Source organism: Salmo salar, unplaced genomic scaffold (assembly GCF_965601325.2).
Source record: "Salmo salar unplaced genomic scaffold, fSalSal1 ptg000229l, whole genome shotgun sequence".
NCBI lineage: Eukaryota > Metazoa > Chordata > Actinopteri > Salmoniformes > Salmonidae > Salmo > Salmo salar.
The window spans coordinates 980,038-1,032,500 of record NW_027675335.1 but is presented as its reverse complement, the minus strand read 5'-3'; the positions used below and the strand labels follow the sequence as shown (position 1 = coordinate 1,032,500).

The 52,463-nt window shown below is 45.1% G+C and overlaps 2 protein-coding genes across 2 annotated transcripts; one reads left to right on the top strand and one right to left on the bottom strand.

Moving 5' to 3' along the window:
* Positions 1-13,685: 13,685 nt before the first annotated feature.
* Positions 13,686-24,561, bottom strand: LOC106575929 (high affinity choline transporter 1). The gene is made up of 6 exons (XM_045714019.2): positions 24,415-24,561; positions 23,847-23,995; positions 22,754-22,897; positions 20,594-20,747; positions 18,228-18,445; positions 13,686-18,047 (listed from the first exon to the last, which is right to left on the bottom strand). The coding sequence occupies exons 1-6, from the start codon at positions 24,545-24,547 to the stop codon at positions 17,391-17,393; spliced, it is 1,455 nt and encodes a 484-aa protein (XP_045569975.2). The 5' UTR covers positions 24,548-24,561; the 3' UTR covers positions 13,686-17,390.
* Positions 24,562-37,890: 13,329 nt separating this feature from the next.
* On the top strand, positions 37,891-39,830 carry LOC106575925 (BTB/POZ domain-containing protein KCTD12). Its single transcript, XM_014152663.3, has one exon. It carries the CDS (start codon positions 38,003-38,005, stop codon positions 38,837-38,839), a length of 837 nt encoding a protein of 278 aa, XP_014008138.1. The 5' UTR covers positions 37,891-38,002; the 3' UTR covers positions 38,840-39,830.
* The last annotated feature ends 12,633 nt before the right edge of the window (positions 39,831-52,463 follow it).

Genomic DNA, 52,463 nt, shown 5'->3' with positions numbered 1-52,463 from the left:
GAAGGAGAGGGCGAGGGGGGGAAGAGAGGGAAGTGGAGAGAAAAATGAGGATGACATGCATTTTGATGAAGTAGGTACAACGACCCTCGTAATGTTGTCTTCCTGACGTCATCGTCCTCAGTTTCCTGTCTCTGTGTTCCCTACCGCCGTCCAATCAAACTGAAACTTCTATTGCGGGGTTGGTTTTCATACTGCTCCACCACAAATATTGTTACCTTGTATCACTGATGGGGAAAAAACACATTTTACTATGGTGAAGTCTCCTGGGGGGAAATTAGGGGGTTAGGGTATTGTAGAGTAGGGGGTAGAGGGGGTTAGGGTATTGTAGAGTAGGGGGGTAGAGGGGGTTAGGGTATTGTAGAGTAGGGGGGTAGAGGGGGTTAGGGTATTGTATAGTAGGGGGGTTAGAGGGGGTTGTGGTATTGTATAGTAGGGGTTAGAGGGGGTTAGGGTATTGTAGTGTAGGGGTTAGATGGGGTTAGGGTATTGTATAGTAGGGGTTAGAGGGGGTTAGGGTATTGTAGTGTAGGGGTTAGAGGGGGTTAGGGTATTGTAGAGTAGAGGGGGTTAGGGTATTGTAGAGGGGGTTGGGGTATTGTAGAGGGGGTAGAGAGGGTTAGGGTATTGTAGAGTAGGGGGGTAGAGGGGGTTAGGGTATTGTAGAGTAGAGGGGGTTAGGGTATTGTAGAGTAGATGGGGTTAGGGTATTGTATAGTAGAGGGGGTTAAGGGTATTGTATAGTAGAGGGGTAGAGGGGGTTAGGGTATTGTAGAGTAGAGGGTAGAGGGGGTTAGGGTATTGTAGAGGGGGTAGAGAGGGTTAGGGTATTGTAGTGTAGGGGGTAAAGGGGGTTTGGGTATTGTGGAGTAGGGGGTAGAGGGGGTTTGGGTATGGTAGAGTAGAGGGGGTTAGGGTATTGTAGAGTAGGGGGTAGAGGGGGTTAGGGTATTGTAGAGTAGGGGGTAGAGGGGGTTTGGGTATTGTAGAGGGGGTAGAGAGGGTTAGGGTATTGTAGTGTAGGGGGTAAAGGGGGTTTGGGTATTGTGGAGTAGGGGTAGAGGGGGTTAGGGTATTGTAGAGTAGAGGGGGTTAGGGTATTGTAGAGTAGAGGGGGTTAGGGTATTGTAGAGTAGAGGGGGTTAGGGTATTGTAGAGTAGGGGGTAGAGGGGGTTAGGGTATTGTAGAGGGGGTAGAGAGGGTTAGGGTATTGTAGTGTAGGGGGTAAAGGGGGTTTGGGCATTGTGGAGTAGGGGGTAGAGGGGGTTAGGGTATTGTAGAGTAGAGGGGGTTAGGGTATTGTAGAGTAGGGGGTAGAGAGGGTTAGGGTATTGTAGAGTAGGGGTAGAGGGGGTTAGGGTATTGTAGAGTAGAGTAGGGGGTAGAGGGGGTTAGGGTATTGTAGAGGGGGTAGAGAGGGTTAGGGTATTGTAGAGTAGAGGGGGTTAGGGTATTGTAGAGTAGGGGGTTAGTCCCCTCTCTCTCCACAGAGAGTGATATCTTTAAAGAGTGGACTGGGCTGGAGGGGACAATGTGCCAGATGAATAATCTCCTATTGAAGAGATAAATAACGATATCCAAATGGCCAGAGCATCACACATAAAGCAAAAATCACATGCGAGCGTGACTAAAACGAACGTAAACGTACTATGTACATAAATAGCTCCTCCACTTCCTGGTTGCTAACAGTCTAACAGTTCTCCTAATTTCAGTTGATGTGAAAAGTCTAGATAATCAGTTTCCCGTCTAACCCACCTGTGAAATATATTTTCAATAATAACCAAAACGTTGTATTTTTTAGCTGTTTCAAGCTGGTCTACAAAACTGAAAGTAAAAAGGAACCAAAAAAAAAACGAAACTTCAGAACGGCAAGCGTAGAAATAGCACACATAGAACAGATGTGCCGCTTCTTAGACTTTCAGTGAGAACGACAGATCTACATCTCGTATCTCTTTGTGAACTTGGTCGGGTCGTCCAAAAAATGACATATTGCTGCTTTTAATATTTAACAATAAAAAATTATATATATTTTTAATTGTACTTAGGGAGATACTTGGCCATGCCTGTCTATAACCACTAGTCCTCACTACCTCCTTCCCAAGGAGTGGACTAAGGAGTGAATTTAGCTGTACTGTATACTGACCCCTATACTGAGGACCCTAGAGAATCCCCCTATACTGAGGACCCTAGAGAATCCGTCCCTCTCATTCCTCTGCTCTGTGCGTGTGTGTGTGTGTGTGTGTGTGTGTGTGTGTGTGTGTGTGTGTGTGTGTGTGTGTGTGTGTGTGTGTGTGTGTGTGTGTGTGTGTGTGTGTGTGTGTGTGTGTGTGTGTGTGTGTGAGAGAGAGAGAGGACAGATTAGATAAGGATAGTATGGCCACTCATCTAATTTAGAAAGTCGTTGTTTGTTTATTGATACAAATGGATGGACGGGGTGTGTGTGTACCTGTGTGTGTGTGTTCCTGTGTTTGTGTGTTCCTGTGTGTGTGTTTGGGGGGATGACTTGTTCTTTCTCCTTTTTTTCACTGACTACGCCTCCATCTCCCCCTCTCTCTATTCTCTCCTTTACTCCCCCTCCCTCCCCTCCATCTCCCCCTCTCTCTATTCTCTCATTTACTGTCCCTCCCTCCCCTCCATCTCCCCCTCTCTCTATTCTCTCCTTTACTCTCCCTCCCTCCCCTCCATCTCCCCCTCTCTATTCTCTCATTTACTCTCCCTCCCTCCCCTCTCTATTCTCTCATTTACTCTCCCTCCCCTCCATCTCCCCCTCTCTCTCTATTCTCTCCTTTCCTCTCCCTCCCTCCCCTCCATCTCCCCCTCTCTCTATTCTCTCCTTTACCCTCCCTCCCTCCCCTCCCCTCCCTGTCCCCATTTCTCAATTATATGTCTTGTAATTACATAATGAGGGACACCACTTATAGCAGCCTATAAATAGTCTCAGGGGCGTTGCCTCCCTCCCTCCCTCTCTCTCCCTCCCTGCCTCTCTCCCTCCCTCTCTCTCCCTCCCTGCCTCTCTCCCTCCCTGCCTCTCTCCCTCCCTCCCTGCCTCTCTCCCTCCCTCCCTGCCTCTTTCCCTCCCTGCCTCTCTCTCTCTTCCTGCCTCTCTCTCTCACTCCTTGCCTCTCCCTCCCTGCCTCTCTCCCTCCCTCCCTCCCTGCCTCTCTCTCTCCCTCTCTCCCTCCCTGACTCTCTCTCCCTCCCTGCCTCTTTCTGCCTCCCTGCCTCTCTCTTCATCCCTGTCTCTCTCTCTCCCTCCCTGCCTCTCTCTCTCCCTCCCTGCCTCTCTCCCTCCCTGCCTCTCTCTCTCCCTCCCTGCCTCTCTCTCTCTCCCTGTCTCTCTCCCTCCCAGCCTCTCTCTCTCTTCCTGCCGCTCTCTCTCCCTCCTTGCCTCTCTCCCTCCCTCCCTGCCTCTCTCCCTCCCTGCCTCTCTCTCTCTTCCTGCCTCTCTCTCTCCCTCCTTGCCTCTCTCTCCCCCCTGCCTCTCTCTCCCTCCCTGCCTCTCTCTCCCCCTCCCTGCCTCTCTCGCCCTCCCTGCCTCTCTCACCCTCCCTGCCTCTCTCTCCCTCCCTGCTTCTCTCTCTCCCTCCTTGCCTCTCTCTCCCTCCTTGCCTCTCCCTCCCTGCCTCTCCCTCCCTGTCTCTCTCTCTCCCTCCCTGCCTCTCTCTCCCTCCCTGCCTCTCTCTCCCTCCCTGCTGCTCTCCCACCCTGCCTCCATCTCTTCCGCCCTGCCTCTCTCTCTCCCTCCTTGCCTCTCTCTCCCCCTGCCTCTCTCTCCCTCCCTGCATCTCTCTCCCTCCCTGCCTCTCTCTCCCTCCCTGCCTCTCTCTCCCGCCCGCCCTGCCTCTCTCTCCCTCCCTGCCTCTCTCTCTCTCCCTCCTTGCCTCTCTCTCCCCCCTGCCTCTCTCTCCCTCCCTGCCTCTCTCTCCCTCCCTGTCTCTCTCTCTCCCTCCCTGCCTCTCTCTCCCTCCCTGCCTCTCTCTCCTTCCCTGCTGCTCTCCCACCCTGCCTCCATCTCTTCTGCCCTGCCTCTCTCTCTCCCTCCTTGCCTCCCTCTCCCTCCCTGCCTCTCTCTCCCTCCCTGCCTCTCTCTCCCTCCCTGCCTCTCTCTCCCTCCCTGTCTCTCTCTCCCTCCCTGCCTCTCTCTCCCGCCCTGCCTCCATCTCTTCCGGCCTGCCTCTCTCTCTCCCTCCTTGCCTCTCTCTCCCTCCCTGCCTCTCTCTCCCTCCCTGCCTCTCTCTCCCTCCCTGCCTCTCTCTCCCTCCTTGCCTCTCTCTCCCTCCTTGCCTCTCTCTCCCTCCCTGCCTCTCTCTCCCTCCCTGCCTCTCTCTCTCTCTCTCTCCCTCCCTGCCTCTCTCTCCATCCCTGCTGCTCTCCCACCCTGCCTCCATCTCTTCCGCCCTGCCTCGCTCTCTCCCTCCTTGCCTCTCTCTCTCCCTCCTTGCCTCGCTCTCCCTCCCTGCCTCTCTCTCCCTCCCTGCCTCGCTCTCTCCCTCCCTGCCTCTCTCTCCCTCCCTGCCTCGCTCTCTCCCTCCCTGCCTTTCTCACTCCCTCCATGCCTCTCTCTCTCCCTCTGTTCACTTCATCATCTTGTTCGCTGACTGTATTGTTCACTTTATCATCTTGTTCATTGACTGTATTGTTCACTTTATCATCTTGTTCGCTGACTGTATTGTTCACTTTATCATCTTGTTCACTGACTGTATTGTTCACTTCATCATCTTGTTCGCTGACTGTATTGTTCACTTTATCATCTTGTTCACTGACTGTATTGTTCACTTCATCATCTTGTTCGCTGACTGTATTGTTCACTTTATCATCTTGTTCACTGACTGTATTGTTCACTTTATCATCTTGTTCGTTGACTGTATTGTTCACTTTATCATCTTGTTCACTGACTGTATTGTTCACTTTATCATCTTGTTCGCTGACTGTATTGTTCACTTTATCATCTTGTTCACTTTATCATCTTGTATCTTTCACAGTCTTGTAATTGAATAGTTCCTGTGAATAGCAGGGCTCTGCTCTGGGGTAGACCAGACTTGTTGTGACAGTTTTCAGTCTTGACGGGGTCCTGGGATGGAACCAGTGAGGTCACAGAAGGGGATCCATGCAGTGTCATGTCAAGTCCCCGTCTCAGACTCGACAGCCAACCCCCCCCCCCCCCCTCTACCTTGCCCTTCCTGGCTTTCCCCTGTCAGAAAAGGTCCTGCAATGGGACTCACAGGGGAGAGGGTTTTTTTGAAGAAAAGAAAACACAACTGGTAAGAGATGTGGCAGTCCTGCTCTGTTCATTACACTACTGTTTCATCCCATCAAAACATCTCTGTCTCAACACAACCACCAAGGGAAGGAGATGAGGAAAGGAAGCCGTATCAGACTATTGAGACATGGCCCCGAGTCTTCTATCCAGAGATATGAGATGTCTCTGCTACATTAGGAGGTTAGGAAAGGAAGCCGTATCAGACTATTGAGACATGGCCCTGAGTCTTCTATCCAGAGATATGAGATGTCTCTGCTACATTAGGAGATGAGGAAAGGAAGTCGTATCAGACTATTGAGACATGGCCCTGAGTCTTCTATCCAGAGATATGAGATGTCTCTGCTACATTAGGAGATGAGGAAAGGAAGCCGTATCAGACTATTGAGACATGGCCCTGAGTCTTCTATCCAGAGATATGAGATGTCTCTGCTACATTAGGAAAGGAAGCCGTATCAGACTATTGAGACATGTCCCTGAGTCTTTTATCCAGAGATATGAGATGTCTCTGCTACGTTAGGAGATGAGGAAAGGAAGCCATATCAGACTATTGAGACATGGCCCTGAGTCTTCTATCCAGAGATATGAGATGTCTCTGCTACATTAGGAGATGAGGAAAGGAAGTCGTATCAGACTATTGAGACATGGCCCTGAGTCTTCTATCCAGAGATATGAGATGTCTCTGCTACATTAGGAGGTTAGGAAAGGAAGCCATATCAGACTATTGAGACATGGCCCTGAGTCTTCAATCCAGAGATATGAGATGTCTCTGCTACATTAGGAGGTTAGGAAAGGAAGCCGTATCAGACTATTGAGACATGGCCCTGAGTCTTCTATCCAGAGATATGAGATGTCTCTGCTACATTAGGAGGTGAGGAAAGGAAGCCGTATCCGACTATTGAGACATGGCCCCGAGTCTTCTATCCAGAGATATGAGATGTCTCTGCTACATTAGGAGATGAGGAAAGGAAGTCGTATCAGACTATTGAGACATGGCCCTGAGTCTTCTATCCAGAGATATGAGATGTCTCTGCTACATTAGGAGATGAGGAAAGGAAGTCGTATCAGACTATTGAGACATGGCCCTGAGTCTTCTATCCAGAGATATGAGATGTCTCTGCTACATTAGGAGATGAGGAAAGGAAGTCGTATCAGACTATTGAGACATGGCCCTGAGTCTTCTATCCAGAGATATGAGATGTCTCTGCTACATTAGGAGATGAGGAAAGGAAGTCGTATCAGACTATTGAGACATGGCCCTGAGTCTTCTATCCAGAGATATGAGATGTCTCTGCTACATTAGGAGGTTAGGAAAGGAAGCCGTATCAGACTATTGAGACATGGCCCTGAGTCTTCTATCCAGAGATATGAGATGTCTCTGCTACATTAGGAGGTGAGGAAAGGAAGCCGTATCCGACTATTGAGACATGGCCCCGAGTCTTCTATCCAGAGATATGAGATGTCTCTGCTACATTAGGAGGTGAGAAAAGGAAGCCGTATCCGACTATTGAGACATGGCCCCGAGTCTTCTATCCAGAGATATGAGATGTCTCTGCTACATTAGGAGGTTAGGAAAGGAAGCCGTATCAGACTATTGAGACATGGCCCCGAGTCTTCTATCCAGAGATATGAGATGTCTCTGCTACATTAGGAGGTTAGGAAAGGAAGCCGTATCAGACTATTGAGACATGTCCCTGAGTCTTCTATCCAGAGATATGAGATGTCTCTGCTACATTAGGAGATGAGGAAAGGAAGCCATATCAGACTATTGAGACATGGCCCTGAGTCTTCTATCCAGAGATATGAGATGTCTCTGCTACATTAGGAGATGAGGAAAGGAAGCCGTATCAGACTATTGAGACATGGCCCTGAGTCTTCTATCCAGAGATATGAGATGTCTCTGCTACATTAGGAGATGAGGAAAGGAAGCCGTATCAGACTATTGAGACATGGCCCTGAGTCTTCTATCCAGAGATATGAGATGTCTCTGCTACATTAGGAGATGAGGAAAGGAAGCCGTATCAGACTATTGAGACATGGCCCTGAGTCTTCTATCCAGAGATATGAGATGTCTCTGCTACATTAGGAGGTGAGGAAAGGAAGCCGTATCCGACTATTGTGACATGGCCCCGAGTCTTCTATCCAGAGATATGAGATGTCTCTGCTACATTAGGAGGTTAGGAAAGGAAGCCATATCAGACTATTGAGACATGGCCCTGAGTCTTCTATCCAGAGATATGAGATGTCTCTGCTACATTAGGAGATGAGGAAAGGAAGCCGTATCAGACTATTGAGACATGGCCCTGAGTCTTCTATCCAGAGATATGAGATGTCTCTGCTACATTAGGAGATGAGGAAAGGAAGCCGTATCAGACTATTGAGACATGGCCCTGAGTCTTCTATCCAGAAATATGAGATGTCTCTAATACATTAGGAGATGAGGAAAGGAAGCCGTATCAGACTATTGAGACATGGCCCTGAGTCTTCTATCCAGAGATATGAGATGTCTCTGCTACATTAGGAGGTTAGGAAAGGAAGCCATATCAGACTATTGAGACATGGCCCCGAGTCTTCTATCCAGAGATATGAGATGTCTCTGCTACATTAGGAGGTTAGGAAAGGAAGCCATATCAGACTATTGAGACATGGCCCTGAGTCTTCTATCCAGAGATATGAGATGTCTCTGCTACATTAGGAGATGAGGAAAGGAAGTCGTATCAGACTATTGAGACATGAACCTGAGTCTTCTATCCAGAGATATGAGATGTCTCTGCTACATTAGGAGATGAGGAAAGTAAGTCGTATCAGACTATTGAGACATGGCCCTGAGTCTTCTATCCAGAGATATGAGATGTCTCTGCTACATTAGGAGGTTAGGAAAGGAAGCCATATCAGACTATTGAGACATGTCCCTGAGTCTTCTATCCAGAGATATGAGATGTCTCTGCTACATTAGGAGATGAGGAAAGGAAGCCATATCAGACTATTGAGACATGGCCCTGAGTCTTCTATCCAGAGATATGAGATGTCTCTGCTACATTAGGAGATGAGGAAAGGAAGCCGTATCAGACTATTGAGACATGGCCCTGAGTCTTCTATCCAGAGATATGAGATGTCTCTGCTACATTAGGAGATGAGGAAAGGAAGCCGTATCAGACTATTGAGACATGGCCCTGAGTCTTCTATCCAGAGATATGAGATGTCTCTGCTACATTAGGAGATGAGGAAAGGAAGCCGTATCAGACTATTGAGACATGGCCCTGAGTCTTCTATCCAGAGATATGAGATGTCTCTGCTACATTAGGAAAGGAAGCCGTATCAGACTATTGAGACATGTCCCTGAGTCTTTTATCCAGAGATATGAGATGTCTCTGCTACGTTAGGAGATGAGGAAAGGAAGCCGTATCAGACTATTGAGACATGGCCCCGAGTCTTCTATCCAGAGATATGAGATGTCTCTGCTACATTAGGAGGTTAGGAAAGGAAGCCATATCAGACTATTGAGACATGGCCCTGAGTCTTCTATCCAGAGATATGAGATGTCTCTGCTACATTAGGAGATGAGGAAAGGAAGTCGTATCAGACTATTGAGACATGGCCCTGAGTCTTCTATCCAGAGATATGAGATGTCTCTGCTACATTAGGAGGTTAGGAAATGAAGCCATATCAGACTATTGAGACATGGCCCTGAGTCTTCTATCCAGAGATATGAGATGTCTCTGCTACATTAGGAGATGAGGAAAGGAAGTCGTATCAGACTATTGAGACATGGCCCTGAGTCTTCTATCCAGAGATATGAGATGTCTCTGCTACATTAGGAGGTTAGGAAAGGAAGCCGTATCAGACTATTGAGACATGTCCCTGAGTCTTCTATCCAGAGATATGAGATGTCTCTGCTACATTAGGAGATGAGGAAAGGAAGCCATATCAGACTATTGAGACATGGCCCTGAGTCTTCTATCCAGAGATATGAGATGTCTCTGCTACATTAGGAGATGAGGAAAGGAAGCCGTATCAGACTATTGAGACATGGCCCTGAGTCTTCTATCCAGAGATATGAGATGTCTCTGCTACATTAGGAGATGAGGAAAGGAAGCCGTATCAGACTATTAAGACATGGCCCTGAGTCTTCTATCCAGAGATATGAGATGTCTCTGCTACATTAAAAGATGCCGATCTTCATCAGAGTCGGTGTCATCTCCTCGTCCCGTATATCCGTCTGTGTCATGTAGGGGAACTGCATTAAAGAGCTCTGACGGGACGAAGGAGTCCGGCTCCCAGCATGCCCCATTATCTCCTCAGGTTTAAACAGGAAACTGATCAGATCACAGCTGATTACAAGCCATCTCCTGCTACAGGAGGGAAGGAGGCATACGTAGTCCATATATACAGGTCCTTCATTTAAAACTATCTGTCTCTCGCTCTGCCTCTCACTCTCTCTCTCTCTCTGTCTCCCTCTGTCTCTCTCTCTATCTGTCTCTCTCGCTGTCTCTTTCTGTCTCTCTCTGTCTGTCTCTCTCTCTGTCTCGCTCTCTGTCTATCTATATCTCTCTCTCTATCTGTCTCTCTCGCTGTCTCTTTCTGTCTCTCTCTGTCTATCTGTCTCTCTCTGTCTCGCTCTCTGTCTATCTATCTATCTCTCTCTCTATCTCTCGCTCTCTTTCTCTGTCTATCTATCTCTCTCTCTATCTCTAGCTCTCTCTCTCTGTCTATCTGTCTCTCTCTCTCAAAGTCCTAGAAACAACCTTGCCAGACCCTAGAGTCCTGAGAGTAGAATAGATTCTTCTCCAACACATGAAAGACACTTTTCACACAGGGGATTGTTCATACCTGGTCATGGTGTGGCATGTTAACATGGTCATGGTTTGGCACGTTAACCTGGTCGTGGTTTGGCACGTTAACCTGGTCGTGGTTTGGCACGTTAACCTGGTCGTGGTTTGGCACGTTAACATGGTCATGGTTTGGCACGATAACATGGTCATGGTTTGGCACGTTAACCTGGTCACGGTTTGGCACGTTAACCTGGTCACGGTTTGGCACATTAACCTGGTCACGGTTTGGCACGTTAACCTGGTCACGGTTTGGCACGTTAACCTGGTCACGGTTTGGCACGTTAACCTGGTCACGGTTTGGCACGTTAACCTGGTCACGGGTTTGGCACGTTAACATGGTCATGGTTTGGCACGTTAACCTGGTCACGGTTTGGCATGTTAACCTGGTCACGGTTTGGCACGTTAACCTGGTCACGGTTTAACACGTTAACCTGGTCACGGTTTAACACGTTAACCTGGTCACGGTTTGACACGTTAACCCGGTCACGGTTTGGCACGTTAACCCGGTCACGGTTTGGCACGTTAACCCGGTCACGGTTTGGCACGTTAACCCGGTCACGGTTTGGCACGATAACCCGGTCACGGTTTGGCACGTTAACCTGGTCATGGTTTGGCACATTAACCTGGTCATGGTTTGGCACGATATCATGGTCATGGTTTGGCACGTTAACATGGTCATGGTTTGGCACGTTAACATGGTCATGGTTTGGCACGTTAACCTGGTCATGGTTTGGCACGGTAACCTGGTCATGGTTTGGCACGGTAACCTGGTATTTCAATGTATCCCCTGAGACACACAGTTTTAATAAGGTGATCGATCTATGACTGTTGGTGGGTGGAGGATGGAGAGGAGGGGAGGGGTTAGTTAGGGTCCTAGGAGAGGTTCAACAAGGTCCGGCCGGCCATGTGATTGATCCAGAACAATGGGACATCGGGTTCGGGGTTTAGAGGATGTTGTCCTGTTTATCAGTTGATGGAGAGTTCTGGAACTCGTGGAGGAAAGGTTTGTCACTTACTCCTGTGTCAAAATCCAATCCAAATTGATTTTATAATGCCCTTTTTTTTCCTGTGTCATGTCTTTGCCATAGTAGTAGAATGACATATTTGATGGTGTGCTTCTATATTCTACACTAATCTGGGACCAGTTTAGAAACTAACCCTGTTAACTTGTCATTCTGTTCCACATCCTTGTGAGTTGAATCTGGGTCTGGAAAAGCACATCGAAACTCGTAACGTCTGCAAGATATCAACGACACGTCACAAGGACCTTTTAAATACATCCAAGTTTAAAATATCCATGAATGAATCTGTATTTGGTAGCGTCCAAATGCTATTTTTTCCTCCAACATCAAGGAAGGAGAGCCAAGTTGGACATCATGAGCCCCTTCCTCCTTCCCCCTTCCTCCTTCCCTCCTTCCCCCTTCCTCCTTCCCCCTTCCCCCTTCCTCCTTCCTCCTTCCCCCTTCTTCCCATTCCCACTACCAGAGAATAAGTGGATTGACTTTTGGCTGAGTTTTTCCCTGTCATAATTGTTAATTATGGTGAGTGCACTGTGCTGTTCCTTTGTGAATGAGACTCTCTGGCTGCGTGTCTTTATGGGACTGGGTCCCGGAGCCCAAGGGCACAGCGGAGGACACAGTAGGGGGGGACAAGGGAGGGTGGTTGGGACAAGAGAGTGTTTGTGAGGCCTTTGCGTCATCCCCTCAGGGGCGACGGCTCTAACAGGCTACATTAACCCCCCCCCCCAACTCCTCTACCCCCCCTTCCGTACCAGGCGAGTGCAGCACTTAAGGTAATATAACTAACAGGATCTATTTTAAGACCACGGGTCTTTTGACTGAGGCCATCTGATGGATAAAGACGCAAGCCGAGCGTTGTAATTTTTGTCACGTTTTCGGGTCGTGTTCTCTTTCTCTCCGCCCACCAGAAGGTAGCTATCAGAGTCGCCCGACAATCGACGCTGGCTTCCAGAGTCGCCTACCAATCGACGCTAGCTTCCAGAGTCGCCTACCAATCGACGCTGGCTTCCAGAGTCGCCTACCAATCGACGCTGGCTTCCAGAGTCGCCTACCAATCGACGCTGGCTATCAGAGTCGCCCGACAATCGACGCTGGCTTCCAGAGTCGCCTACCAATCGACGCTGGCTTCCAGAGTCGCCTACCAATCGACGCTGGCTTCCAGAGTCGCCTACCAATCGACGCTGGCTATCAGAGTCGCCCGACAATCGACGCTGGCTTCCAGAGTCGCCTACCAATCGACGCTGGCTTCCAGAGTCGCCTACCAATCGACGCTGGCTTCCAGAGTCGCCTACCAATCGAGGCTGGCTTCCAGAGTCGCCTACCAATCGAGGCTGGCTTCCAGAGTCGCCTACCAATCGAGGCTGGCTTCCAGAGTCGCCTACCAATCGACGCTGGCTTCCGGAGTCGCCTACCAATCGACGCTGGCTTCCGGAGTCGCCTACCAATCGACGCTGGCTATCAGAGTCGCCTACCAATCGACGCTGGCTTCCGGAGTCGCCTACCAATCGACGCTGGCTTCCGGAGTCGCCTACCAATCGACGCTGGCTTCCGGAGTCGCCTACCAATCGACGCTGGCTTCCGGAGTCGCCTACCAATCGACGCTGGCTTCCGGAGTCGCCTACCAATCGACGCTGGCTTCCGGAGTCGCCTACCAATCGACACTGGCTTCCGGAGTCGCCTACCAATCGACGCTGGCTTCCGGAGTCGCCTACCAATCGACGCTGGCGAAAGGCTTCTAACTGGCCACTGATTTAATACGATGACCTTTTCTTGTATCAAAAGAAAGATGGGAAAACCAATCAACAACGTTGAAAACACACCATAAATAGACAATAATAGTTCCTTTATAATAAAAGGAATGTACTAGAATGCTTCAGAGTTCTGAAAGCGCCAAATGGTTTGATGAAGTTATTTGTCCATTTGTGGAAGAGGAAAGGCTCTGACAAGTGACAGGACTAGACTATAGTTAACAGGAGGGTAACCATTAGAGAGTCTTCTCTCTCTCCTCAGTGACAGGACTAGACTATAGTTAACAGGAGGGTAACCATTAGAGAGTCTTCTCTCTCTCTCCTCAGTGACAGGACTAGACTATAGTTAACAGGAGGGTAACCATTAGAGAGTCTTCTCTCTCTCTCCTCAGTGACAGGACTAGACTATAGTTAACAGGAGGGTAACCATTAGAGAGTCTTCTCTCTCTCCTCAGTGACAGGACTAGACTATAGTTAACAGGAGGGTAACCATTAGAGAGTCGTCTCTCTCTCCTCAGTGACAGGACAGAGTCTTCTCTCTCTTTCTCTCTCTCTCTCTCGCTCCCTTTCGACTGCCATTTTAAAATATCTCCCTGAGAGAGAAGAGCAACAAAGAGCTGTGGTTGGGAGGCTGGGAGGTCAGACAGGGAAAATGACAAACAGCAAAAACAGGAACATTAAAAATCCCCAAGCCCTGATGATAAACTGTACAGTACTGTATGTAGATAAACTAAACTGTACTGTATGTAGCCCTGAAAATCCAGATTCCACATGTTGATAAAGGACTATTTCTATAATGACAGCGCAACTACAAAAACATTAAACATTAAATTGTTTAAATAATAATTTATTCAATTTCAGCATTGTTTCTTTTTAAGACATCAAAAATAAATAAAGATTTTGTGAGATTTAGGGGGTCTCTGTTGTCAAACTGATATATGACTTCTACCAGCGTCGTCTAAAATGTATTTCTTCATATTATATACAGATACACATATAATTATCATATTATATACAGATACACATATTATATATAAATATACACATTATTATTATATACAGATACACGCTACACAAAACACTGTACAATGCTGTTGAAAACAAATAAATGCATACATTTCGGACTGGAACCCATGGAATAACCCAGTAAGGCTGTATATAGACAGACCTTCAGTAATAACCCAGTAAGGCTGTATATAGACAGACCTTCAGTAATAACCCAGTAAGGCTGTATATAGACAGACCTTCAGTAATAACCCAGTAAGGCTGTATATAGACAGACCTTCAGTAATAACCCAGTAAGGCTGTATATAGACTGACCTTTAGGAATAACCCAGTAAGGCTGTATACAGACAGATCTTCAGTAATAACCCAGTAAGGCTGTATACAGACAGACCTTCAGTAATAACCCAGTAAGGCTGTATATAGACAGACCTTCAGTAATAACCCAGTAAGGCTGTATATAGACAGACCTTCAGTAATAACCCAGTAAGGCTGTATATAGACAGACCTTCAGTAATAACCCAGTAAGGCTGTATATAGACAGACCTTTAGTAATATCCTAGTAACCGCTGTAGACGTTATGACATAAGTCACCATTTAAAACCAAAAGCGTGTAATTAAAGCCATTAAATTACTACATTTTACTATAAATACTTTGCTGTTTATATTCCTTCCATGTAGATTTTAAATCATTACATTTTTTTAAAAATCAGGTTTTTTATACCCAACATTGAATGAAATAAAAATGAGCATGCCTGTATTGTATTGTACAGCGCTGTAAATCGACTACCTATTTCTAAATGTTTTCTACTCAACATGGTAATAAGAGTATTGTGTGTTTTTGTTGTTGAAAGGATATTAAAATGTTTGAAATGACCTCTATGATAAGCTGCTGTCTATACTAGGATATAACTCACATTAACAGTGTTGTGGGGAAAAGCCATTTGATTTCAATACCTTTTTTTTGAGAGAGAGAGAGCATCCCAAAACGTTTTTCTACGTGTTCGTCCGTAGAGGAAGTGGTCAGAAAGTCGGTTGGCCGTTCAGGAGATAAAAGGTGCTGAAAGTTTAACAATTTTTTGGGGGTGTTTCCCCCCACATGTATATCTTCATCACTGGAAAATACGAATTGTTGAGTTTGATATCATTTAAAAAAAGCTTACAATAAGGGTTGTCAAACAATTTAAATAATTTCTGTAAAATATTAAGACATTTTTTTTGTGTTGTGCCTGACATAGTTTTGTTGTTGTTGAAATTATTAAATAGTTTGACAGCCCTGTTGGTAAACTTTTAAATGACATCAATCTCAGCCATTTTGTATTTTCCAGTCTCATGGTATGGTAAGGCGGAATATCTCAGCCGTTTTGTATTTTCCAGTCTCATGGTATGGTAAGGTGGAATATCTCAGCCGTTTTGTCTTTTCCAGTCTCATGGTATGGTAAGGCGGGATATCTCAGCCGTTTTGTCTTTTCCAGTCTCATGGTATGGTAAGGCGGGATATCTCAGCCGTTTGTATTTTCCAGTCTCATGGTATGGTAAGGCGGGATATCTCAGCCGTTTTGTATTTTCCAGTCTCATGGTATGGTAAGGCTGGATATCTCTGCCGTTTTGTCTTTTCCAGTCTCATGGTAAGGGTAGGGAAAGTAGGTCAATTTGATCTCTTTCTGTCACTTTCTGCCCAATTCTACAATGGAAGGTTTTGTTCAAATCAAAAGGGAGTGGAGTACAGTGGACTTCCCCTTTATCCATCATCCTGAACCAATCATATAACAGTACAGTGGACTTCCCCTTTATCCATCATCCTGAACCAGTTATATAACAGTACAGTGGACTTCCCCTTTATCCATCATCCTGAACCAGTCATATAACAGTACAGTGGACTTCCCCTTTATCCATCATCCTGAACCAGTCATATAACAGTACAGTGGACTTCCCCTTTATCCATCATCCTGAACCAATCATATAACAGTACAGTGGACTTCCCCTTTATCCATCATCCTGAACCAGTCATATAACAGTACAGTGGACTTCCCCTTTATCCATCATCCTGAACCAGTCATATAACAGTACAGTGGACTTCCCCTTTATCCATCATCCTGAACCAGTCATATAACAGTACAGTGGACTTCCCCTTTATCCATCATCCTGAACCAATCATATAACAGTACAGTGGACTTCCCCTTTATCCATCATCCTGAACCAATCATATAACAGTACAGTGGACTTCCCCTTTATCCATCATCCTGAACCAGTTATATAACAGTACAGTGGACTTCCCCTTTATCCATCATCCTGAACCAGTCATATAACAGTACAGTGGACTTCCCCTTTAACCATCATCCTGAACCAATCAGTACAGTGGACTTCCCCTTTATCCATTATCCTGAACCAATCATATAACAGTACAGTGGACTTCCCCTTTATCCATCATCCTGAACCAGTCATATAACAGTACAGTGGACTTCCCCTTTATCCATCATCCTGAACCAATCAGTACAGTGGACTTCCCCTTTATCCATCATCCTGAACCAATCAGTACAGTGGACTTCCCCTTTATCCATCATCCTGAACCAATCATATAACAGTACAGTGGGTTGAACACAGGAATATGCCATGTCACAAAAATATCCAAAAATCCAGATTTGATAATTGATAAATTATTGTCCGTCTGCTTATTTGGTTATTTGATGTTTATCTTTCTACAATACGACTCAGAACATTACACTTCCCATTCAGACCAAAACTTAATTCATCAGTCAAATTAAAAACTAAGTGTTGCTGTTTGTAACTAAAATAACAGTGACAAATTATTTTAATCTTTATACTCGGAACTATTTATCTTTCCTGTCATTATTACATCTGTAAGTTTGTCTGTCCATTTTGGCTCAATACAATTTCTATTGGATCAAAACTAGGTTTTTAAGTCTCTGTACATGTCCAATAGTTATAACTGCTTTATCCCGTTATGACCCACTGTCATTTCATCACAGACTGAGACCAGGGAGAGTTCAGGTCTGATACGTACCAACATGACGGTCCGTTCTCCACTGGTGACTCACATTCAGAAGCAACATTAGTCTTGTCTCGTTGCCAATGATGTCCTCTTATCTCTATCTTCTATTCTGTTCCATCTTCATAATGTCTTCTTATTTTTAACCTTTATTTAACTAGTCAGTTAAAATAAAAAAGTATTATTTTCAACAACGGCCTACAGGGGGTTAACTGCTTTGTTCAGGGGGCAGAACGATAGATTTTTACCTTGTCGGCTCGGGGATTCGATCTTGCAACCTTTCGGTTACTAGTGCAACGCTCTAACCACTAGGCTACCCTGCCTCCCCCAATAGATGGCGTTATCTCCATGTCATCTATTCTGTTCCATCTTCATAACTCACTTGGCCATGATGGGGATCAAATCAAATCAAAGTGGTTAAATATCAAACTAGTAAAATGTGTATTTCAGTCTCCGTCACTTCAGTCTCTTTACTTCAGTCTCTTTACGTTCCCAGACGTTCCTGTTTAAAGGTCCCGGGGTTTTTAGTCCAGGGTCTTGTGGTTGGGGCTGTCTTCAGGACTAGAGTCCTCCTCGGCCAGAGTGTCTTTACGGGTGAACGTAGCAGCCAGTTGAACGCTGAGCCGTGGTTTGACAGGCGCCATCTCAGACAACACGATGTTGTTACGATTGACCAACGTGGTCTTGTCCATGTTCTCTATGCTGTGCTGGGCCAACACCGCATCCAAGAAGTCATACTTGGGCAACAACTTGCCGCTCTCAAACAGATACTTGGCCAGGTAGGAGAAAGCCACGTTGCCTAAGAAGGAGGCCAACATGGAGACGGTTTTAAACGGGAACTTCTGCACCACTATGTGCTCCACCTCTCCAGTCAGATGATGAATCCGGTCCTCCAGCTGCCAGCCTGGGTAGTAGATGAAGGGGGGTAGTGAGAGGTAAGGCTCCCCTCCTCCGATCCTCAGGATCAGACCGAAGACGTAAGCGGCGACGGAACCGTATGTGTTGGTTCCCTTGACGAAGAGAACAGAGATGAGCTGAGGGAAGATAATAACGTAGACCAGGTCGGAGCTCAGGTACCACAACCCGTACACTGTCCCCGTTAGCAACGCCATCGCCGTGGCCAGGCCACCGAACACAAAGATGGTGACACGCATTACCCACACGATCTCCGTGTCCGATGCCTGAGGGGAGGAGGAGGAGTGTACAACGTTACACACACACACACAAATACACACAACAACAACAACAACACAGAGAACAGCGTCTCAACTGCTTCTATGAAGTTGAGATATTTTGTGAACAGGAAGTAGCAAGTGGTGTTTTTTAGTCCCGCCCCCCCCCCCCCCCCCCTTCCAACTAACCGATTGGCGGAAGGCCAGCTGGTAGATGTTCCGAGCGAACATGGAGCTAGCCGATAGGATGGAGGAGTCGGCGGATGACATCACAGCAGCAGAGACCGCCCCCAGGCCGAAGAAGGAGACGAAGGGAGGACAGAGGTACTGGAGGACTATGGGTAATATCATGTCTGCCTGGTCCCTCTCCTTGGGAGGTACAGGTCCATACGCAGTCTGGTTCCAGTCTGAAGAACATGAGGAACACAACATATCGTTTGGAACCTGGAACCACAGCTGAATCTAAAGGACTCCCCTTTCTCTGGTTCTAGTCTGAGGAACATGAGGGTCAGTACACACAACCGTCAAGAACCCAGAACCAAGAACTTAGAACCAGAAAAACAGGTAGACAGTAGTCAAACTAAGGAACCTACTGAAGAACTACAACTGTGGAAGAACAGCTGTCAAAGGAACCTATTAAAGAACTACAACTGTGGAAGAACAGCGGTCAAAGGAACCTACTAAAGAACTACAACTGTGGAAGAACAGCGGTCAAAGAAACCTACTAAAGAACTACAACTGTGGAAGAACAGCGGTCAAAGGAACCTACTAAAGAACTACAACTGTGGAAGAACAACGGTCAAAGGAACCTACTAAAGAACTACAACTGTGGAAGAACAGCGGTCAAAGGAACCTACTAAAGAACTACAACTGTGGAAGAACAGCGGTCAAAGGAACCTATTAAAGAACTACAACTGTGGAAGAACAGCGGTCAAAGGAACCTACTAAAGAACTACAACTGTGGAAGAACAGCGGTCAAAGGAACCTACTAAAGAACTACAACTGTGGAAGAACAGCGGTCAAAGGAACCTACTAAAGAACTACAACTGTGGAAGAACAGCGGTCAAAGGAACCTACTAAAGAACTACAACTGTGGAAGAACAGCGGTCAAAGGAACCTACTAAAGAACTACAACTGTGGAAGAACAGCGGTCAAAGGAACCTACTAAAGAACTACAACTGTGGCAGAACAGCGGTCAAAGGAACCTACTGAAGAACTACAACTATGGAAGAACAGCAGTCAAAGGAACCTACTAAAGAACTACAACTGTGGAAGAACTCGTGTGTCAGGTTAGAAAGACCAATGTGGAACTTCCATAACAGTACAACCCTATTACAGCTTTATACATGATGCTAAACAGTCATGTCAGATTGTCTGTTCTACTGTAACTATATATCATCCCTTAACATAGCATTTCACCTCCCATCACTGGACGTAGTCCTACTGTAACTATATATCATCCCTTAACGTAGCAATTCACCTCCCGTCACTGGACGTAGTCCTACTGTAACTATATATCATCCCTTAACGTAGCATTTCACCTCCCGTCAATGGACGTAGTCCTACTGTAACTATATATCATCCCTTAACGTAGCATTTCACCTCCCGTCACTGGACGTAGTCCTACTGTAACTATATATCATCCCTTAACGTAGCATTTCACCTCCCGTCACTGGACGTAGTCCTACTGTAACTATATATCATCCCTTAACGTAGCATTTCACCTCCCGTCACTGGACGTAGTTCTACTGTAACTATATATCATCCCTTAACATAGCATGTCACCTCCCGTCACTGGACGTAGTCCTACTGTAACTATATATCATCCCTTAACGTAGCATTTCACCTCCCATCACTGGACGTAGTCCTACTGTAACCATATATCATCCCTTAAACGTAGCATTTCACCTCCCATTCCTGACTCTGTAACTGAGTGTACAAACAGGGATTCAGCAGGACTTTGATGCTGGAGTTAAAACCTGGAGATCAAACCTAATTCAGTCCCTTCTGCTTCTCCTCAGTAGTAAACGGAGAGATGGAGAGAGAGACGGATAGAGAGAGTGAGATATTGAGAGATTGAGAGGGAGAGAGACGGATAGAGAGAGAGAGATTGAGAGGGAGAGAACGATCCTCCATAATGGATGAAGGGACCAGCTGCTGATGTTTTTTTTTTGAGCTTTCCAGAGATCTGAGGGGGAACACGGTTACACCCTGAGGTGTCCCCCGGACCCCCTCCCTCCCCCCCCAACGCCCAGCAGGGGGACATACCTCTGGAATATGTGTCATCATTAGGCTACCAGATGAGGAACTCTCAATCAGACGTTTGGGAATGTTAAGATCAAGCAACGCGACAGAACGAGATGTCCCAGGTAGAACCGCTCAGACATAAAGTAACTGTAGCCCAGCTGTGTGTGTGTGTGTGTGTGTGTGTGTGTGTGTGTGTGTGTGTGTGTGTGTGTGTGTGTGTGTGTGTGTGTGTGTGTGTGTGTGTGTGTGTGTGTGTGTGTTGTGTGTGTGTGTGTGTGTGTGTGTGTGTGTGTCCCTGCGTGTCTCACCTGTGGAAGCCCCTATAGCCCCGATCATTACTGAGGGCACAGCCATGACCAGGCACCCTGCAGCCGCGATGAACGAGAGCACCTGGGCGTACGTAGCTGAAGAGGCAGAGAGAACTCGTTGAAAATATACCTGCCAGGGAATCCCCCCCAACATCTAGAACACAGAGAGGAGACAGTGAATTCATCAAGAACACAGAGAGGAGACAGTGAATTAATCTAGAACACAGAGAGGAGACAGTGAATTAATCTAGAACACAGAGAGGAGACAGTGAATTAATCTAGAACACAGAGAGGAGACAGTGAATTCATCTAGAACACAGAGAGGAGACAGTGAATTCATCCAGAACACAGAGAGGAGACAGTGAATTAATCTAGAACACAGAGAGGAGACAGTGAATTCATCTAGAACACAGAGAGGAGACAGTGAATTCAACAGAACACAGAGAGGAGACAGTGAATTCATCTAGAACAGAGAGGAGACAGTGAATTCATCTAGAACACAGAGAAGAGACAGTGAATTCATCCAGAACACAGAGAGGAGGAGTGAATTCATCTAGAACAGAGAGGAGACAGTGAATTCATCCAGAACACAGAGAGGAGACAGTGAATTCATCCAGAACACAGAGAGGAGACAGTGAATTCAGCTAGAACACAGAGAGGAGACAGTGAATTCATCCAGAACACAGAGAGGAGACAGTGAATTCATCTAGAACACAGTACTAGACCCAGTCCTATCCAGACACAGTATTATCCAGAACCAGTCCCAGTCCTATCCAGAACCAGTCCCAGTCCTATCCAGAACCAGTATTATCCAGAACCAGTATTATCCAGAACCAGTCCTATCCAGTACTGTACATACCAGCAGACAGAAGTTGTCTATCCAGACCCAGTCCTATCCAGAACCAGTATTATCCAGACCCAGTCCTATCCAGAACCAGTATTATCCAGAACTAATCCTATCCAGACCCAGTATTACCCAGAACCAGTCCAATCCAGACCCAGTATTATCCAGACCCAGTCCTATCCAGACCCAGTCCTATCCAGACCCAGTATTATCCAGAACCAGTATTATCCAGACCCAGTCCTATCCAGACCCAGTATTATCCAGAACCAGTATTATCCAGACCCAGTCCTATCCAGACCCAGTCCTATCCAGACCCAGTATTATCCAGAACCAGTATTATCCAGACCCAGTCCTATCCAGACCCAGTATTATCCAGAACCAGTATTATCCAGACCCAGTCCTATCCAGACCCAGTCCTATCCAGAACCAGTCTTATCCAGAACCAGTCTTATCCAGACCCAGTCTTATCCAGACCCAGTATTATCCAGAACCAGTCCTGTCCAGAACCAGTATTATCCAGAACCAGTCCTATCCAAAACCAGCATTATCCAGAACCAGTCCTATCCAGAACCAGCATTATCCAGACCTAGTCCTATCCAGAACCAGTATTATCCAGACCCAATCCTATCCAGAACCAGTATTATCCAGACCCAGTCCTATCCAGACCCAGTCCTATCCAGACCCAATCCTATCCAGAACCAGTCCTATCCAGACCCAGTCCTATCCAGAACCAGTCCTATCCAGAACCAGTATTATCCAGACCCAGTCCTATCCAGAACCAGTATTATCCAGAACCAGTATTATCCAGAACCAGTCCTATCCAGACACAGTCCTATCCAGAACCAGTCCTATCCAGAACCAGTCTTATCCAGACCCAATCCTATCCAGAACCAGTCCTATCCAGAACCAGTCCTATTCAGAACCAGTCCTATCCAGAACCAGTATTATCTAGAACCAGTCCTATCCAGAACCAGTCCTATCCAGACCCAGTCTTATCCAGACCCAGTCCTATCCAGAACCAGTCCTATCCAGAACCAGTCTTATCCAGACCCAGTCCTATCCAGAACTAGTATTATCCAGACCCAGTCCTATCCAGACCCAGTCCTATCCAGACCCAGTATTATCCAGAACCAGTCCTATCCAGAACCAGTATTATCCAGAACCAGTCCTATCCAGACCCAGTCCTATCCAGACCCAGTTTTATCCAGAACCAGTATTATCCAAACCCAGTCCTATCCAGAACCAGTATTATCCCGACCCAGTCCTATCCAGAACCAGTCCTATCCAGAACCAGTCCTATCCAGAACTGTACGTACCAGCAGACAGAAGTTGTCTATCCAGACCCAGGCGTCTTCTCTCTTGATGTTTCCCTTCCAGGGAGCTTGGTAGATCTCCTTCACTGCACTGATCTTGATGTCAGACACGGCTGGGTTGTTCAGAGCGAACGGTACTGAAACCCACTGACACAGAGGCAGAGACAGCGACACACAGGAACACGTCAAACCCGGGTCAAACACACACTGCTACAGCCAGAATGTCACGTTTTAAGTAGTTGTAGAAATATAGTATAATGTATTAAATAGCTGTAGAAATATAGTATAATGTATTAAATAGTTGTAGAAATATAGTATAATGTATTAAATAGCTGTAGAAATATAGTATAATGTATTAAATAGTTGTAGAAATATAGTATAATGTATTAAATAGTTGTAGAAATAGAGAATCGTGTTTTAGTAGTTGTAGAAATATAGTATAATGTATTAAATAGTTGTAGAAATATAGTATAATGTATTAAATAGTTGTAGAAATATAGTATAATGTATTAAATAGTTGTAGAAATATAGTATAATGTATTAAATAGTTGTAGAAATATAGTATAATGTATTAAATAGTTGTAGAAATATAGTATAATATATTAAATAGTTGTAGAAATATAGTATAATGTATTAAATAGTTGTAGAAATATAGTATAATGTATTAAATTGTTGTAGAAATATAGTATAAGGTTTTTAATAGTTGTAGAAATATAGTATAATGTATTAAATGGTTGTAGAAATATAGTATAATGTATTAAATAGTTGTAGAAATATAGTTTCATGTTTTAAATAGTTGTAGAAATATAGTATAATGTATTAAATAGTTGTAGAAATATAGTATAAGGTTTTTAATAGTTGTAGAAATATAGTATAATGTATTAAATAGTTGTAGAAATAGAGAATCGTGTTTTTAGTAGTTGTAGAAATATAGTATAATGTATTAAATAGTGAGAGTTGTCCCTACTCCTTCTCAAATTCTTTCAAATGTTTCAGCTACAATGGAACCCAACGGAATTGGTCCCCAAAGTACAAACTCCCAGGCAAAAATGAAATCCAGCTGAAATAAGTATTTCGTACGGGCCGAGTGTCTCACCAGTCCCAGGAAGATACAGAAGAGTTGCACCACGTCGGTGTAGGCTACAGAATACAGACCTCCAACTAACGTGTAGAAGATGGCAATACAGGCAGAGATCACCACAGACATCTTGATGTTTATGTCTATGATCACACTCAGCGTGGCTCCTAGAGGGACAGACAGACAGGGACCTGATCAGAGATAGTAACAACACAGACAAGAGATGACCACAGACATCTTGATGTTTATGTCTATGATCACACTCAGCGTGGCTCCTAGAGGAACAGACAGACAGGGACCTGATCAGAGATAGTAACAACACAGACAAGAGATCACCACAGACATCTTGATGTGTATGTCTATGATCACACTCAGTGTGGCTCCTAGAGGAACAGACAGACAGGGACCTGATCAGAGATAGTAACAACACAGACAAGAGATCACCACAGACATCTTGATGTTTATGTCTATGATCACACTCAGTGTGGCTCCTAGAGGAACAGACAGACAGGGACCTGATCAGAGATAGTAACAACACAGACAAGAGATCACACTGTGCTGTAATATATCATTCATAATAACTTGCCCAGAGCAGATAAAATGGCCGCAGACCAGAAGATCTCTCCCATTAGAGCAGGTATGAAGAGCAGACCACCCATTCTCTTCCCATACTTCTGCTGGAAAGGGTCCAGCATGGTGACATAACCTCGGGAACGCATGGGCTTGGCGAAGAACAGGCCTCCTGCACACGGGAGGAATGTTGGCAGGTTTAAACGCACAGAATATTGGGGATTTTCAGAAGAATGTAAAATATATTTGGATTATTTCACAAGTAAGTCTACATTGTTAATTTGTATATTCCAAACTGTAGTCTATTATACAGTGGCATTCTGAAAGTATTCAGACCCCTTGACTTTTTCCACATTTTGTTACGTTACAGTCTTATTCTAAAATGGATTAAATTAAATGTTTTCCTCATCAATCTACACACATACCCCATAATGACATCACAATACCCCATAATGACATCACAATACCCCATGATGACATCACAATACCTCATGATGACAAAGCGAAAACAGGTTTTGAGAAATGTTTGCAAATGTATAAACAATGAAAAACAGAAATACCTGATTTACATAAGTATTCAGACCCTTTGCTATGAGACTCGAAATTGAGCTCAGGTGCATCCTGTTTCCATTGATCATCGTTGAGATGTTTCTACAACTTGATTGGAGTCCACCTGTGATAAATTCAATTGATTGGACATGATTTGGAAAGGCACACACCTGTCTATATAAGGTCCCACTGTTGACAGTGCATGTCAGAGCAAAGACCAAGTAATGAGGTTGAAGGAATTGTCCTTAGAACTCCGAGACAGGATTGTGTCGAGGCACAGATCTGGGGAAGGGTACCAAAAAATGTCTGCAGCATTGAAGGTCCCCAAGAACACAGTGGCCTCCATCATTCTTAAATGGAAGAAGTTTGGAACCACCAAGACTCTTCCTAGAGCTGCCTGTCTAGGGAGAAGGGCCTTGGTCAGAGAGGTGACCAAGAACCTGATGATCCAGAGTTCCTCTGTGGAGATGGGGGAACCTTCCAGAAGGACAACCATCTCTGCAGCACTCAAACAATCTGGCCTTTATGGTAGAGTGGCCAGATGGAAGCCACTCCTCAGTAAAAGACACATGACAGCCCACTTGGAGTTTGCCAAAAGGCACCTAAAGACTCGCAGAGCACGAGAAACAAGATTCTCTTATCTTGAGTGGCCCAGCCAGAGACCGGACTTGAACCCTATCGAACATCTCTGGAGAGACCTGAAAATAGCTGTGCAGCGACGCTCCCCATCCAACCTGACAGAGCTTGAGAGGATCTGCAGAGAAGAATGGGAGAAACTCCCCAAATACAGGTGTGCCAAACTTGTAGCTTTATACCCAAGAAGACTCTAGGCTGTAATCGCTGCCAAAGGTGCTACAACAAAGTACTGAGTAAAGGGTCTGAATACATATGTAAATGTGATTTTTCCGTTTTCTATTTTAATTTATTTTGTAACATTTTCTAAAAACCTGTTTTTGCTTTGTCATTATGGGGTATTGTGATGTCATTATGGGGTATTGTGATATCATTATGGGGTATTGTGATGTCATTATGTGGTATTGTGATGTCATTATGGGGTATTGTGTGTAGATTAATGGGGGGGGGGGGGGGGGACCATTCAATCCATTTTAGAATAAGGCTGTAAGGTAACACAATTTGGAAAAATTGAAGGGGTCTGAATACTTTCCAAACACACCGTTTATATTGAGATGACTCACCTACGACTAGACTTAGCGCATATCCAAAAGGCGCTTGTGCCCAAGCCAAGCCATACCCAGGAAGATAGACGTACTCCGCTGTTCCGTTTATATATCCACCACCAACCCAGGTCGCTACAATGACAACAACAACTAAATGTAAATGTTCAGCCTACAGTAATTCAGAGAGTAAAATCACGATTACCCGATGCGCGTAAAACCAAACGACAAGGTTACAACATTGCGCTTATTTTGAATTGTGCTTGAAAATGAACGCTTGGTCCGATTATGAGTTTCTTCACGGAATAATGTATTTAAAAAAATTAAAATCTGTAAACTAAAGATGTTCAATGTTGCAATTCAAACATGTTAGTTAGCGTCTTTAGTTAAAGCATTTCTCCTAACCATCGAGCATGAGTTATCAAATTGAAGTAGCCTTTATATGTTTTTACAACCGGTTTTTATATCAGTCAAGTAAAACATGTTTTTAAAAGGGTGTATCGTCCTAGAACATTCTGTTAGTAAACTTCTAGAATCCAGAATCACCTTCATTTAGAAATCAACTTACAAATAGGAAATCGACTAACCTATCTCAATCATTCACACACAACGAAACTCACCGGTCATGGTAAAACCACCAACAAATAAACCAATGTCTCTGCCACCGACCATGATGGTTTCACTGCGGTCTGTACCCTCCGCTTCCCCGGCGTGTTTGTTCTTCCACGCTGCCCAGATCCCCACCGCAAGGATCAGAACGTAGAAGAGGGCGATCGCCGCCAGTCCCTCCACGTGGATGCCAGTCATCTTGTCTTGTTTTTGTTTTGTTTTTTTAGCTCGTAGCTGAGCCGTGTGTCCTCGCTAGGAACCGGATGGCATTGAGACCTGCCTGGTGGGGTGCGGAGAGAAAGTGGACATTGAATTGAGTGCTAGTGAAGGATAGATGAATAGCCTAAAAGACCAAATAAAGACAAAACATTATACTTGTAATTATCTTTTGTTATGCTATTTCGTTAGATTTATTATGTTACTATTTTATAACATCAGAAATAAGACAACAATCTTAATTTTTTTTAAATCCCCAGACTAGTTTCCAAAATCTCTATGTATGTGCGCAAAAAGCCCATTACGCACAACCCTCAGACAGACAACCCTCAAACATCTATTTAAAATATCAAATGTGTCCTTTTTAACACAACCCTCCTCAAATCGGAAAATGATTATATAGGCTATATCTGGAGCAATGGTATATATTTTTTTAAATAATAATAATACAGACTGATTTACTTTACAATGATGTAGAGATTCCTTTACATGGCCTAACATGTCTTCAGCAGCAACAACAACAACAACAACAAAAAATGAGAAAATAGACAAGTTACCTGAAATGTCTCTTGGCTCTACCGGAAACTTGAGGTTTAAAGCTGCTTCTCAACGAGCTGAGTGTACAGATAGACACTGGCCCCGGTGCGTTATCCTCCGGTAACCCTGCTTGAAAACTAAGTAATGATCAACTCAAGAGCTCGTGCTGGGATCGTCCCTCCCGGTGACTTTTATAAGAGTGGCGTCAGATGTCCGGTGTTCACGCGCGGTCAGAGAGAGAAAAGTGAACATCCTTTTGATGAGAATAATGAGCACGAGAAACGTCACTGGGTTTTTCCTACCGTTACTAGTGGTGTACGAGAGAGAGAGACCACTGTGACTGACCCCAAATTAAGGAAATCTTAGACTAGGTACAGACTCAGTGAGCATAGCCTTGCTATTGAGAAAGGTCGCTGTGGGCAGACCGGGCTCTCAAGAGAAGACAGGCTATGTGCAACACTGCCCACAATATGAGGTGGAAACTGAGCTGCATTTCCTAACCTCCTGCCCAAATGTATAACCATATTAGAGACACATATTTCCCTCATATTACACAGATCCACAAAGAATTAAAAAACACATTTTTATCAACTCACATATCAATTGGTTGAATGGTCACTGTCCATGCTTCTGAACTGGGTACAATTTTTAAAAACAAATTTAATCAGTTAAGAACAAATTCTTATTTATAATGACGGCCTACCGGGGAACAGGAGCAGAACGACAGATGTTAGGCCACCTTGTTCAGCTCGGGGAATCGATCCAGCAACCTTTCGGTTACTGGCCCAATGCTCTAACCACTAGGCTACCTGCTGGTTACTGGCCCAACGCTCTAACCACTAGGCTACCTGCTGGTTACTGGCCCAACGCTCTAACCACTAGGCTACCTGCTGGTTACTGGCCTAACGCTCTAACCACTAGGCTACCTGCTGGTTACTGGCCCAACGCTCTAACCACTAGGCAACCTGCTGGTTACTGGCCCAACGCTCTAACCACTAGGCAACCTGCTGGTTACTGGCCCAACGCTCTAACCACTAGGCTACCTGCTGGTTACTGGCCCAACGCTCTAACCACTAGGCTACCTGCTGGTTACTGGCCCAACGCTCTAACCACTAGGCTACCTGCTGGTTACTGGCCCAACGCTCTAACCACTAGGCTACCTGCTAGTTACTGGCCCAACGCTCTAACCACTAGGCTACCTGCTGGTTACTGGCCCAACGCTCTAACCACTAGGCTACCTGCTGGTTACTGGCCCAACGCTCTAACCACTGGCTACTTGCTGGTTACTGGCCCAACGCTCTAACCACTAGGCTACCTGCTGGTTACTGGCCCAACGCACTAACCACTAGGCTACCTGCTGGTTACTGGCCCAACGCTCTAACCACTAGGCTACCTGCTGGTTACTGGCCTAACGCTCTAACCACCAGGTTACCTGTCGTAATTGATACACATTCTAACCGAAAGTGTTGAGTTGCCTCTGTGAACAGCCAGGTCTGGTCTAACGATAACTCCTTGCACGGAGTTCAAACCCTAATTGACGGATTCGGACGTGGTTGTTTTCTGAATAAATAAAAACAACAATTTAGCCACTTTAAATAGAGAAAAGAGAAGCCTTGGTTTCAGAAAAAAAATCTTTCTTGAAAAAGAGTCGTAATTTCTCCCATCTCTTTTTTGACTGAGCTGTGAGTCAATTTAATTGCTACAATCTTGTGTCCTGGTATGATGTGAGACGCCTGATTTATCTTTGACCAACCTGACAGACAGCCCAATTAAGATAGAAGAACTGACAGACAGTCCAATTAAGATAGAAGAACTGACAGACAGTCCAATTAAGATAGAAGAACTGACAGACAGTCCAATTAAGATAGAAGAACTGACAGACAGTCCAATTAAGATAGAAGAACTGACAGACAGCCCAATTAAGATAGAAGAACTGACAGACAGTCCAATTAAGATAGAAGAACTGACAGACAGTCCAATTAAGATAGAAGAACTGACAGACAGTCCAATTAAGATAGAAGAACTGACAGACAGTCCAATTAAGATAGAAGAACTGACAGACAGCCCAATTAAGATAGAAGAACTGACAGACAGCCCAATTAAGATAGAAGAACTGACAGTAGATCCATACAGAAGTTGTGTTTCCAGAGTGAAGAAGCATCGTTTAGATCCAACAGACCAGCCTAAAAAGCTTTTTATGTGTCCACAGTATTTATCCCATCTTGTCCATCAAGTTTTGTCCTTGAGCTTTTCTGATATGAACATATATATATATTTTTTAATGCTTAAAATGACAAAAGAGCTTTTGCATAATACTACACACATAATGTAACTGTATCCCATGAATGGAGGTGACAGCTTCTTCACATCCCAAACCTTCTTGGCACCAGTCTGGAAGGCAGCATCGTGCAGGCAGACTGCTCATGTTCCCCCCAGTCCCAGAGAGACAGAGACAGAGAGAAAGAAAGACAGATAGAGGTAAGAGAGAGAGAGAGAGAGAGAGAGAGAGAGAGAGAGAGAGAGAGAGAGAGAGAGAGAGAGAGAGGTAAGAGAGAGAGAGAATCAGTCAGAGAGAAGAGGACAGGTTTGGGGACTAGGAGTGGTTGGTAGGGAACTAATGTATTTCCTCACTGAGGAGGCGTCGTTAGGGAACTACTTCCTCACTGAGGAGCCGTCGTTAGGGAACTCTCTCTCTCCCCATCCTCTTTCTCTCTCTCTCTCTCTCTCTCTCTCTCCCATTCTTCCTTCTCTCACTGTCTCTCTCCCTATCTCCACCCACCCTCTGTCTCTCTCCCTATCTCCCCCCACACTCTCTCTCTCTCCCTATCTCCCCCCACCCCACCCCACCCTCTGTCTCTCTCCATATCTCCCCATCCTCTTTCTCTCCCCCCACCCCACCCTCTGTCTCTCTCTGTCTCTCTCCCTATCCTCCCTCTGTCCCCCCCCGATGTAGCAGCTGATTGGTTAGTACCAGGTGCTGTCTGGTCTAACGTAGCAGCTGATTGGTTAGTAACAGGTGCTGTCTGGTCTGGTGTAGCAGCTGATTGGTTAGTAACAGGTGCTGTCTGGTCTGATGTAGCAGCTGATTGGTTAGTAACAGGTGCTGTCTGGTCTGGTGTAGCAGCTGATTGGTTAGTAGAGAGAGAGAGAGAGAGAGAGAGAGAGAGAGAGAGAGACAGAGAGAGAGAGAGGGAGACAGAGAGGGAGACAGAGAGAGAGAGATTAAGAGGAGAAAAGGATCTCATCATTGCTTTAAACAACTCCAGTGGTTTCCGTATTTTGCCCTTGAGGGATGGAGAGAGAAAACATGTGTTGAACCGTGACCACATCAGTTCCCTGTGGTTTAGTTTATGAGATAAAGGCCATGGATGAGATCACTGGAGACAGGAGTCTGAGAATGGAAACAGGAAGAGGGGTTGAGTGTGTGGTATGTGGTGACAGTGGCTCCCTTCGTTCTACCTGTCTCTACCTGTATACCGCAATACCTGTCTATGCTGACAGTGTGTGTGCCTGGGTGTGCGTTGTGATAGAGTGGGGGTAGAGGCAGAGCAGTAACCCTCCTTTCCTCTCCCTTCCTGACTGACAGGCTCTGCCCGATGTGTGTGTGTGTCTCTCGCCCCGCGTCGTCTCTGGGTCACATAACAACAGTCTGACTGATGGGTGAAGAGATGTAACCAAACACAGTTTAAACACACTCAAGTAAAAACCCGACAAAACTTTATTTTGTCTTGTCAGACCTTTCAGAAAGAAGAAATACATTTGATTTCAAAAACTTTATATTCAAAAACTTAACAAAAATAAAAAAAATAAACATATTTCCTTTCTCACAAACAAACATTTTTCTGTTTGTAGGTCATTCTGAGTGTCCGTGTCAGAGACCTGCTGTTCTCGCACTGAGAAACAGAAACTTGGGAAAAAGCTCCTTTTCACCCAAAACATAATTATAAATGAATTAATAGTAAAAAAACAGAAACAGTCAAAACAAAATACGTAAAAAAAAAAAACACGTGTTTATTTTGGACCTGTGCAAAAAATATCTATACACATGAAAACCTCCGGGTCAGAATGACCTACAGCATCATGTTCGTATACAAAATCTACACAGACATTTCACAACACATCAGTGTGTCCAACATTTTGAAGTTAGGTTCACGACCCTGAATGAGGAAAAGTTATTTAATGGAGAAAAAGAGAGGTTAACTAGTATTTTAGAAAATTCAGAAGTGGAAAATAGGTGCAATTGACCCGCAACATAATAGGAGGGTTATTAAACAGGGTAGAGGGAGATCCATTATATTGTCCTCTTATTCAGCAGGGTAGAGGGAGATCCATTATATTGTCCTCTTATTCAGCAGGGTAGAGGGAGATCCATTATATTGTCCTCTTATTCAGCAGGGTAGAGGGAGATCCATTATATTGTCCTCTTATTCAGCAGGGTAGAGGGAGATCCATTATATTGTCCTCTTATTCAGCAAGGGTAGAGGGAGATCCATTATATTGTCCTCTTATTCAGCAGGGTAGAGGGAGATCCATTATATTGTCCTCTTATTCAGCAGGGTAGAGGGAGATCCATTATATTGTCCTCTTATTCAGCAGGGTAGAGGGAGATCCATTATATTGTCCTCTTATTCAGCAGGGTAGAGGGAGATCCATTATATTGTCCTCTTATTCAGCAAGGGTAGAGGGAGATCCATTATATTGTCCTCTTATTCAGCAGGGTAGAGGGAGATGCATTATATTGTCCTCTTATTCAGCAGGGTAGAGGGAGATCCATTATATTGTCCTCTTATTCAGCAGGGTAGAGGGAGATCCATTATATTGTCCTCTTATTCAGCAGGGTAGAGGGAGATCCATTATATTGTCCTCTTATTCAGCAGGGTAGAGGGAGATCCATTATATTGTCCTCTTATTAAACAGGGTAGAGTGAGAGATCCATTATATTGTCCTCTTATTAAACAGGGTAGAGGGAGATCCATTATATTGTCCTCTTATTCAGCAGGGTAGAGGGAGATCCATTATATTGTCCTCTTATTAAACAGGGTAGAGGGAGATCCATTATATTGTCCTCTTATTAAACACAGTAGAGGGAGATCCATTATATTGTCCTCTTATTAAACAGGGTAGAGGGAGATCCATTATATTGTCCTCTTATTAAACAGGGTAGAGGGAGATCCATTATATTGTCCTCTTATTAAACACAGTAGAGGGAGATCCATTATATTGTCCTCTTATTCAGCAGGGTAGAGGGAGAGAGCCAAACGTATCGTTCATCCCAAATATCACCCTCTCCCCTATGAGCCTGGGTCAAAGGTAGTGCTCCACATAGGGAATAGGGTGCTATTTGGGCCGTCGTCATACATGGTTTTCATCCTCCTGGTGCCCAATTATCATCCTGTATCCCTCCATGTGCCTGTGTGACCTTCTGCTAATGGAGCTAGAGGCATGGGATCTCTCTCTCTCTCTCTCTCTCTCTCTCTCTCTCTCTCTCTCGACACCTGCTCGTCCAACATCTTATTCCATATTTAGGGGCATTAATATGGAGTTGGTCCCCCCCTTTGCTTCTATAACAGCCTCCACTCTTCAGGGAAGGCATTAATATGGTCCCCCCCCCCTTTGCTGCTATAACAGCCTCCACTCTTCAGGGAAGGCATTAATATGGAGTTGGTCCCCTCCCACCTTTGCTGCTATAACAGCCTCCACTCTTCAGGGAAGTCATTAATATGGAGTTGGTCCCCCCCTTTGCTGCTATAACAGCCTCCTCTCTTCTGGGAAGTCATTAATATGGAGTTGGTCCCCCCCCCCCTTTGCTGCTATAACAGCCTCCACTCTTCAGGGAAGGCATTAATATGCCCCCCCCCCCCCCCTTTGCTGCTATAACAGCCTCCACTCTTCAGGGAAGTCATTAATATGGAGTTGGTCCCCCCCTTTGCTGCTATAACAGCCTCCACTCTTCAGGGAAGTAATTAATATGGAGTTGGTCCCCCCCCTTTGCTGCTATAACAGCCTCCACTCTTCAGGGAAGGCATTAATATAGAGTTGGTCCCCCCCTTTGCTTCTATAACAGCCTCCACTCTTCAGGGCAGGCATTAATATGGTACCCCCCCCCCCCCCCCCCCTTTGCTGCTATAACAGCCTCCACTCTTCAGGGAAGGCATTAATATGGAGTTGGTCCCCTCCCCCCTTTGCTGCTATAACAGCCTCCTCTCTTCTGGGAAGTCATTAATATGGAGTTGGTCCCCCCCCCCTTTGCTGCTATAACAGCCTCCACTCTTCAGGGAAGGCATTAATATGGATTTGGTCCCCCCCTTTGCTGCTATAACAGCCTCCACTCTTCAAGGAAGTCATTAATATGGAGTTGGTCCCCCCCTTTGCTGCTATAACAGCCTCCACTCTTCAGGGAAGTCATTAATATGGAGTTGGTCCCCCCCCTTTGCTGCTATAACAGCCTCCACTCTTCAGGGAAGGCATTAATATAGAGTTGGTCCCCCCCTTTGCTTCTATAACAGCCTCCACTCTTCAGGGCAGGCATTAATATGGTACCCCCCCCCCCTTTGCTGCTATAACAGCCTCCACTCTTCAGGGAAGGCATTAATATGGAGTTGGTCCCCTCCCCCCTTTGCTGCTATAACAGCCTCCACTCTTCAGGGAAGTCATTAATATGGAGTTGGTCCCCTCCCCCCTTTGCTGCTATAACAGCCTCCACTCTTCAGGGAAGTCATTAATATGGATTTGGTCCCCCCCTTTGCTGCTATAACAGCCTCCACTCTTCAGGGCAGGCATTAATATGGTACCCCCCCCCCCCCCCCCTTTGCTGCTATAACAGCCTCCACTCTTCAGGGAAGGCATTAATATGGAGTTGGTCCCCTCCCCCCTTTGCTGCTATAACAGCCTCCACTCTTCAGGGAAGTCATTAATATGGAGTTGGTCCCCCCCTTTGCTGCTATAACAGCCTCCACTCTTCAGGGAAGTCATTAATATCGAGTTGGTCCCCCCCCTTTGCTGCTATAACAGCCTCCACTCTTCAGGGAAGTCATTAATATGGATTTGGTCCCCCCCTTTGCTGCTATAACAGCCTCCACTCTTCAGGGAAGTCATTAATATGGAGTTGGTCCCCTCCCCCCTTTGCTGCTATAACAGCCTCCACTCTTCAGGGAAGTCATTAATATGGAGTTGGTCCCCTCCCCCCTTTGCTGCTATAACAGCCTCCACTCTTCAGGGAAGTCATTAATATGGATTTGGTCCCCCCCTTTGCTGCTATAACAGCCTCCACTCTTCAGGGCAGGCATTAATATGGTACCCCCCCCCCCTTTGCTGCTATAACAGCCTCCACTCTTCAGGGAAGGCATTAATATGGAGTTGGTCCCCTCCCCCCTTTGCTGCTATAACAGCCTCCACTCTTCAGGGAAGTCATTAATATGGAGTTGGTCCCCCCCTTTGCTGCTATAACAGCCTCCACTCTTCAGGGAAGTCATTAATATCGAGTTGGTCCCCCCCCTTTGCTGCTATAACAGCCTCCACTCTTCAGGGAAGTCATTAATATGGATTTGGTCCCCCCCTTTGCTGCTATAACAGCCTCCACTCTTCAGGGAAGTCATTAATATGGAGTTGGTCGCCCCCCTTTGCTGCTATAACAGCCTCCACTCTTCAGGGAAGTCATTAATATGGAGTTGGTCCCCCCCCTTTGCTGCTATAACAGCCTCCACTCTTCAGGGAAGGCATTAATATAGAGTTGGTCCCCCCCTTTGCTTCTATAACAGCCTCCACTCTTCAGGGCAGGCATTAATATGGTACCCCCCCCCCCCCTTTGCTGCTATAACAGCCTCCACTCTTCAGGGAAGGCATTAATATGGAGTTGGTCCCCTCCCCCCTTTGCTGCTATAACAGCCTCCACTCTTCAGGGAAGTCATTAATATGGAGTTGGTCCCCTCCCCCTTTGCTGCTATAACAGCCTCCACTCTTCAGGGAAGTCATTAATATGGATTTGGTCCCCCCCTTTGCTGCTATAACAGCCTCCACTCTTCAGGGAAGTCATTAATATGGAGTTGGTCGCCCCCCTTTGCTGCTATAACAGCCTCCACTCTTCAGGGAAGTCATTATTATGGAGTTGGTCCCCCCCCTTTGCTGCTATAACAGCCTCCACTCTTCAGGGAAGGCTTTAATATGGAGTTGGTCCCCCCCCTTTGCTGCTATAACAGCCTCCACTCTTCAGGGAAGGCTTTAATATGGAGTTGGTCGCCCCCCTTTGCTGCTATAACAGCCTCCACTCTTCAGGGAAGTCATTAATATGGAGTTGGTCCCCCCCCTTTGCTGCTATAACAGCCTCCACTCTTCAGGGAAGGCTTTAATATGGAGTTGGTCCCCCCCCTTTGCTGCTATAACAGCCTCCACTCTTCAGGGAAGGCATTAATATGGAGTTGGTCCCCCCCCTTTGCTGCTATAACAGCCTCCACTCTTCAGGGAAGGCTTTAATATGGAGTTGGTCCCCACCTTTGCTGCTATAACAGCCTCCACTCTTCAGGGAAGGCATTAATATGGAGTTGGTCCCCCCCCTTTGCTGCTATAACAGCCTCCACTCTTCAGGGAAGGCTTTCCACTAGATGTTGGAACATTGCTGCGGGGACTTGATTCCATTCAGCCACAAGAGCATTAGTGAGGTTGGGCCCTGATGTTGGGCGATTAGGCCTAGCTCGCAGTCGGCGTTCCGATTCATCCCAAAGGTGTTCGAGTGGGTTGAGGTCAGGGCTCTGTGCCGGCCAGTCAAGTTCTTCCACGCTGAGCTTGACAAACCATTTCTGTATGGACACGGCTTCTGTGCACAGGGGCGTTGTCATCCTGAAAAAGGGAAGGGCATTATGGGGTATTGTGGGTAGATTACTGAGGATTTTTTTGGTATTTAATCCATTTTAGAATAAGACTGTAATGTAACAAATGTGGAAAAAGCCGAGGGGTCTGAATACTTTCCGAAGGCACTGTATAGGATGAAATGATTTGAGAATTGGTCTAACCAGGAATGTCCAATCTAGAAGAGATACTGATGGACAGAGATATGGAGGTTCTTAGTTATTCTATGCTATTCTGTTCTATGCTAATATGTTCTAATCTATTCTGTTCTATTATAATCTTTGCTTTTCTATGATATGCTATTCTATGCTAGTCTATGCTATTCTGGTCTATTTTATTCTGCTCTATTCTGTTCTTTGCTTTTCTATGATATGCTATGCTAGTCTATGCTATTCTGGTCTGTTCTGTTCTGTTCTATTTCATTCTGCTCTATTCTGTTCTGTTCTATTTTATTCTGTTCTATTTTATTCTATTTTATTCTGTTTTATTCTATTCTATTCTATTGTATTCTATTCTATTATTTTCTGTTGTATTCTATTCTATTCTGTTGTATTCTATTATGTTGTATTCTATTCTATTCTGTTGTATTCTATTATGTTGTATTTTATTCTATTTTATTATATTCTGTTCTATTTTATTCTATTCTGTTGTATTCTATTCTATTCTATTTTAGGAACAGGGACTGTCTAGGAGTCCCTGTTCAGTCACTTACTGTAGATAGCCTGCTCTCAGACCACTATCGGGACTGTCTAGTAGTCCCTGTTCAGCCACTTACTGTTGATAGCCTGTGCTACTGCTCTCAGACCACTATTGGGACTGTCTAGTAGTCCCTGTTCAGTCACTTACTGTTGATAGCCTGTGCTACTGCTCTCTCCACTGGTGATACGTGATAAGAATGAAGATGTGCTCAAGTCATGTTCCTATCTGCATTTTTCTACATTGGACACTAGATGTCACTCTTGTTCAATTATCTGGAGGGTCTCTGTATATTGAGAACCACTGAAGGCTTGGAGGGTCTCTGTCTATTGAGAACCACTGTTGGCTTGGAGGGTCTCTGTCTATTGAGAACCACTGTAGGCTTGGAGGGTCTCTGTCTATTGAGAACCACTGTAGGCTTGGAGGGTCTCTGTCTATTGAGAACCACTGAAGGCTTGGAGGGTCTCTCTCTATTGAGAACCACTGTAGACTTGGAGGGTCTCTGTCTATTGACTTGGAGGGTCTCTGTCTATTGACTTGGAGGGTCTCTGTCTATTGAGAACCACTGAAGGCTTGGAGGGTCTCTGTCTATTGAGAACCACTGTTTATACAGGCAGCCCAATTCTGATCCTTTTTTCCCAATTATTGGCAAAAGATCTGATGAGATTGGTCAAAAATAACAATTTACTTTACACCTCCGGTCTTGAGTGGATTCATAGCTTTACTTGTAATAAAAGAGAAGTCTTCCATACTGACTGAAGGGGAAGTCACAAACTCTGTCCGTGAAGAGTTAACTTTTCAGCAATATTCTGCTGCCTCTCCTGTCTGTCTCCTCCTCCTCTCTGCTCCTCCTCTCTCCTCCCACACAACTCCAGCCATATAAACAAAACCCGTTACATTTGTACTGTTGTTATTTTTTGTTCGTTTCCTGGATTCTCCAAGTCAGTTGGAGTTCTACCCAGCCAGGCGCGCAGGAGAGAGATGGCACACAGCGAGAACCAACAGTCGTCCTTTTCTGATATAATAGAATTAAACGTCGGCGGACAAGTGTATGTAACTCGACATGCAACTTTAGTCTCCGTCCCAAACTCTCTCCTGTGGACTATGTTCAGACAGAAGAGCCCTACAGAACTACCGAAAGATCGCAAAGGACGATACTTCTTTGACCGGGATGGATTTCTGTTCAGGTATATTCTGGATTATCTGCGGGAAAGGGACATCGTCCTACCGGACTTCTTTAAAGAGAGAGGTCGGTTACAGAAGGAGGCAGAGTTCTTCCAGCTGCATGAGCTCACACAGCGTCTCAGACGGACAGTGGGTAAAGACGTCTCTCTCGGGGACGAGCTGGGCGCCCATGGGGACCCGGAAGAGGCTTCGCTTGCGTGCGCTCTGAGTAGTAGCAGCATCACCGCGACGGCCGTGAGCAGCCCGACACCGAGCCTTCCCTCCCCGTTCCAGAAGCATGGCTTTATTACCATTGGTTACCGGGGTTCCTACACCATCGGGAGGGATATTCAAACGGACGCCAAGTTCAGACGAGTGGCCAGAATAACGGTTTGCGGAAAGACGTCCCTGGCCAAAGAAGTTTTCGGAGAGACTCTGAACGAGAGCAGAGACCCGGACAAACCACCTGAGAGGTACACCTCCCGGTATTATCTGAAGTATAATTTTCTCGAGCAGGCGTTCGACAGGCTCGCGGAGGTCGGTTTCCACATGGTGGCTTGCAGCTCCACGGGGACGTGCGCGTACGCGAGCAGCGACCCGAACGAGGACAAAATCTGGACCAGCTACACCGAATACGTGTTCTCCCGGGACTGACCAACCCGTTCCGTTACCCGGCCGTTAGGTAGCCTTACTACCCGACGGTACTGGGACAGTGACGTCATGTGACGCTCACCTGTAAGGTAGAGAGACTACCTGCGGAAATGTGAAAACTCCTATCTTCTTTATATTGTCCCATGTGATTGTGGGAAAGGTTAAAGGTTACTGAGGATTATTCTGAAAGTATGGACGTATTGGTTGTTGTTTTGCCGAGGCCTATATAAGTCTAACGGAGGTATATTTCATGTTGCAGACCAGTCTATATTATACAGTTATACGACTGTTGTGACAGGAGAAAGCTGTTCTCAATGTTTTTCTACTAACATGCCAACACACACACACTACAAACATTTACACACACACCGCAAAAACATTTACACACACACCGCAAAAACACTTACACACACACACCGCAAAAACATTTACACACACACACCACACAAACATTTACACACACACACACACCACACAAACATTTACACACACACACCACACAAACATTTACACACACGCACACACCACACAAACATTTACACACACGCACACACCACACAAACATTTACACACACACACACACGACACACAAACATTTACACACACACACACACCACACACAAACATTTACACACACACACACCACACAAACATTTACACACACACACCACACAAACATTTACACACACACACACACACCACACAAACATTTACACACACACCACACAAACATTTACACACACACCACACAAACATTTACACAGAACAAGCACAAGGTAAGGCGTGTGAGGGTTGACATGCTGTTGAACCTAACTCTCTCTGGGCTGTTGAACCTAACTCCCTTTTGGCTTTGTCTTGGGTTGACATGCTGTTGAACCTAACTCCCTCTTGGCTTTGTCTTGGGTTGACAGGCCTCTACTGGATAAGTTGCGTTATTTGTGTTTCAACATCTAAAGCTGTATTTTCAATTTTAAAATAAATCATATCAAAGTAATATTTGTATTTATGTGTTCCTGAATTTGTTTGTATCATGTCTAGAACAGACCAAAACATCTGGGCTAAAGATTATGATGACAAAGTCATTCTAGGATTTAATCGAGCAGCCGAGAGATATTTTTCAGTAGGGGAAAAAGGAGCCATATTCCCAACACTCTGCAGTCACTATGAAAGTTATACATTGTTTCACACCCTTGTTAATCTCATGTGGACAGACTAACCAAACTACATGAGATTTCACTTCTGGGTAAACAGAGAATACACCCTCATAAATGTTTATTTTATGTTGGTGTCAAGCATTGAAACAGGATGGAATCCACTCTGACAGGAAAGTGTTCTATAGAATCCACTCCGACAGGAAAGTGTTCTGTAGAATCCACTCTGACAGGAAAGTGTTCTATAGAATCCACTCTGACAGGAAAGTGTTCTATAGAATCCACTCCGACAGGAAAGTGTTCTATAGAATCCACTCCGACAGGAAAGTGTTCTATAGAATCCACTCTGACAGGAAAGGGTTCTATAGAATCCACTCCGACAGGAAAGTATTCTATAGAATCCACTCCGACAAGAAAGTGTTCTATAGAATCCACTCCGACAAGAAAGTGTTCTATAGAATCCACTCTGACAGGAAAGTGTTCTGTAGAATCCACTCTGACAGGAAAGGGTTCAATAGAATCCACTCTGACAGGAAAGTGTTCTATAGAATCCACTCTGACAGGAAAGTGTTCTGTAGAATCCACTCTGACAGGAAAGTGTTCTATAGAATCCACTCTGACAGGAAAGTGTTCTGAAGAATCCACTCTGACAGGAAAGTGTTCTATAGAATCCACTCTGACAGGAAAGTGTTCTATAGAATCCACTCCGACAGGAAAGTGTTCTATAGAATCCACTCCGACAAGAAAGTGTTCTATAGAATCCACTCTGACAGGAAAGTGTTCTGTAGAATCTACTCTGACAGGAAAGTGTTCAATAGAATCCACTCTGACAGGAAAGTGTTCTATAGAATCCACTCTGACAGGAAAGTGTTCTGTAGAATCCACTCTGACAGGAAAGTGTTCTATAGAATCCACTCTGACAGGAAAGTGTTCTGAAGAATCCACTCTGACAGGAAAGTGTTCTATAGAATCCACTCTGACAGGAAAGTGTTCTGTAGAATCCACTCTGACAGGAAAGTGTTCTATAGAATCCACTCCGACAGGAAAGTGTTCTATAGAATCCACTCTGATAGGAAAGTGTTCTATAGAATCCACTCCGACAGGAAAGTGTTCTATAGAATCCACTCTGATAGGAAAGTCTTCTATAGAATCCACTCTGACAGGAAAGTGTTCTGTAGAATCCACTCTGACAGGAAAGTCTTGTATAGAATCCACTCTGACAGGAAAGTGTTCTGTAGGTATCCACTCCGACAGGAAAGTGTTCTATAGAATCCACTCCGACAGGAAAGTGTTCTATATAATCAACTCTGACAGGAAAGTGTTCTATAGAATCCACTCTGACAGGAAAGTGTTCTAAACTTCCTCTCACAGAGCTCAACAGCAACACTGTATGGAGTTAATGTCTGTATCTGATAAGGTTTCTGATCTCTCACACACACACACACACACACACACACACACACACACACACACACACACACACACACACACACACACACACACACACACACACACACACACACACACACACACACACACACACACACACACACACACACACACACACACACAGCAGATTGTGTACTGTGTGGTCTGTGGAAACAGATGTAGAGACGCCACAAAAGGAAAGAGGAACAAGACTTTTACCCAGATGATGAAAGACTATGGTCAATGCTTCTCTATAGCTCTACCGTATTTACATGTGGGTTGTGGCAATCCTGCAGATACAGGCTTCATTTAGACATTTTTGCTACACGTTTCCTCCCCCAGCCTGTTCATACAAACAAACACACATTTGTTTTTCTATCCTTGTTAGGACCAAACAATGGATTCCCACTCAAATCCTATTTCCCCTAAACCTAAACCAACCTTAACCTCAAATCTAACCTGAATTCTAATTCTAACCCTAACCTCAAATCTAACCTGAATTCTAATTCTAACCCTAACCTCAAATCTAACTTGAATTCTAATTCTAACCCTAACCTCAAATCTAACCTGAATTCTAATTCTAACCCTAACCCTTAACCTAACTCTAACCTCAAATCTAACCTGAATTCTAATTCTAACCCTAAACCTAACTCTAACCTAACCTCAAATCTAACCCTAACTCTAATTCTAGCCCTAAACCTAACTCTAACCTTAACCTCAAATCTAACTCTAATTCTAACCCTAACTCTAACCTTAACCTCAAATCTAACCCTAACTCTTAACCTAACTCCAACCTTAACCTGAAATCTAACCCTAACTCTAATTGTAACCATAACCCTTAACCTAACTCTAACCTTAACCTACCTCTAACCCTAACCTCAAATCTAACCCTAACCCTAGATGTAAACCTAACCATAAACCTAACCCCTAAGCCTAAAATAGCCTTTTTCCTTTTGGGAACCGACAAAATGTCCCCACATTGTCCTTATTAGACTGTCCTTTTGAGGACTTCTGGTCCAGGATAGTAAAACCAAAAACAAACAAACATAGCCGAGCTGCTTTGAATCCATTTCCCTGTCTAGAGTCAGCTGATGTCCCCCATCAACCATCTGTACAGGAATCCATTTCCCTGTCTAGAGTCAGCTGATGTCCCCCATCAACCATCTGTACAGGAATCCATTTCCCTGTCTAGAGTCAGCTGATGTCCCCATCAACCATCTGTACAGGAATCCATTTCCCTGTGTAGAGTCAGCTGATGTCCCCTTCAACCATCTGTACAGGAATCCATTTCCCTGTCTAGAGTCAGCTGATGTCCCCATCAACCATCTATACAGGAATCCATTTCCCTGTCTAGAGTCAGCTGATGTCCCCATCAACCATCTGTACAGGAATCCATTTCCCTGTCTAGAGTCAGCTGATGTCCCCATCAACCATCTGTACAGGAATCCATTTCCCTGTCTAGAGTCAGCTGATGCCCCCATCAACCATCTGTACAGGAATCCATTTCCCTGTCTAGAGTCAGCTGATTTCCCCCATCAACCATCTGTACAGGAATCCAGTTCCCTTTCTAGAGTCAGCTGATGCCCCCATCAACCATCTGTACAGGAATCCATTTCCCTGTCTAGAGTCAGCTGATGCCCCCATCAACCATCTGTACAGGAATCCATTTCCCTGTCTAGAGTCAGCTGATGTCGCCATCAACCATCTGTACAGGAATCCATTTCCCTGTCTAGAGTCAGCTGATTCCCCCCATCAACCATCTGTACAGGAATCCATTTCCCTGTCTAGAGTCAGCTGATGCCCCCATCAACCATCTGTACAGGAATCCATTCCCCTGTCTAGAGTCAGCTGATGTCCCCATCAACCATCTGTACAGGAATCCAATTCCCTGTGTAGAGTCAGCAGATTTCCCATCAACCATCTGTACAGGAATCCATTGCCCTGTCTAGAGTCAGCTGATGTCCCCTTCAACCATCTGTACAGGAATCCATTTCCCTGTCTAGAGTCAGCTGATGTCCCCATCAACCATCTATACAGGAATCCATTTCCCTGTCTAAAGTCAGCTGATGTCCCCATCAACCATCTGTACAGGAATCAATTTCCCTGTCTAGAGTCAGCTGATGTCCCCATCAACCATCTGTACAGGAATCCATTTCCCTGTCTAGAGTCAGCTGATGTCCCATCAACCATCTGTACAGGAATCCATTCCCCTGTCTAGAGTCAGCTGATGTCCCCATCAACCATCTGTACAGGAATCCATTTCCCTGTGTAGAGTCAGCTGATTTCCCATCAACCATCTGTACAGGAATCCATTTCCCTGTCTAGAGTCAGCTGATGTCCCCTTCAACCATCTGTACAGGAATCCATTTCCCTGTCTAGAGTCAGCTGATGTCCCCATCAACCATCTATACAGGAATCCATTTCCCTGTCTAGAGTCAGCTGATGTCCCATCAACCATCTGTACAGGAATCCATTTCCCTGTCTAGAGTCAGCTGATTTCCCCCATCAACCATCTGTACAGGAATCCATTTCCCTTTCTAGAGTCAGCTGATGCCCCCATCAACCATCTGTACAGGAATCCATTTCCCTGTCTAGAGTCAGCTGATGCCCCCAACAACCATCTGTACAGGAATCCATTGCCCTGTCTAGAGTCAGCTGATGTCCCCTTCAACCATCTGTACAGGAATCCATTTCCCTGTCTAGAGTCAGCTGATGTCCCCATCAACCATCTATACAGGAATCCATTTCCCTGTCTAGAGTCAGCTGATGTCCCCATCAACCATCTGTACAGGAATCCATTTCCCTGTCTAGAGTCAGCTGATGTCCCCATCAACCATCTGTACAGGAATCAATTTCCCTGTCTAGAGTCAGCTGATGTCCCCATCAACCATCTGTACAGGAATCCATTTCCCTGTCTAGAGTCAGCTGATTTCCCCCATCAACCATCTGTACAGGAATCCATTTCCCTTTCTAGAGTCAGCTGATGCTCCATCAACCATCTGTACAGGAATCCATTTCCCTGTCTAGAGTCAGCTGATGCCCCCAACAACCATCTGTACAGGAATCCATTGCCCTGTCTAGAGTCAGCTGATGTCCCCTTCAACCATCTGTACAGGAATCAATTTCCCTGTCTAGAGTCAGCTGATGTCCCCATCAACCATCTATACAGGAATCCATTTCCCTGTCTAGAGTCAGCTGATGTCCCCATCAACCATCTGTACAGGAATCCATTTCCCTGTCTAGAGTCAGCTGATGTCCCCATCAACCATCTGTACAGGAATCCATTTCCCTGTCTAGAGTCAGCTGATGTCCCCATCAACCATCTGTACAGGAATCCATTTCCCTGTCTAGAGTCAGCTGATTTCCCCCATCAACCATCTGTACAGGAATCCATTTCCCTTTCTAGAGTCAGCTGATGCCCCCATCAACCATCTGTACAGGAATCCATTTCCCTGTCTAGAGTCAGCTGATGCCCCCATCAACCATCTGTACAGGAATCCATTTCCCTGTCTAGAGTCAGCTGATGTCCCCTTCAACCATCTGTACAGGAATCCATTTCCCTGTCTAGAGTCAGCTGATGTCCCCATCAACCATCTGTACAGGAATCCATTTCCCTGTCTCGAGTCAGCTGATGCCCCCATCAACCATCTGTACAGGAACAGGAAACAATTTCCTTTGTTCCTCTTGGTGTCTGGTGAACACAGGAAGAGCCGTTGTCAGCTTCTCTCCCTGGTGGATAAAAGGAGAGGGATAGGCTGTCTCCCAAATGGCTCCCTATTCCCTATGTAGTGCACTACTTTTGACCAGGGCCCACAGGGTAGTGCGCTATGTAGGGACGCAGACAACGGGACAGGGTTAGAGCCTTTCTCTCTCCACAACAAAACACTCAGTCTGTGTACCAACTTGCCCCTGGTTAAAATTAGTGCACTACATAGGGAATAGGGTGCCTCACAGTCCAGCAGAACACGTATTTCCTCTGGGTAATCTGTATTCCTTCTATTCATGTAGTACAGTCCTCTGGGTAACCTATATTCCTTCTATTCATGTAGTACAGTCCTCTGGGTAATCTGTATTCCTTCTATTCATGTAGTACAGTCCTCTGGGTAATCTATATTCCCTTCTATTCATGTAGTACAGTCCTCTGGGTAATCTGTATTCCTTCTATTCATGTAGTACAGTCCTCTGGGTAATCTATATTCCCTTCTATTCATGTAGTACAATCCTCTGGGTAATCTGTATTCCTTCTATTCATGTAGTCCAGACCTCTGGGTAATCTGTATTCCCTTCTATTCATGTAGTACAGACCTCTGGGTAATCTGTATTCCCTTCTATTCATGTAGTCCAGACCTCTGGGTAATCTATATTCCCTTCTATACATGTAGTATAGACCTCTGGGTAATCTGTATTCCCTTCTGTTCATGTAGTCCAGACCTCTGGGTAATCTGTATTCCTTCTATTCATGTAGTCCAGACCTCTGGGTAATCTGTATTCCCTTCTATTCATGTAGTCCAGACCTCTGGGTAATCTATATTCCCTTCTATACATGTAGTACAGACCTCTGGGTAATCTGTATTCCTTCTATTCATGTAGTATAGACCTCTGGGTAATCTGTATTCCCTTCTGTTCATGTAGTACAGACCTCTGGGTAATCTGTATTCCTTCTATTCATGTAGTACAGACCTCTGGGTAATCTGTATTTCTTCTATTAATGTAGTCCAGACCTCTGGGTAATCTGTATTCCCTTCTATTCATGTAGTCCAGACCTCTGGGTAATCTATATTCCCTTCTATTCATGTAGTACAGACCTCTGGGTAATCTGTATTCCCTTCTATTCATGTAGTACAGACCTCTGGGTAATCTGTATTCCCTTCTATTCATGTAGTACAGACCTCTGGGTAATCTGTATTCCCTTCTATTCATGTAGTACAGACCTCTGGGTAATCTGTATTCCCTTCTATTCATGTAGTACAGACCTCTGGGTAATCTGTATTCCCTTCTATTCATGTAGTACAGACCTCTGGGTAATCTGTATTCCCTTCTATTCATGTAGGACGAAGCGGAGGATGTTGCGCAACATAAGACAGCCAGTGAGAGATGTCCTGTGTTAGTGCTGAAGCAACTTTCACACAATAAATACAGGAAAAGAGATTTTCAGGAATTCTACATCTTTTAAATAGAAATATCCTCAGGGACATTGTCATTACAAGGAATTTTCCTACAGTACATGGACATGTCATTGGGGACGTCTTGAGAACAAGGAATCCTCCAACATGGAAATGTCCTTGAGATCAGACATGTTCAACCTCTCCATGACTCAGTCTGTAATACCAACATGTTTCACGCAGACCACCATAGTACCTGAACCCAAGAAACGCCAAGGTAACCTGTCTAAATGACTCTCACCCTATAGCCCTCACATCTGTAGCCATGAAATACTCTGAAAGGCTGGTTATGGCTCACATCAACACCATTATCCCTGGACTGGTACCTCAGAATTTGGTGTGACTGAACAGTGGCCATTCCACCCCAGATAACTCAGTTTCACCTTCTAGACTGGTCTGACTAACCTCAACCCCAGGCTTCAGCTTCACCTTCTAGACTGGTCTGACTAACCTCAACCCCAGGCTTCAGCTTCCCCTTCTAGACTGGTCTGACTAACCTCAACCCCAGGCTTCAGCTTCACCTTCTAGACTGGTCTGACTAACCTCAACCCCAGGCTTCAGCTTCACCTTCTAGACTGGTCAGACTAACCTCAACCCCAGGCTTCAGTTTCACCTTCTAGACTGGTCTGACTAACCTCAACCCCAGGCTTCAGCTTCACCTTCTAGACTGGTCAGGACTTCTGCCCATTCATTTCTATTCTGCTTGTTTACAGGGATATTAGCCAGTGCCACAGACTACCAAATAGACATCTATGTTGATACCCACCACAAGACAGTTTGAGTTCACCATAGACTTAAAGCCACAATGTGTAATTTTACTGTGGCTGTTTCCCACTGATGTAACAGTATGTCCTTGTTCCTGTTCCCAGACTGTTTGCTACTGTGTGTATGTGTACCCAATGTTGTCTTTTCACATGAAGTGGTTGTCTATAACCCCCTGCTGTGTGTGTTTAACAGTCTCAGTGTTTTCTGTGATACCAGGCAGAGGAGGAATGTGGAGTGGTTGTGGCTGGCTAGGGGCTGTTTAGACCATCTGGGCATGTATTCATCCTTGTCTTGTTGGACTGCTGATCTGGGATCAGTTCTGACCTTTAAATCCCACTGTATCAAATGGATATATGGACAGGAAGGACCTGATCCCAGCTCAGTACTGCTACTCTAAGACTTCCACATATTGGTTTCTTGTTTATCCATTTCAGGAACATTACATCTGTGACTAAATCACAGCTTCAAGAGCATTAAGTTTAACTTCAGTTCATTTCTTATTCTTCTGTTTTCCATGGTGTGAAACTAACACGGGTTTGGACTTTCATGGACGGATGACGAGTTCAAAGATTCTCACAACCGCAATTGGAAAAAAACATCATTTGTCTTTAAAAAAGGAGGGTCTCTATCTATTGAGAACCACTGCCAAGCTATCATTGACTAGGTCCTGGTAACATGTGTATAAAGCCAAGCTATTTTTATTCATTGTGGATTTATTCCTGGTGTTACTATTTTTTACTTTACATTTTTATCCTGCTTTACATGTTTTTTTATCATCATGTTAAAGTTCCCCTTTTTTAAAGACAAAGGATGTTTTTTTTCCCCAATTGTGGTTGTGAGAATCTTTGAACTCGTCATCCGTCCATGAAAGTCCAAACCCGTGTTAGTTTCACACCATGGAAAACAGAAGAATGAGAAATGAACTGAAGTTAAACTTAAGGCTCTTGAATCTGTGATTTAGTCACAGATGTAATGTTCCCAGAGATGGATAAACAAGAAACCAATATGTGGAAGTCTTAGAGTAGCAGTACTGAGCTGGGATCAGGTCCTTCCTGTCCATATATCCATCTGATACAGTGGGATTTAAAGGTCAGAACTGATCCCAGATCAGCAGTCCAACAAGACAAGGATGAATACATGCCCAGATGGTCTAAACAGCCCCTAGCCAGCCACAACCACTCCACATTCCTCCTCTGCCTGGTATCACAGTAAACACTGAGACTGTTAAACACACTTAGCAGGGGGTTATAGACAACCACTTCATGTGAAAAGACAACGTTGGGTACACATACACACAGTAGCATACAGTCTGGAAACAGGAACAAGGACATACTGTTACATCAGTGGGAAACAGCCACAGTAAAATTACACATTGTGGCTTTAAGTCTATGGTGAACTCAAATTGTCTTGTGGTGGGTATCAACCTAGATGTCTATTTGGAAGTCTGTGGCACTGGCTAATATCCCTGTAAACAAGCAGAATAGAAATGAATGGGCAGAAGTCCTGACCAGTCTAGAAGGTGAAGCTGAAGCCTGGGGTTGAGGTTAGTCAGACCAGTCTAGAAGGTGAAGCTGAAGCCTGGAGTTGAGGTTAGTCAGACCAGTCTAGAGGGTGAAGCTGAAGCCTGCGGTTGAGGTTAGTCAGACCAGTCTAGATGGGGAAGCTGAAGCCTGGGGTTGAGGTTAGTCAGACCAGTCTAGAAGGTGAAGCTGAAGCCTGGGGTTGAGGTTAGTCCTGACCAGTCTAGAAGGTGAAGCTGAAGCCTGGGGTTGAGGTTAGTCAGACCAGTCTAGAAGGTGAAGCTGAAGCCTGGGATTGAGGTTAGTCAGACCAGTCTAGAAGGTGAAGCTGAAGCCTGGGGTTGAGGTTAGTCAGACCAGTCTAGAAGGTGAAGCTGAAGCCTGGGGTTGAGGTTAGTCAGACCAGTCTAGAAGGTGAAGCTGAAGCCTGGGGTTGAGGTTAGCCAGACCAGTCTAGAGGGTGAAGCTGAAGCCTGGGGTTGAGGTTAGTCAGACCAGTCTAGAAGGTGAAGCTGAAGCCTGGGGTTGAGGTTTGTCAGACCAGTCTAGAAGATGAAGCTGAAGCCTGGGGTTGAGGTTAGTCTGACCAGTCTAGAGGGTGAAGCTGAAGCCTGGGGTTGAGGTTAGTCAAAGCCTGTATATTATCCCAACATCCAGCTGTACAACAGCATCTCTGCTCTCATGAACCCCTCTGTGTAAACTGAGGGGGGCACCGGTTAGTCGGGGGCACCAGTTAGTCGGGGGCACCGGTTAGTCGTGGGCACCGGTTAGTCGGGGGCACCGGTTAGTCGGGGGCACCGGTTAGTCGGGGGCACCAGTTAGTCGAGGTAATTGAGGTAATATGTAGATGTAGGTAGAGTTATTAAATTGACTATGCATAGATAATAACAGAGAGTAGCAGCGGTGTAAAAGGGAGGGGGGTGTAAATAGTCTGGGTAGCCATTTGATTAGATGTTCAGCAGTCGTATGGCTTGGGGGTAGAAGCTGTTTAGAAGCCTCTTGGACCCAGACTTGGCGCTCAGGTACCGCTTGCCATGTGGCAGCAGAGAGAACAGTCTATGACTAGGGTGGCTGGAGTCTTTGAATTTTTAGGGCCTTCCTCTGACACCGCCTGGTATAGAGGTCCTGGATGGCAGGAAGCTTGGCCTCAGTGATATACTGGGCTGTACGCACAACCTCTGTAGTGCCTTGCGGTCGGAGGCCGAGCAGTTGCCATACCAGGCGGTGATGCAACCGGTCAGGATGCTCTCGATGGTGCAGCTGTAGAACCTTTTTAGCATCTGGGGACCCATGCCAAATCTTTTCAGTCTCCTGAGGGGGAATAGGTTTTGTCGTGCCCTCTTCACGACTGTCTTGGTGTACTTGGACCATGTTAGTTTGTTGGTGATGTGGACACCAAGGAACCTGAAGCTCTCAACCTGCTCCACTACAGCCCCATCGATGAGAATGGGGGCGTGCTAGAAGCTGTTTATCAGTCTGATGGCCTGGAGATAGAAGCTGTTTATCAGTCTGATGGTCTGGAGATAGAAGCTGTTTATCAGTCTGATGGCCAGGAGATAGAAGCTGTTTACCAGTCTGATGGCCTGGAGATAAAAGCTGTTTACCAGTCTGATGGCCTGGAGATAGAAGCTGTTTATCAGTCTGGTGGTCTGGAGATAGAAGCTGTTTACCAGTCTGATGGCCTGGAGATAAAAGCTGTTTCTCTCGTTCCCTGTTTTGTTTTGTCTGCACTTTCAAACCAGAAGCATCATATCCTCTTTCACATGTAGTTCCTGAAAGAGAATAATTTCATGCCTCTCTCTCCCTCTCTCCACATTGTTTAACACAAGCCATCTTTGTTCTGCAAACTGCCCTGGAAGAAGGAAAAACACATTTAGCAATTACTGTTCTGCTGTGTAACACACAGGCTGATCTGAAACTCAAATGGCTCCCTATTCCCTATGTAGTGACCAGATGAGCACGAGGACAAAAGTAGTGAACATTTTGTCCCCCCCCAAAAAACAAAATAAGTTGTGCACTACATAAGAGGTTCCAATGTGGACACGTCCCATTTCCCCACACAACCTCGTTGATCAGAAGGAGGAAGTGAAGGTAATAAAGTTGAGATTTGGTTTAGATCTTAAACCCACCTTATCCTGTATAAACCTAGAGAGACACTGCTGCCCGCGCACGCAGTTCTACCTCGGCAACAGTGACCTCATCCAGAGCGGTAGCCAACCAATGACCTCTGTGAATTTCCCGCAGGGTTTCATTTGTAATACCACATCATGTCCACATCCCCAATGGCACCTTGTTCAGTCTATAGTACACTATTTTTTTGGGGGGGGGGACCAGGGCTCATAGGGAATGGGGTTGTCATTTGGGACGCAGACGTAACAGAGGCCAGTTTCATATGGAAAACATCAATAATATATACAGGTACTGTTATCATCTCTGTTCCCTATAGATCAATAAGATATACAGCTGTTATCATCTCTGTTCCCTATAGTTCAATAATATATACAGCTGTTATCATCTCTGTTCCCTATAGATCAATAATATATACAGCTGTTATCATCTCTGTTCCCTATAGATCAATAATATATACAGGTACTGTTATCATCTCTGTTCCCTGTAGATCAATAAGATATACAGCTGTTATCAACTCTGTTCCCTATAGTTCAATAATATATACAGCTGTTATCATCTCTGTTCCCTATAGATCAATAATATATACAGCTGTTATCATCTCTGTTCCCTATAGATCAATAATATATACAGGTACTGTTATCATCTCTGTTCCCTATAGATCAATAATATATACAGGTACTGTTATCATCTCTGTTCCCTATAGATCAATAATATATACAGCTGTTATCATCTCTGTTCCCTATAGTTCAATAATATATACAGCCACTGTTACCATCTCTGTTCCCTATAGATCAATAATATATACAGCCACTGTTATCATCTCTGTTCCCTATAGATCAATAATATATACAGGTACTGTTATCATCTCTGTTCCCTATAGATCAATAATATATACAGGTGTTATCATCTCTGTTCCCTATAGATCAATAATATATACAGGTACTGTTATCTCTGTTCCCTATAGATCAATAATATATACAGGTACTGTTATCATCTCTGTTCCCTATAGATCAATAATATATACAGCTGTTATCATCTCTGTTCCCTATAGATCAATAATGTATACAGCTGTTATCATCTCTGTTCCCTATAGTTCAATAAGATATACAGCTGTTATCATCTCTGTTCCCTATAGATCAATAATATATACAGCTGTTATCATCTCTGTTCCCTATAGATCAATAATATATACAGCTGTTATCATCTCTGTTCCCTATAGATCAATAATATATACAGGTACTGTTATCATCTCTGTTCCCTATAGATCAATAATATATACAGCTGTTTTCATCTCTGTTCCCTATAATATGTTCTTCACTTTACTCAGCAGTCTCTGTGCTTCTTCAGTTACCACGGTCTGCCTCCCCCCTCCCTTCCTCCCCTTTAACTCTCTCCCTCTCCTCTTCTCCCTCTCCTCCTCTCCCTCTCCTCCTCTCCCTCTCCTTCTCCTCCTCTCCCTCTTCTCCTCTCC

Bases quoted from the DNA above. Each gene is read 5' to 3' on its own strand.
- LOC106575925 (XM_014152663.3), top strand. From the start codon at position 38,003: ATGGCACACAGCGAGAACCAACAGTCGTCCTTTTCTGATATAATAGAA.
- LOC106575929 (XM_045714019.2), bottom strand. From the start codon at position 24,547: ATGCGTTCCCGAGGTTATGTCACCATGCTGGACCCTTTCCAGCAGAAG. The intron at 22,898-23,846 runs GTGAGACACTCG...CCTCTGTGTCAG, and splicing joins TCTGTATCTTCCTGGGACTG to TGGGTTTCAGTACCGTTCGC. The intron at 18,446-20,593 runs GTGAGACACGCA...CATGTTCTTCAG, and splicing joins GGCTATAGGGGCTTCCACAG to ACTGGAACCAGACTGCGTAT.